The 72,089-nt window shown below is 36.0% G+C and overlaps 2 protein-coding genes and 2 pseudogenes across 10 annotated transcripts in view; 2 read left to right on the top strand and 2 right to left on the bottom strand.

Moving 5' to 3' along the window:
* Terb2 (telomere repeat binding bouquet formation protein 2) overlaps window positions 1–15,710 on the bottom strand; it is a 17,077-nt gene extending 1,367 nt beyond the window's left edge. Inside the window, exons 1-7 of one of the 9 annotated variants that reach the window (XM_046461195.2) lie at window positions 15,623–15,672; window positions 15,430–15,511; window positions 14,678–14,810; window positions 14,442–14,581; window positions 12,060–12,121; window positions 9,177–9,250; window positions 1,764–1,852 (exon numbers count right to left, since the gene is read on the bottom strand). In XM_046461195.2, coding sequence (XP_046317151.1) covers window positions 1,764–1,852; window positions 9,177–9,250; window positions 12,060–12,121; window positions 14,442–14,581; window positions 14,678–14,712 — 400 coding nt within the window. In that variant the 5' untranslated portion in view covers window positions 14,713–14,810; window positions 15,430–15,511; window positions 15,623–15,672. Of the gene's footprint in view, window positions 1–1,763; window positions 1,853–9,176; window positions 9,251–12,059; window positions 12,236–14,441; window positions 14,582–14,677 lie in introns of all 9 variants that reach the window. The other 8 variants (XM_046461193.2, XM_046461189.2, XM_046461190.2 and 5 more) reach the window with 8 other exon arrangements.
* Window positions 15,711–29,250: 13,540 nt separating this feature from the next.
* Trim69 (tripartite motif containing 69) lies at window positions 29,251–62,515 on the bottom strand. The gene is made up of 7 exons (XM_046461188.2): window positions 62,195–62,515; window positions 45,017–45,493; window positions 44,156–44,251; window positions 42,156–42,389; window positions 41,292–41,314; window positions 41,083–41,207; window positions 29,251–29,921 (listed from the first exon to the last, which is right to left on the bottom strand). Exons 1-7 carry the CDS (start codon window positions 62,198–62,200, stop codon window positions 29,377–29,379), a joined length of 1,506 nt encoding a protein of 501 aa, XP_046317144.1. The 5' UTR covers window positions 62,201–62,515; the 3' UTR covers window positions 29,251–29,376.
* LOC124104325 (myelin-associated neurite-outgrowth inhibitor-like) lies at window positions 51,636–52,188 on the top strand (annotated as a pseudogene).
* Window positions 58,187–58,813, top strand: LOC124104324 (large ribosomal subunit protein eL18-like; annotated as a pseudogene).
* Window positions 62,516–72,089: the final 9,574 nt, after the last annotated feature.

Raw genomic sequence — 72,089 nt, 5'->3', positions numbered from 1 at the left:
AAAAGTGACCTGATGAAAGAACTAAAAGAAATAATACCAGTGAGAAGATTCTCCACAAAACCTGGTCATTACCAGGAACATAGCTCCCCCACCCCAACCTCCTACCATCCTTTAAAACATAGATACTTGATAAGTCATTTTGACTAGTAACAGTGTCATGTCCAGATTGGGACTGGAACATATAAGCATTTAAACCAAAATAACTGGGAATAACTGATTTAAAGGATAGTCACTTAGAACTATCTATTTAACTAGCTACCAACAGCACAAACAGCATATCTTCCCTATTAGAACAGACAACTTTTCCTGCACTGCTAACACTAATACAACAGTCTTTGTGAAAATGTAATGGGGTGGGCTGGGGATGTGGCTCAAGCGGTAGCGCGCTTGCTTGGCATGAATGCGGCCCGGGTTGGATCCTCAGCACCACATACAAAGATGTTGTGTCCGCCGTTCTCTCGTTCTCTCTTTCTCTCTCTCTCTCTCTCTCTCTCTCTCTCTCTCTCTCTCTTCTCTCTCTCTTTAAAAAAAAGTAGTGGAAGAAAGGTTTATTTAAAAAAAAATTTAATGGGAAAATTGACATTATTGCTCAGTCAAGAAAAGTTATGGGTGTGAGCAATTTGATGTCATAATAATCTGAAAAAGAGATTACTATCAAAATAAAAAAACAAAAAAAGAAATCCAGCCCAAATGGAAAGAGCTTAAGGACTCGAAAGCAAAAACTTGATAGCAATCGCTTACTATTTGAGTGATTGTATTTTATGTGTGATGTAAATTTTGTGATTTATACTAAAATTGAAATCTAACTTAAAAGTAAACACTTAAAAAGTGAAAACATTTTGGTATAAGTATAATTGAATTTAAAAAAACACTACCATCTAGCTCAACAGGATATCTAAATCCATACCTATTTTAATTGTTTTAAATAAGAAATTTGTAGTTAATAAGTTAACTATGAATCCAACCATATAAAATTGCTGTTTTAAAAATAACCATCAGTAACCTCACCGAATACTGCCCAGATAAAAGTATACAAATATCTACCTCTAATGCACCAAATAAAAATGTGAAAGAAAATATCTGCCTCACTCAAAACCATTCAAACACCAGTGGCCATTTTTCAACTGGTTCCATTAGTTCTATCCTCTCATCACCTTCTCAAGTTCAACTTGTTAGCTGACTTTTCTTTTTGTGGAACACTCAGGTAGGAGACTGAGTGATCTCTGAATAGACTTCTGGGCATCTCTGAATCTCCTTAAATTTTGTGTAAAGTCTGTAGTGTGTATGTGTGCAAGCACACACACACATGCCTACACACAAGCATGATAAAGAAAGGGGCCTAGGTTTCATCAGACCCTGAAAGAAAATTATTATTGGGGTTTTCCACATAATTCCAAACTGGGACACTTGAAAATACAAACTGATGCCAAACACGCGAAGGCTCTGGGTTTGATCCCCAGACTGCAAACAAAACAAAACAAAACAAACAAACAAACAAAACTGATGCCTGAAAACAAGCATAAGTTGGGAATGTATTTATTTACTCTACCTAGAGACCACTATTCTAGCACAGAAAATATGAGACCTATCCTTGGATTAATTTTGCAGGTTAATTTATTTAATATGTAGACAATGTCTCTTCCATTATCACATATAATTTAGAGCTCTTACTTATTAGGCATTTGAAGTACAACAGCAGCTTTATTCTAAACACTATTTCCTTGTTTCTTTTCTAGCTGGGTTTACTCTAAGTTTTAAGTCACCTGTTACCATGTTGTTCACTGGATAATTCTGAAGAGGGAAGTACATTTGCTTTTCTACAACTGGAGTCCTTATAAAATTCTTTTCTATGCTGTAAAGTGAAACATACAGTAAGCCATATATATATGACATTTTTATATATATCCCTGACAATCATTCAATAATCCTTTAAATTAAAAATATATGTATCAGCAAAAGAAAACACAGTACTCTATTTTAAATGATTACAGCACCTTTGTTATTCAGCATTCAAATAATATAGACACTATTTACTAGTATTTTCACACTTTACAATACCAAATTAAAAAAAAATATCTGGGAAGACCATAAGCTACAATAAGATTCTTGAAGTGAGTTTTCAGTTTACAAAAATTAAATCTGGCTCAGGAGGCTGAGGGCCTAAGCAACTCAGTGAGACCTTGTCTCTAAAGAAAATATTTAAAAAGATGGGGAGGGCTATGGACATGGCTCAGTGATTAAGCACCCCTGGGTTCAATTCCCGGTACCAAAAAAAAAAAAAAAAATCATGTTTATGTGGTCATGTTGTATAATTAGGTTTTTAAATTTTTAGAATTTTTTTTTTAGTTGTGATGGACATAATACCTTTATTTTATTTATTTATTTTTATGTGGCGCTAAGGATCAAACTCAGTGCCTCACACATTCTAGGCAAACACTCTACCACTGAGCCACAATCCCAACCCCTTATTTTAATTTTATAAAAGCTGAAATGTTTTCAACTGAAATATCTTTTTTTTTTTTTTTTTTTGAGATGAGGTATGACTATATCACCCAGTCGAATCTTAAACTTTTAGAATCAAGTGATCCTCCTGCCTCAGTCTTCCAAACTTCTGGAACTACTGGTATATACCAGCAAATATCCTATTTGCTAACTAAACAAATAACAGCACTTATCATACTTAGACTACATATATCCAATAGATAATAAATAGTAGGAAAATTAAAACCTTAGTTATTAAGAATAATTAATAAATGGAGTTGTCCCTAACTTCATTAATTAAATTTATTTCCTAAAAGTATAAAACTATATTAATAGTAAAAGTATTATTTTCAATTTTTAAAAAATTTAGATTTCATTAAGTTCTTCCAATGGAAACTATATATCACTTAGATGAGATCCTTCAAATAAAACAAAATCATGTTCTCAGAAAAGTCTGAGACTAAACCTTCTTTGTATACAAAAGTAGAAATGTAAATTGGTTTAACTTCTATTCAAGGCAATTTGATAAGAACTATCAAAGATACAAATGTACATGCCTTTTGACCTAGTAATTTTTCTTCTAAGAAACTATCCTACAGATATATGCAAACATGCAAAATGACTACAAACAGTGCCAAAACACTGTTTTTAATAGCAGATTAGAAATTACCTAGAAGTCTATTAAAATAGAAGACTAGTTAACTATGGTGAAATCATATAATGAATTATTACACTGTACAAAGTGAAAAAGCTTTTTATGTTGTAATATGAAATCACCTCCAAGATACATTGTGAGTGAAAAAGAATACAAGGTGCAAAACAGTGTTTGTAGAGAAAGAAAGAAATTTAGATGAATTTGCTAATTTATTTATATATATATATATATATATATATATATATATATATATACACACACACACACACACAAACATATATATAAATATATATATGATAATATTGATTGCTTCTCTAGTAGTCAGTATATTTTTCTAGTACCCCTTTTTACATATCTTGGATTTCAAACCATGTAAATATACCATCCAAAAAAAAAGAAAAAGTAATAATAAGTAAATGCACATAGCTAAGAAAATTATTTTTTTAAGGAGTAATGAGTCTTGGTTTTAATACTTTGTCAAGTATTAAAATACATAAATAAAGTTATCTAATTTAGCACCTATTATATTAATGGAATAAAACACATAGTTTAAATATAGATCTTCATGGTGAAGGGTGTAACTCAATGGTAAAGCACTCGCCTAGCATATGTAAGGCCCTGGGTTCAATTCCCAACACCACAATAATATAAAATAAATAAATAAAATAGATCTTCATACATATAAAAAAAACATGACAAAGAGAAATCACACATAAGTAGGAAACAGATTTATTTTTTAAAAAACTGGAGGAGGCCAGACCTGGTAGCTCATGCCTATAATACCAGCTATTCAAGAGACAGCTGAGACAGGAAGATCACAACTGGAAGAAATGTTACTTGCAAAACAAAAATAAAATTAGATCTTCACCTCATACTATACACCAAAATAAATATCTGCAGAATTTAAAACCTATTTGATCTCTGAATTGGAAAGGCTTTTCTGAATACAGAAGCAACAGAAGAAGATAGGAATAGTGATTAATGATGTAGAAACTAAAAATGAGCATCTCCAAAAAAGTACAAGTCAACAAACCGAAGATACAATTTATCAAATTGACAAAAGAATAATATAGCTATTGTAAAAGACAAGTTGATAAGAAAAACAATAAGGTCCTCAATAGAAAAATGGAGAAAGTTTAAACATAAGCCACAGAAAAGGAAATTCAAAATGCTAAAAAACAAATGTGAAGAGGTTCAAACCAATTAGCAATCAAAGAAAGATGTGAATTAAAACAAGATGACATTTTCATCTATTAAATTAGCACAAGGCGTCTTATTGATACTCAATACTGGTAAAGATGTGGTGAGACCACAATGGTACTAGTTTAAATTTGTACTTTTGTGGGAAGCAACTGGCAATATTCATCATGGTCTTTAAAAATAATTATATCTCAGCCAGGCGTGCTGGTGCATGCCTGCAATCCAAGCAACTTGGGAGGCTGAGGCAGGAGATCGAAAGTTCAAGGCCAGCCTCAGCAACTTAGTTGAGACCCTGTGTCAAATAAAATAAAAAGGGATGGGGACATGGCTCAATAGTAAAGCACTCCTAAGTTAAATCCCCAGTATCTATCTATCTATCTATCTATCTATCTATTTTCATATCTCTATATCATAAATTTCATATCTGAGAATTTACAATAAGAAAATTATAAAAAATAAAGCAAAATTTATTTTAGCTTTATTTTAATTTACAAATAATTATATATATATTTTTAGTATACAAATAGATATAGCAAGATTTATTTTCAAAAGATGTTTGTGAAGTTGTCATAAAAGAGACAAATTGTGAATAATTAAAATAAAATTAACAAAAAGATGGTTAAACAATATGAAATATCATATGCAGCCATTATAAATCATAATATCAATAAGTATTTTCAATATGGGAGCTGCCTGTAGAATACTATATGTAAAATCAAGAGTCAAACTACCCATGCAGAATGACCTCAACTCTATTAAAACTGCGTATATTTGTATAAAATTGGCAAGAAAGGTACTAATGAATGGTGGCATTGATTATAATTCAAATTTTCTTTATTCTTTTCCATATTTCCTATTTTGGGAAATTATATGCATTACATTTATAATAACAAAACAAACAATAAATAAAAGCTTATGCAAGTTTCAGATTTGGGAAACATTTGGGGAAGGGAAAATGGCATAGTGGTTAAGAGTATAGACTCTGGATCAGCTAGACTTGGCCTTACATTCAATTCCACTCCTTGAATGAAACAGGAGAAATTAGCTTTGAAACCATTTTCTCAGTTTTAAACGAGGCTAATAGTATTTATCTCTCTCATAAAGTTGTGAGAATCAAATAAAATTCTGTGACCTGCTTAGCTCACCAGTATCTTGTATTAATCAAGTGTTAAATAAGAGTTTACCCATTTAGTAAGTGTTCAATATCACTAATAGTATTCCAATAAAATAAAGGCTTCATAGGTAGGCTCAGGGTATATTTTATTTATGTTCATACTGCACCCTCTGGTGGTTTCACAAAGAAAAGGCTCTAGGCAGACAACAACCTAATTCATAATAATTCATAATTCATAATAATTCATAATTGATATCCTTTTTAAATTTTTGTTATTGGATTGGTCATATTTTCCCCAGACTTATAAGACTTCTTTGCATATTAAGAAAATGAACATTAATGGGAAGAAAACTTAAAATTGAAAAAATATATAAATTAAGCCATTAAGTTTCATGTAAAGAAACTACTATTTGATCATTTTTATTTCAGCAGTAAAATACCAGATTTTTAAATAATATTCCCCATGAGTATTTGAAAACCACAGAATTGGAAAATATTGAATTAGGACTAGATCATGAATAAGTCTGCATTGATGGAGCCTCTCAGATTTGTACTAGATTTGGTAAGTCTATGTTTGATTGTCTTTTTAAATTTGATTTCTTAGACTTAAAAATAAGAACCATATGATCATCTCGATAGATGTGGAAAAAGCATTTGACAAAGTACAGCATCCCTTTATGTTCAAAACTCTAGAAACTAAACCAGGGATAACAGGAACATACCTCAATATTGTAAAAGCAATCTATGCTAAGCCTCAGGCTAGCATCATTCTGAATGGAGAAAAATTGAAGGCATTCCCTCTAAAATCTGGAACAAGACAGGGATGCCCTCTCTCACCACTTCTGTTCAACATAGTTCTCAAAACACTGGCCAGAGCAATTAGACAGACGAAAGAAATTAAAGGCATAAAAATAGGAAAAGAAGAACTTAAATTATCACTATTTGCAGATGACATGATTCTATACCTAGCAGACCCAAAAGGGTCTACAAAGAAACTATTAGAGCTAATAAATGAATTCAGCAAAGTGGCAGGATATAAAATCAACACGCATAAATCAAAGGCATTCCTGTATATCAGTGACAAATCCTCTGAAATGGAAATGAGGACAACCACTCCATTCACAATATCCTCAAAAAAAAAAATAAAATACTTGGGAATCAACCTAACAAAAGAGGTGAAAGACTTATACAATGAAAACTACAGAACCCTAAAGAGAGAAATAGAAGAAGATCTTAGAAGATGGAAAAATATACCCTGTTCATGGACAGGCAGAACTAACATCATCAAAATGGCGATATTACCCAAAGTTCTCTATAGGTTCAATGCAATGCCAATCAAAATCCCAACGGCATTTCTTGTAGAAATAGAGAAAGCAATCATGAAATTCATATGGAAAAATAAAAGACCCAGAATAGCAAAAACAATGCTAAGCAGGAAGTGTGAATCAGGCGGTATAGCGATACCAGACTTCAAACTATACTACAGAGCAATAGTAACAAAAACAGCATGGTACTGGTACCAAAACAGGCGGGTGGACCAATGGTACAGAATAGAGGACACAGAAACCAATCCACAAAACTAGAACTATCTTATATTTGATAAAGGGGCTAAAAGCATGCAATGGAGAAGGATAGCATCTTCAACAAATGGTGCTGCGAAAACTGGAAATCCATATGCAACAAAATGAAACTGAATCCCTTTCTCTCGCCATGCACAAAAGTTAACTCAAAATGGATCAAGGAGCTTGATATCAAATCAGAGACATGGCGTCTGATAGAAGAAAAAGTTGGCTACGATCTACATACTGTGGGGTCGGGCTCCAAATTCCTCAATAGGACACCCATAGCACAAGAGTTAATAACTAGAATCAACAAATGGGACTTACTCAAACTAAAAAGTTTTTTCTCAACAAAAGAAACAATAAGAGAGGTAAATAGGGAGCCTACACCCTGGGAACAAATCTTTACTCCTCACACTTCAGATAGAGCCCTAATATCCAGAGTATACAAAGAACTCAAAAAATTAGACAATAAGATAACAAATAACCCAATCAACAAATGGGCCAAGGACCTGAACAGACACTTCTCAGAGGAGGACATACAATCAATCAACAAGTACATGAAAAAATGCTCACCATCTCTAGCAGTCAGAGAAATGCAAATCAAAACCACCCTAAGATACCATCTCACTCCAGTAAGATTGGCAGCCATTATGAAGTCAAACAACAACAAGTGCTGGCGAGGATGTGGGGAAAAGGGTACACTTGTACATTGCTGGTGGGACTGCAAATTGGTGCAGCCAATTTGGAAAGCAGTATGGAGATTTCTTGGAAAGCTGGGAATGGAACCACCATTTGACCCAGCTATTCCCCTTCTCGGTCTATTCCCTAAAGACCTAAAAAGAGCATGCTACAGGGACACTGCTACATCGATGTTCATAGCAGCACAATTCACAATAGCAAGACTGTGGAACCAACCTAGATGCCCTTCAATAGACGAATGGATAAAAAAAATGTGGCATTTATACACAATGGAGTATTACTCTGCATTAAAAAATGACAAAATCATAGAATTTGCAGGGAAATGGATGGCATTAGAGCAGATTATGCTAAGTGAAGCTAGCCAAACCCTAAAAAAAAAAAATGCCAAATGTCTTCTTTGATATAAGGAGAGTAACTAAGAACAGAGTAGGGACGAAGAGCATGAGAAGAAGATTAACATTAAACAGGGATGAGAGGTGGGAGAGAGAAGGGAAATTGCATGGAAATGGAAGGAGACCCTCAGGGTTATACAAAATTACATACAAGAGGAAGTGAGGGGAAAGGGAAAAATAATACAAGGGGGAGAAATGAATGACAGTAGAGGGGGTAGAGAGAGAAGAGGGGAGGGGAGGGGAGGGGAGGGGGGATAGTAGAGGATAGGAAAGGCAGCAGAATACAACAGACACTAGTATGGCAATATGTAAATCAATGGATGTGTAACTGATGTGATTCTGCAATCTGTATATGGGGTAAAAATAGGAGTTCATAACCCACTTGAATCAAAGTGTGAAATATGATATATCAAGAACTATGTAATGTTTTGAACAACCAACAATAAAAATTAAAAAAAATTGATTTCTTAAGTTGAAGTCACCATATTATAAACAATTTGGAAAGAAGGGAGGGAAATCACTCACAGCTTTCAAAGTACTGCTAATATTTAGTGTATTTTCATTTAAATAGTAATGTAACTGCTGGATGTGGTGGTGCATGCTTGTAATCTCAGCTAAAATAGGAAGGCTAAAATAGCTGAGGTGGGAGAATCCAAGTTCAAGGTCAATCTGAGCAATTTAGGAAGACCCTATCTCAATATAAAATATAAAAATTGCTGGGGAAATAGCTTAGATCACCTACCTAACATATATGAGGCCTGGGGTTCAATCCCTACTAACTTAAAAGTAATATTAATGTAACTGTTATTTTAACTTTCATAAAATCTTTGTTTCCTTTCTGCAAGAATAGTATAGCAGAGTAGCTAAACATAGGTGCTCTGGAATTAAGCTGACCCAGTGCAAATCTTACTTCTACCCCACTTAAAACTTTGGGAAAATTATCTAATTTTCTGTAAATAGGAATGGTAATGATGACAATACCAATCTCATAGGAAGACTGTGAAAATTAAATAGAAACACAATTACTGCTCAAAGATTGAATTGAGTATCAGTGAAGTATATAAATTCAATACCTTTTGGATAATTCTTTTTTGTTCTCTGTTGCTAGTTCACTGATTTTTATTTTATTTGATGCTATTTCCTCAGGCTGCAGATAGCAAAAGAAATCACATTTTTAAAATTCAGCACACCAATGATTCAATCAGTACTTTTTTTAAAAAAAGAAAAAAATTTATTTATATATATATATATATATATATATATATATATATATATCACTCTTGAATACACACACACATATATGTACATATACATATATATATACATACATATATTTCAAGAAGTATATTTTACTTATATGTTCTCTGTTTTAATCATTTTAATTGGCAAAATTGATCAATACTTTCAAAGAATTGACAAAATCCTTTATAATGATATAATTTCTAGTCAACAGCCAATGAAGCATGTTATACTGTTTTTAGCTGTAAAAACATTGGATTGGGTTGAAGCCAAGAAATTTGGTTCCACTTTGCTAACATATGGTTATGTGAACTAAAACAGGTCTTCTCTTTCTGTTTTCTTATTTGCAATAGTTTTTTTTTAATTTGTAATAAGTTTTTTATTTGTAAAACTAAAAATTAATGATCTTTAAGGTTATTTTAAGCTCTATGAATCTGTTACTCAATACTTTGTCCAATAATAACCATTCCATCTTCACTCATCTTCTTGGAAACAAGTCAAAGATTGGGTATTTTCATCTTTAGTACAACATACTATTACTTCCTAGCCAAAGAAACTGAAAGAACTATTATTTTCAGATGATGACAGTTTGAGAAAAAAAATTAATAAAAGGAATATGAAATATTGTTGAGAGCCACAATTGAGTCGGGATGGCGCATGGCACTTTGCCAGAAGGAGTGGTTGAAAGGTGACTCCAGCGAGCCATTAAGATGATGATAATTAAGTTAAGCTGTGTATAATTGCTGTGACTGGATGATGCTGGATTGAAACAGGCTGTGTATTCAGTTGTATATAGACCCTTGCTGTCAGGCAATAGGGCGGCTCCTGTTGCCTCGGGTGCCCGCTACTTTTGAGTTCTCGCAGAGTTCCCCTTGAGTTCCTGTGCGGAGGAGCCCCGGAGAGGGCGGAGAGAGTTCCCGGGGAGTGCGTGTGGAGTGCCGGTGGAGTTCAGGCAATAAAGGAGTTCCTGTTTGAACCTACAAGTGCCTCGTGGAGGCTGGGTTATTTTGTGCCCAGCCAGACTGCGGCAAAATATATAAGTCAATCACTTGGCTTTGGGCAAATTATAAAGATTTTATTCCTAACTTTTTATTGTGAAAAAATTTTAACTTACCAAAAACTTTAAAAATAGTACAATAAGTACTACATACCTTTCATCTAGACTTAGATTTTTGCCACACTGAGTACCCTCTCTTTTTCATATTTTAGCTGGACCATTGGATAAAAATTGGTAGAAATTGTGACATTTACATTCCTCAGTTCCTAATATTAATTTTCTTTAAAAATGTATTATTTTATCTTTGCAATATTATTATCATACTTAAGAAAATTAATAGTAATTTGATATTATTTTTTTTTTAGTCCATCAAAAAATTTTTGCAATTGCTCTCAAGATGTCTTTTATAACCTTCCTGTTGTTGTTTTCAAAAATACAAAATCCAGCCTAAGTACATGTATGAAGACACGAAGGATGTGACTCTACTTTGTGTAGAACCAGAGATATGAAAAGTTGTGCTTTATATGTGTAATATGAATTGTAATGCATTCTGTTGTCATATTAAAATTTAAAAAAATTTAAATACAAAAGCCAATTGAGGTTTAAATATCACATTTGGTTGTTGGATCAATCTAGAACAGTCTTCTTGCCTTTTTTGTTTTTTTATGACTGTGTAAAGAGTCCAGGTCAGTTAGTTGACTCATAGTATATAATGCATATTCTGGATTTGTTTGATTAACCCTGAATTAGATTCAGATTAAATGCTTTGAACAAGAATGCTACACAACTAATACTGTATACTTAAATCACACCAGATTGAACATAATGAGAGGTTATTCCAATATTGGTGATGCTGAACTTGATAAGGTATTATCTTCCAGATATGTCCATTTAAAAGATTCATTGCTTGCCTTTAAAATTAATAAGTAATCTGTGGATGACAATTTGAGATCACGGTTTTAGCATCATTTAATGACCCTTGCCTAGATTGATTATTAGCTTGAGGCTATAAAATCAGGATTTTTCTCTGCTGTCATCCCTCCTGTATTTTTTAGCTATTATTATTCTGTAATGAAAATGTTCCTTATCCCAGCATTTCTTTCATTCCTTCTTTCTACCCATTCTTCCTTTCTTCCTCCCTTGTCTTCCTTTTGTCCTTTTTCTTTTTCTGTTTTTGGAGTATCATTATGGACTAAAGGATTCTTTTTTATTTAATGTATCATAATTTATTATTGTCATTATTCTTTCCTATGCTCAAATTATCCAAAGTTAGCAACTGCATAAAGATTTTGAAGTCAAAAGGTAAATTTGAGGCAGGATGGCAAAAACTAAAAAGCAGTATTATGCACAGTTATTGAAGAGTGGTACTCAAAACATTCAACAAATGATACAACACAGCAATTAATAAATCAGAATTGATACCAGCAGTGAGGAACTGGTAAAAATACCATGCACCTATTGTTATCTTGATACTACTGATTGAAGAAAATTTTCAAACTTCTTATGTTAATAGTTTTATTTTTACAAACTACCTCAATTTTAACAATGTGCTATTATAAAAAAGTCAAACCACATAATATTCAATGAAATTAAACCCTTTAAATTCCTTAATCTGGCTCATAAGTGCTAACATATCACAAGTAAACATTTTTAAAATTACACTGCTTTAAGAAAATTTAGATACTGCAGATTCTAATCAACTACTTTAATGTAATCTTACCTTTTCTATCAGAAAATCCTGGTCTTGTTCCCAAATAAAACTACCAATTTTTCTTCTTATTTCTGTGGTGAGAAAAACAAGTCCAATACTATTTTTTTAAAGTTACTTCTGGGGGCTGGGGTTGTGGTTTAGCAGTAGAGCACTCGTCTTGAACATGCAAGGCTCTGGGTTCGATCCTCAGCACCACATAAACATAAATAAATAAAATAAAGATGTTGTGCTCAACTACAGCTAAAATAAAAAATATATATTTTTTAAAAAGTAACTTCTGAATTTTGCATGAAGTCTGAAATTTTTAGGTCAGCCTTATTTCCTGGTATCAAACTCACCTAAAATACTCACATTGTGATTCATATTGATTTCAGATCATTAAGGGGCAGCTCAGAAATTTTGTAACAAACTCCCCAAATGATTTCAATGCATTTTGAGAATCATTGTTGTAGTTTTTTTGTTTGTTTTTCTACTGGAATATATTTGTTCATTAGTTGTTAGCATCTCTATTAGGTCAAATGTTATTAAAGAGAATGACTGTCTAGTCAAAATTAAAAGTATAAAATTGTGGAGTTTGTAGAGCAGAGATTCTCAAGAATTAATTTATTAAAGGAAAAGATTAAAAAATATATCTAATAGGCAGAAATTTACAATACTCAGTATGTCAAAGGACTTCGTTATCATCCTCAATAATCTCAATAATTTCAATAAGTCTCAAAAGTTTCCAAAGTAGCCCACTAGAGAACAAAAAGGTAGACATTTGCTGTCCAGTATGATAGCAACTTGCTAAATATAGGAACTAAGGATTTAACATGTATGACTACTACAAATTGAGATGTGCTGTAAGTATAAAGTAACATTGGATTTTGAAGATCAAATTTTTGAAGGATCAAAAAAAGAATACATTATGTCAATAATTTTATATTGATTATATATTGAGACCTCAACATTTTGGATATGTTAGGCTAAATAAAATATACTCTTAAAAATGTAAATACATATAAATACATTCTTAAAATTAATTTCACCTATTTATTTTTCTTTTTAATGTGGCTACTAAAATACTTAAAATTCACATCTGGTTCACATTCACATCTCACACTTCCAGTAGACCATACTCAAGTAGATAAATATGTATACTTTTTTTTTTAGTAGAATTTTTTTAAAAACACATCTTTAAAAATTTAAGAACATGTTAATATGCTAATTTCAAAGACAGAATAGAAGTGATCATTTTATATCAGATTAGACAGTCATTCCACAATATAAATTCTTTATTGGGTATTCACTAATTGATACAAATAGTTTTTGAATAAATCTATTTAGTCATTATTTGTATAAGCATTTGTAATGATTTGGGAATATAAGTTATAATTAGGTCTAAGTAGGACAGCAAGTATAGAAGAAGCCAATCTTTGGAATTTCTAAATGCTCTTCTATGAAAATGTCTGAACTTTAAAAATTTGTTTTGCTTTTGTTTTTTAATATTTTTAGTTGTACATAGACATAATAACTTTATTTTTTAAGTGGTTCTGAAGATCAAACCCAGTACCTCACAGGTATTAGGCAAGGCTCTTCCATTGAGCTACAACCCCATCCTGCTTTTATTTTAATACTGTCCACAGTGGGAATTTGCAAACAGCTTTCAATTTGTCTTTCCAGAGATAGACACATATCTACTGGGTAATATGTAGGTCAAGAGTTGGCAATAATGCAAGACCTATTAAAAAATGGGATATTAAAGTTAACTCAAAAAAGAAAGGGTATTCCAAGCAGGGCAACCTGAAAGAAAACATTTCAGAAATACTTTATTTATTTGCCATTCCTACATCAAAGGGTTGTTGAAATAAATGTGTTGAAATAAAAATGGGTTGAAACAAAAGCATAAAGAAAGCATAGAAAAATTCAAATATGAGTTTATTTTCATAACGAATCTTTTAAAAATTCAGAAACATAATGAAAAGATTCAAAACTAGCAAAGAAGACAATATTAAATGCTCACCACATCATATACCTTAATAAATTATCTCATTTTATCTTCAAAACAACTTGGGAAAAATTTAATAACTTGTCAAGGATCCCAAAACTAATAAGCGTTGGATTCTAGTCAATGAGCATTTGAGAACAAGATCTGTATCTGCCTTATTCACCACAGAATCCCTGTTTCTGCATTGGAACCTGGCATATAGGAGATGCTCAGTGAATGTATGAATGATAAATGAAGCCAGGATAGATACTCATGGCAATCTCATCTGAAGTCCATGGTTTTTCCATTTATATTATGTGATACGAAACAAAAATATCTGAGAACAAAGGTAAGTTGAATTTGGCTGTCTAGCAGGAATTAGCTGGATTTGGCTAACAGAGATTGGTTGAAGGATCTTTGCTAACCTTTTTGTAGACATGAAGGAGGAAGAATGAAATGACCTAAAGCCACCGAGTTTTTAATTTCAGCATTGGCTACTGCAGAGAGATAGTAGGCATGAAAAACTGTAGCATTATCTTCTATGTAATCAAGGCTTTCATATATTCTAAGAGAAAGAAAGGAAATCACTTAGATTATAAAATAAAGGAGAATGTATTCAACCTTTCAAAAGAAATAATAAAACAATAGAAGACAGACTTACATTTTTTTTTTCCTCCTGACAAAGAAGAAAAACATGGCATATTGCTTATTTGGGGGCCTACATCTAGACAAATCTCAGCTTTAGAGAAGTCATCAATTATTATATAAATTTAGAAACTTGACCTCAGATGATGCTGTTTAACGGGACAAAAAACAGTGGATTGAGAGCCAGCAGCCTGCAAATTTTACCCATAGTCTTTGCTGTAAAGAACTTAGTTAATTCTGAGGTAGGGTATGGGCAGGCAGTCAGGGAAGCCTTCACATATAGAAAGCAACATCCTTCCTAGATCTGTAAAAAGGTGGAAAGAAGAGGAAGGGCATTAGAGAAAAAAGAATGACAAACACGAAGGCACAGTGACACCTTAGACTGGTCTTATGGAAGGAATGAGGGAGAAACTGGGAAATAAACAAGGTGGGCTCTAGCTAAAAATCTAAATCTGTAGGTAATCAGCAAGGGAGAAGGGGAATAAAAGTGGGGAGGCCCGTGAGCAGATCTCTGCTTTACAAACATAATGTGGGAGCAACGGGAAAGGAGATTTTGGAGGACAGATTCCAAGCAACGGAAGCTCTTAGAAAGCTATTGTGACGGTCCGGTCCAGTCAAATGGACAAGGGCCTTGAGGATGAAAAACAGTTACATCTAAAACTGTTTCCAGTCTCCCTCTATCATATATATTTATTAGCGGGCTGCAACCTCCATCCCTGACTCTGGGCTCGTCGTGACAAGAGGCACTTCCAGGCGGCTCTCAGGTACCTCAGGGTGTCTGGGTGCGAGGCGTCACAGCTGAACAAGAAGTCTGCCGCCCGCGAGTCGCTGACTGTCCCCCCTTCGGCCACTGTGGAGACAAAAGCACAGGATAAGCCCAGCAGGCACGCTAGGACCGAGGCATCAGGAGGAGAGGTGCTCCTCTCCCCGCCTCAAGCACCTCCTGCACCCATCTTCCTACCCCAGAACTGCCTCAGCTCTCGGCTGACGCTACCGCTAAACCAACCGCGCTGCCCTTGAAACATGGCGCTGCCTCTTCCTCGAGGACCTGGGGAAGGGGCCGGAGCTGAGATCGCTGATTGGTCCCAGGTCCCCAGCTGAGCTCGATGATTGGTTCCCAAGAGCAAAGGGCGGGACGGGCCTGAAGTGAGCGCCACCGGGAGTTCAGTACCCGACAGCTGAGGTAAGGGAGCGGGCGGAAGGTTGCAGTCGCTGGTAAGTTTTAAACACTAAGTGTTGATCAAGTATTGCGCTTCTTGCAGGCAACGGCTCAAGTTCTGCGGCATCCAGTATTATTCTGAAGCAAAACTCATTTATCATCTCATTTATAAGTGTTTCACTTTGTATCTCAAAAGATGAAGAAGACTTAAAAAAAAAAAAGCCGCAATACTATTACCACAACTTTAAATTTTTTTCTTTAATACAGTCAAATAGCACCAGCGCTCAAATTTCCAGTTTTCTGAAAATATGTGTTTTTCCTCTTACAGTTAGTTCTCCCTCACATTATGTCAGTTTTGGTTTTCTGATGTTGGATCCCTTTAACAAAAATTTCAAAATCATTGATAGAAAGTTATCCTAAAATCTCTTCTTATCTTTTTTAATGTCTGCAAGCTCTGTAGGCATGATTTTTTTGTTCGTTTTTTATATTATTTTTATCTTCTTTTTTTATTTCCTAATCTCATCAGAGGTTTGTCAATTTTATTAGCTTTTTCTAAGAACTTCTGGTTTTGTTGACATTCTCCTTACATATTTCATTTCTGTATCAATTTCAGTTCTATATAATTATTATATACTTTTCTTGATTTTACATTGCTACTCTTTTTCTAATTTCTTGAAACAGATGGTTTTGTTTTAATTCTTTTAGTTGTAGATAGACACAATACATTAATTTTTATGTGGTGCTGAGGATTGCCTCACATGTGCCAGGCAAGTGAGCTACAACCCCAACCTAGCTGGTTGGTTTTTATCCTTTAGTTTTCTAATATATGCGTGTAAGGTTATAAGTTTCCTCTTAAACTATGAGCCACACATTTATGAGATGTCATTTCTTATTTATGCTCAGTTCAAAATATTTTCAGATTTCCATTATGAATTTTTTTGACTCACAAATTATTTGAAATATTTTAAAATTTCCAAATACATTTTCTAATTATCTTGTTTTGATTTATGATTTAAATGTATTAAATAAAAAGAAAAAATATAAATAGGCTGTTCGTGGTGGGTTATTGCTTTGTTGTTGTTTTTTGGTACTAGGGATCAAACCCAGGGCCTCATATATGATAAGCAAGGCTCTGCCACTGAGCTACATCTTCAGCGCTTTTTATTTTTTGTTTTGAGGCAGGATCTCATTAAGTTATCCAGGTTGCCCTCAAATTTGCAATCCTGCCTCATCCTCCCAAGTAGCTAGAATAATTTGTGTGTGCTACAGCGTCTGGTTTGGTTTATGTGAATTAATCCTTTGAAATTTGTTTACATTTTCATTATAATTATATGATCAGTGTCTTGTGTATGTTTAAAAAGAATGTTCTAAGTTGTTGGATGTTCTAGGATATTGGTTACAGTGTTTTATGTATGCTAATTGGGTCAAGTTTGTTAATTTTATTGTCTGACTTTCTGTTAATTACTGAGAAATCCATGTAAAGATCCTCCCCTTTACTGTGGATTTATCAATTTCTTGTACTGTCTGTAAACCTTTGCCTTATATATTTTGAAGTTATGTTGTTAGGGACATGCAAATATATACTTGTTATTACTTTTTAATTTGTTAAACAAATATTAAAGGCAAACTTTAAAACATATAGAATAGAACAGGGGAGATCTTTCTGGCCCCAAGAAAGAGGAGGATTTTTAAAACAAGACACAACAAGTATTAACCATGACAGAAAAAATGATGCATAATAGAAGTCACCATAATTATATAAAGATACATAATGAAGTCACCATAATTAATGAATATAAAAGGCAATAAATGGGGGAAGATACCTGTGTGCAAAGAATTAGTATCCAGAATATGTAAATAAAACTATGAATCAAAAAGAAAGCTTAACAACCCAATAGAAAAATGGGCAAACACAATGGTAGTTAGGGAAATGTGGACTACAACCAAGAAGAGATAATGTACCCACCTTATTAGTAAAAACTGAATTGGCAAAGACATAGATTCATAGAAATTTCCACTGCCAATGAAAATGTAAATCTACACCATCACCTTAACAATTCAGCATTACTTAAAGATATATGCACCCTATGAGTCAGCCTTCATCAGATATACACCTAGAGAAACTCTTGCACTAATGCACATATATACCAGTACACATATACCAGAATGTTTATGGAAATGTAACAAAAGGGAAAAAATGGAAACAACTATTCATCCATCCACAGAAGATTAGATATTTAAATTGCTGTATTTTCATACAGTGAAATACAGTAGTCCCCCTTATCAACAAGGAGATACTTTCCAACATCACAATTGGTACCAGAAATCATAGATAGTACTGAACACTGTATATATTGTTTTTTTCTATACATACATGACTGTGATATAGTTTAATTTATAAATTAGGCAAGTTGATTAATAACACCAATAATAAAATGGAATAATTATAAAAATATACTGTAATTAAAGTTATATGAATAGTTTTTCTCTCAACTAGTATAAAGTGGGTAGTATATATAGTGTGGATATGCTACTCTGGATAGAGGAGGACACAAGATTTCATCACTAAACTGTAATTTTATACTTAAGAATTGCATATGTAGTCACATCAATGTTTATAGCAGCTCAATTCATAATAGCCAACCTATAGAACCAATCGAGGTGCCCTTCAACAGATGAATGGATAAAGAAAATGTGACATATACACACAATGGAATATTAATCAGCCATAAAGAAGAATGAAATTAGGCCAATGTTCTCTCTGATATGTGGATGCTAACTCACAACAAGGGAGGTAGGGAGGGGAAGAATAGGTGTTCATTGGATTAGACAAAGGGGAATGAAAGGAAGAAAGGGGGCATGGGAATACAAAAGACAGTAGAATCAATCAGACATAACTTTCCTTTGCTCATAAATGAATACACAACTGTGTAACTCCACATTATATACAAACACAAGAATGAGATCCTAATTGGAATGGGTTGTACTCCATGTATGTATAATATGTCATAATATACTATACTGTCATGTATGTCTAAACACAACAAATAAAAATAAAAAAAGAATTACTTTGTCCGTAATTTTCCCTTAATATTTTCAGACCGGGAGGGATATAGCTCAGTGGTAGTGCACTTGCCTAGCATATGCAAAGTCCTGAGTTTGATCCCCAGTACCACCAAAAAAAGTAAAAGTTTAAGACTTCAAACAAGGTTATCAATTAAAAGCTTCTTAATTTGTAGCCGGGTACAGTGACACACACACCTGAGAGAGGAGGATTTTGAGTTCAAAATCAGCCTCAGCAAAAGTGAAGTGCTAAGCAACCCACTGAGACCCTGTTAGGCCTGGGGATGTGGTTCAGTGGTTGAATGCCCCTGAGTTCAATCCCCAGTACTAAAAAAAAAAAAAAAAAAAATCTATCTATCTATCTATCTATCTATCTACACACACACACACACACACACACACATATATATGTGTGTGTGTGTGTGTGTGTGTGTGTATATATATATATTTTTCAGACCACAGTTGACCATGGGTAACTAAAACCATGGCAGGTGAAACCATGAATGAGAGGTAGGGAGCTACTATGCAACATAATTTCAAATTTTATAAAAGACAAGGAAAACATACAGCATGATTCCATTCATTTTTGAGTTCAAAAAAGAGGAAAAATGAAACCATATTTTATACCTGTAGTATCCTGAGTATAGAAAAAATTCAATAGTGAACAAATTATTTTTATTTATTTAATTTTTTGTGGTTCTGGGGATTGGAAGGGCCTTGGGCATGCTAAGTAGGTGTTCTGCCACTGAGCTACTTTGCTTCTTTTTTTTGTCTTTTTTATTGATTTTTTAATCAATAAAAAAAATTCTGACAGCAGAATGCATTACAATTGTTATTATACATATACAGCACAATTTTTCATTTCTCTGTTTGTATATAAAGTATGTTGACACCAATTTGTGTCTTCATACATGTACTTTGGATAATGATGTCTATCACATTCCACCATCCTTGCTAATCCCCTGCCCCTTCCATTTCCCTCCCACCCCTCTGCCCTATCTAGAGTTCCTCTATTCCTCCCATGCTCCCCCTCCCTACCCCACTATGAATCAGCCTCCTTATATCAGAAAAAACATTTGACATTTGTTTTTTGGGATTGGCTAACTTCACTTAGCATTATCTTCTCCAATGCCATCCATTTACCTACAAATGCCATGATTTTATTGTCTTTTATTGCTGAGTAAAATTCTATTGTGTATATATGCCACTTTTTTATTCATCCACTGAAGGGCATCTAGGTTGGGTCCACAGTTTAGCTATTGTGAATTGTGCTGCTATAAAAATTGATGTGGCTGTGTCCCTGTAGTATGCCGTTTTTAGGTCTTTTGAGTATAGTCGGAGAAGAGGAATAGCTGGGTCAAATGGTGGTTCCATTCCCAGTTTTCCAAGGAATCTCCATATTGCTTTCCATATTGGCTGCACCAATTTGCAGTCCCACTAGCAATGTATGACACTGAGCTACTTACTATAAATTGTTTTTAAAAAGAAAAAAAAAGCTGACACAAAATGTAGTAGAGGAGCTGGAATTGTAGCTCAGTGGTAAAGCACTTGCCTGCCAAGTGTGAGGCACTGGGTCAATCGTAGCACCACATAAAAAAGAATAAAGCAGGGCTGGGTTTGTGGCCCAGTGGTAGAGTGCTCGCCTAGCATGCATGGGGCACTGGGTTCGATCCTCAGCACCACATAAAAATAAAATAAAGATATTGTGTCCACCTAAAACTAAAAAATAAATTAAAAAAAAAAAGAATAAAGGCATTGAGTCCATACACAACTAAAAAAAAAAAAAAAAAAAAAACATAGTGGATACCTCAGGGTTAAAAAGGCATAGAGAGGCCTTCAAAGATTTTGTTACTATTCTTTTTCCATCATCAGGAATTGAATATTTTTGTTTTATTCTCTAAAAACTGTACATTACATATGCATTACCTGTACTCTTCAGTGTGTATTTTAAATTGTAAATTTTTCTGGGGGTATTGGGGATTGAACTCAGGGGCACTCAGCCACTGAGCCACATCCCCAGCCCAGTATTCTATTTAGAAACGGGGTCTCACTGAGTTGCTAAGCACCTCAACATTGATGAGGCTGGCTTTGAACTCACCATCCTCCTGCCTCAGCCTCCTGAGCTGCTGGGATTATAGGCGTGTACCATTGCACCCAGCTAAATTGTAAATTTTTGAGATAAGAAAATACAGCAATTTTGGAAGATTTTATCTAAAGTAGATAAATATTTTGACCTTAAATAAGCCATCGTTACCCATCTGGAAAATTAATTTATCCAGATCCTCTCTTTCCCTGGAACTATCTGGTACTGCACTTTCGTTGGCTTTTTCTTCTTCTGTATCTCAACTATGTTATACAACTGTACAATTACATTATTATTGTTTTTCTAAAAGCCCAGTTATTTCAAGAAAAGTGTGAGGCATTCTGTCTCTCTCTCTCTCTCTCTCTCTCTCTCTCTTTAACCTTTATTTTATTTGTTTATTTTTTCTTTTTATGTGGTGTGAGGATCAAACCCAGTGCCTCACACATGGTAGGAAAGTGCACTACCACTGAGCCACAACTATAGGCCCAAGCAATTCTCTTTTGACGTTCTCACTTAAGCGAATCCTAACACATTGACTGGGACCTCTTTTACCTTCTGCATCATGAAAGATGTTATCATTGTTCTCAGCTTCATCTCTTGTAGCCTGAGATACAATGTATAACATAGTCCTTGTGAACAGTATTCTTGTGAATGCTATGAAAAGTAAAACACAGTCTGTTTCCAGCAAGGAGTCACATATTGGTGTTTTACAGTTTATACTAATTAGTAAGAATTATGCCTTTAGTTGCATTCTGGGTTCTATGTAAAGGGATTGATCAAATTATTCAGTACAGAATAACCAATCATCTGAAAAACTGTGGGAAAATAAATGTGGGTCATCAATATTAAGACAAATGCTAGAGAGCTGGGGTTGTGTCAGAGAAAGTATTAAGGTAAATACCTACAAATAGTGGAACATATGTGTTTACCTACAGTCTGTTGTTAGTCCCCTGGTCATTTGAAAAAAAAAAAAAAAAAGAACATCCATTTTCTTCTTTTTTTAATTGATTTTTTTATATATGACAGCAGAATGCATTACAATTCATATTACACATATAGAGCACATTTTTCATAACTCTGGTTGTATATAAAGTATATTCACACCAAGTTGTGTCTTTATATATGTACTTTGGATAATGATGTTCATCACATCCCACCATCATTTCTAATCCCCTGCCCCCTCCCTTCCCCTCCACCCCTCTGCCTTATCTAGAGTTTCTCTATTCCTCCCATGCTCCCCCTCCCTACCCCACTATAAATCAGACTCCTTATATCAGAGAAAACATTTGACATTTGTTTTTTGGGAATTGGCTAACTTCACTTAGCATTATCTTCTCCAACACCATCCATTTACCTGTAATGCCATGATTTTATTGTCTTTTATTGCTGAGTAAAACTGTTATATATGCCACATTTTTTTTATCCATTCGTCTACTAAAGGGCATCTAGGTTGGTTCCACAGTTTAGCTATTGTGAATTGTGCTGCTATAAACATTGATGAGGCTGTGTCTCTGTAGTATGCTGTTTTTAAGTCCTTTGAGTATAGACCAAGGAGAAGGATAGCTGGGTCAAATGGTGGTTCCATTCCCAGATTTCCAAGGAATCTCCATATTGCTTTCCATATTGGCTGCACCAATTTGCAGTTCCACCAGCAGTGTATGAGTGTGCCTTTTTCCGCACATCCTCGCCAACACTTATTGTTGTTTGTCTTCATAATAGCTGCCATTCTGACAGGAGTGAGATTAAATCTTTGATTTGCATTTCTCTAATTGCTAGAGATGGACATTTTTGCATATGTTTGTTGATTGTATATCCTCTTCTGAGAAGTGTCTATTCAGGTCCTTGGCCCATTTACTGATTGGGTTATTTGTTTTGTTGTTGTTGTTTGTTTGGTTGGTTTTTGTTGTTATTGTTTTATTGTTGTTTTTGATGTTCAGTACAGAACTTAAAAATATCCCCTAGAGATTAGTGCTCTATCTGATGTGTGAGGGGTAAAAATTTGCTCCTAGATGTAGGCTCTCTATTAACCTCACAGATTGTTTCTTTTGCTGAGAAGAAACTTTTTACATCCCATTTACTGATTCTTGATTTTTAATTCTTGCGCTATAGGAGTCTTATTAAGGAAGTTGAGGCCTAATCCAACACGATGAAGATTAGGGCCTGCTTTTTCTTCTATTAGACGCAGGGTCTCTGGTTTAATTCCTAAATCCTGATCCCACTTTCAATTGAGTTTTGTGCATGGTGAGAGACAGGGGTTTAATTTCATTTTGTTGCGTAAGGATTTCCAGTTTTCCCAGCACCATTTGTTGAAGAGGCTATCTTTTCTCCAATGTATGTTTTGGCACCTTTATCTAATATAATTGTAATTTTGTGGGTTAGTCTCTGTGTCCTCTATTCTGTACCATTGATCTACCAGTCTGTTTTGGTGCCAATACCATGCTGTTTTTGTTACTATTGCTCTGTAGTATAGCTTAAGGTCTGGTATAGTGATGCCATCTGCTTCACTCTTCCTGCTAAGGATTTCTTTAGCTATTCTGGGTCTCTTATTTTTCCAGATGAATTTCATGATTGCTTTTTCTATTTCTATGAGCAATGCCATTGGGATTTTGACTGGAATTGCATTAAATATGTATAGTGCTTTTGGTAGTATGGTCATTTTGATAATATTAATTCTGCCTATCTAAGAACAAGGTAGATTTTTCCATCTTCTTTGATTTCGTTCTTTAGCATTCTGTAGTTTTCATTGTATAGATCTTTTACCTCTTTTGTTAAGTTCATTCTGAAGTGTTTTTTGTTGTTGTTGTTGTTTGTTTTTTGGGTTTTTTTGTTTTTGTTTTTGTTTTTTTGAGGCTACTGTAAATGGAGTAGTTTCCCTCATTTCCCTTTCAGAGGATTTGTCACTGATATGCAGAAATGCCTTTGATTTGTGGGTGTTGATTTTATATCTTGATATGTTGCTGAATTCATTTACTAATTCAAGAAGTTTTCTAGTGGAACTTTTTTTGGGTCTTCTAGGTATAGAATCATATCATCCGCAAATAGTGCTAATTTAAGTTCTTCTTTTCCTGTGCATATCCCTGTAATTTCTTTCATCTGTCTAATTGCTCCAGTGTTTCAAGAACTATGTTAAGTAGAAGTGGTGAAAGAGGGCATCCCTATCTTGTTCCAGTTTCTATAGAGAATGCCTTCAATTTTTCTCCATTTAGAATGTTGTTGACCTGGGGCTTAGCAGAGATAGCTTTTACGATGTTGAAATATGTTCCTGTTATTCCTGATTTTTCTAGTGTTTTGAACATGAAGGGGTGCTGTATTTTCTCAATTGCTTTTTCTGCGTCTATTGAGATGATCATATGATTCTTTTTTAAGTGAAAAACTGTTAATTTATTGATTCAAAGTTTTTTGTTGTTGTTGTTTTTTAAACAATCCCCAATACATGCAGTTCAGGGTTAAGAATCACATTTGTAGCACATTGCTGAGTATTGACACAAAAATATGCATCACTGTATACCCCATCACATCTCTTCCCAGCCTCTACAATCCCTGGTTGGGGGTGTTTTCATTAACACATTCATAAAGCTCGGAAGCATGTTATTACTGGTTTCCTTGCAACCTCCCCTCCCCAATATCCCCATTCTGGACTTAAGGTTTTAAAAGGCAGGATAGTCTTCAGTTTTAATTTATTAAGCCCACTGACAAACCTGAGCTTGTGTCTCATGAGGACCCAGAGTTTGCTTTCAGAGGGTTTCCTACTTAAGTGAATGTGACTCTCACCAGTTATTATCCACTCATTTATTGCAGGAGGGAGGTCTGCTCTTCCCTGTGGGTGCTCACACAGTAACACCAGGCTTCTAACGAATCAGTCTGAACTGGCACTGAGGAGACCATTAACTGGGACTCTCTTAGATTTCAATGCATATCTCAAAATTCTTCTGATTTGTGTTCCAAAGTAGCTTTGCTTCCATCTGCATCAATGCAGCACCTGGGAGAACTTGCCATTTCCCTGAGTGGGCAGAGACAAGACCCTTGGCACCAGCTCTCTGGGACTCAGCACCTAAATCAAGATACCACCTCTCAAAGGCCCAGTGGACCCAAGCCAGAGGGCAGCGTCCTCCTCCAGGGCACACGTCAGAACTTGGTGTCCCCTGATTTCAGCCTTTCAAGGATATTCCCTCAAGACCTACAGTTAGGTCAGTGTTTTGAATTATCAAAGGCCTCTGACCCGCCCTTATGGGCAGCCTGAACCATTGGTTATCAGGGAGAGTGCCACTGTGTCTTTCCTGCTCCCTGCCCCATTTCCTCCTCCATCACCCATGCCTCTCCCCTTACCTTGCTTTTCTCTTGTCTTTCCCTTTCTCCTTTTCTTTTGTATTCCAGCTGCCTTGATCAGGCAAGAGTACCCTGCTGGAGGGGTTTTGTAGAGCCATAAACCTGCTCCTTTCCCTTGGGTCCTCCAGAGGCAATGAAAGCATCTGGAGAAGGGTCATGTGATAGGCTTCTGCCCCTTCTTCCTTTGGCCATGTTTCAGGTGGCACAGCACAATTGACCTGCCTGTCCTGGGTCGGTACTGCAGCTTTGGCACAGCAGTTATCCTTTTGAGCGTGTGATTTGTTTCCACAGCACCTATTCTTACCTCTCTTCATGCCTTAGACTTGGAGCATTCCTAGCTTTGAAATGCTCATTCCCTTCTGGATCTGGACTTGACACCTAAGCTGTTCTTTCCAAAACTGAAATGAGTCTCGTCTAGTCCTAGTCCTCTCTTTCACTGGTCTCCAAGTCCATTTTGTGTCCAGATGGCCCAAGCTCCCCTGAGATATTAGAGTGTGTGCCTGGGTTAGGAGATGGTCTTGGAGAGTCCTCAAGGAGGGTGGGTGTGTATGTCTGTGTGAGTGAGAGTGTGTGTAGCAGTGGGAGTCTAGTCTTACATTTAGACTAAACTAGATAAATTCACCCATCCAGTATCTTTTAAGTCAGCATATTCTTTTTTAAACTCAGTAATTTTCATTTGTTTGCTTCATTACCTTATAACAAGTTAAAAGTGCCTATGACAAGGACTTAATTCTTTCCTAAAGAAAAGCAAAAAACATGGGGAACAGGGTAGTGTTGCACCGTCATCTCAGGTCTGCCTGTGTTCAGGAACATAGACCTGTAGGGTGAGGATAGAAGGTGCCTGTGCTGAATCCAGGTCAGGGTCTCACGGTTGGTGGCCACGATTGAGCTTAACTGCAAGGGTGCTTCAGCCAAGGAATTTCAGGGTGCGGGTGGAACTGATGCAGGGCTAACCAACATTCTCCATGGTGACTGTGTGGCAGTTTACTCTCTCCAGGTTCTTGTCAGCTGACTGGTTCCCATCCTGTCCTGTGGCAGGTGGCTGGATAGGAGATGCTGTTGCGTGCATAGTGCGGCAGTATTCTGCTGAGTATTGCTGGGGCTTCTTACCAATCAGAGCAGTGCCTGTGCCAATTCAGTGATGCCCTCGGGCACCAAGCATACTGCCAGGTCTTGTCACGGGTGTTCCAATGCATCAGTGCTCACCAGGCTTAGAGCACATGTATTCCTATAGAGAGGAAGGTGCTCTCAGGCCGATTGACTCAAGGAGACAGAAGAGCTCAGAATCCTGGGAATGTGAAGAGATCATATGATTCTTATCTTTGAGTCTATCGATGTGATGAATTACATTTATTGATTTCCGTATGATGAAACAACCTTGCATCCCTGGGATGAATCCCACTTGATCGTGGTGTACTATCTTTTTGATATGTTTCTGAATTTGATTTGCCAGAATTTTATTGAGAATTTTGCATCTATGTTTATGAGAGGTATTGGTCTGAAGTTTTTTTTCTAGAAAACAAAATACTAGAGAGCTGAGATTATTATGTCATAGAAAGTATTAAGGTAAATACCTACAAATAGTGGAACACATGTGTATGCCTACAGTCTGTTGTTATTCCCCTGGTCATTTAAAAAAATTCTTTTTTTTTTCTTTAAAAAAATAGCATTTTTGCAGTATAATTCCTATCCTATAAAATTTTCTCACTGTAAGTATACAGTTAATTTCTGATTAATATCATTATGCAACCATTATCATATAAATATTCATTTTAAAGAAGTTATTTTCCAAATTTAGACTAAAATATTTTCATACCTATTCATCCTTCACTATTTCCAACTTACTCAACTTTTCCATAGAATTTTGTCCTATTCTGTTGATTACTTTTAATTAATTATTTAATTAATTATTATAGTTAAATAATTAAAGGTATAATTAAATACTTTTAATTATTTAACTATAATTGTCATAGTTATATATGACAATAGAATATATTACAATTATAAAAACATGGAATATAAATTGTTCTAATTCAGTCCCCAGTATTTCCCCTTCCCTGCCCTCCTCCCCCTCGTTCCCTTCCCTTTACCGATCTTTCCTGCTTTTTACTTGTAGGTTTTTTTTTTTAAATTAGTGTCTTGTGGATGAGATAATGGTGAGATTCACTGTGGTATATTTTCTCTAAACTCTAGCACTTGTCTGTCCTCAAGACAGACTTTAGATACCAATTATTTAGAATTCTAACAGAAAGCACTAGACCCTCTTTTTTTGTCATGATACTTGAAATTCTTTACCAAGTGCCTAAAATTCTGCCATTAAAAATACTTACTTAATATGGACTATATGCTAGCTACTAGTATTGTCAATGATCAATTTTCTGAATTTCATAATTTAGTACTGTGCTTAGGTAAGAGAATACCTGGTTCTTAGGAGATACTTGCTAGTATAAGGAATAAGAATTACAGTGTTGCAATTTAATATAAAGTGGTTCAGCAAAAATAAATGAATAATAGTTACCTATATACATGCAAAAAATCATATGGGATGGGTGTGGAGGAGAGAGACCAAGAAAATGTGGCAAAATCTTAATAATTGCTGAGTCTAGATGGAAAATATATGGGAATTTATCATTCACATGTACAACTTTTTTGTAAGTTTGAATGTGTGTGTGTGTGTGTGTGTAGTGTGCTAGAAATTAAAACCAGGGCTTCACACATGCTAGGTAAGTACTCTACCACTAAGGTATATCCCAGCCCTAAATTTGAATTATTTTTAAAATAAAAAGATTTTAAAAATAAAGTGTGTTATCTTAGCTCAGTGGTTTTCTGCCCTAGCCACACATTAGAATCACCTGAGAGCTTTTAGAAGCTACAACTGCCTCACTGGGTATGGTGACACATGCCTGTAATCCCAGTAGCTTCAGAGGCTGAGACAGGAGGATTGCAAGTTGAAAGCCAGCTTTAGCAACTTAGCAAGGCCTAGTCTAAAAAAAAAAAAAAATATGCTGGGAATGTGGCTCAGTGGTAAATCTCCTCTGGGTTCAATCCACAGTACTAAAAAATTTTAAATATATGCATGTCATATATGCCAATGCTTTATTAATATTATCAATAATATTATTTCTCCCATTAGACAAATGGGACCACCAGCTTTTGCCTTACCAAAAAAAAAAATCTTTTTGTAATTTTAGAAGGATAACAATGCAGGTCCTAAAAAGTCCTCTCAAAACTTCTAGCTGTAGAAAACAAAACAAATTTAGATGGGGATTTCTAAGGAAAGAAAAATAAGGACATTTCATTGAGAGTACTGCTGAGATCAATGATACTAAGAACTTTAGACTTGGAAGGAACAAACTGAAGGATGAGTATATTGGAGATCAAGATAAAAAGTGCTGCTATTAAAATTGTAAGCAAGACTGATGAAAAAGGATATAGTCAAAAGTAGATGGAAATACTAAAATATATTTCAACACAAAAAAACAAATGTCCTTCAACATAGATAAACAGAAAAAGGGATTGAGAAAGGAAGAAAACATGTCTGAGATTCATTAGACTAAAAAGTATGCGGAGAAAATTTAATACAAAATTATAAACTAATTCAGATCATTTCATTCTTTTTTCTTTAAGTCTCTGGAGGAAGTTTTTAAGATTACAGTAAAAATTTCTAAAAGAGAAAGGAAATGAAAATTATCAAAAGATAACAGAAAGAAAAAGAGGCACGTTGTGAAAATTAATCAACCTAGAGTCACTATGCTGGAAAATAATGATATCATGATAGTATACCTGGGCATATTTTAAAGGGTTACCAAGCACCACAAACTCAAGTTGCAGTTTGCTCCAGTACCAAGAACATGATGGTCACTAGAGGAGAGTGGCTTCTGTGTTGTAGAAGACTCCAGAGAAGTAGAAGGTCATCTTGAAAGGCTCCGGTGAAATCCATTTAGGACACTGAGAATGGAATTCAGTTTGAGAACCCTACTTTTCATTATTACAGAGTTCCCCATAATTGGGAAGAGAATCCAGTGAGACTGGTAAACTATTTCAATACTTCTTTAATATTCTCTGAATTTATACAATAGTATGACTAATTCTGTGGATGTAAGATATGTAATGGTTCTTTATTCTCTCCACCATCATTAAGGCAGGGACAAAAGTAGGGATAAAGTTTCTCTGTGAAAATGCAACTGAAGGTATAAATGTGGGTCAAGGTCTTAGCATTGTAGAAGGACACCTGCCCTCCTTCATAATCTAGGTAAATGCCCACCTTGTTGAGATTGTCAGTAAGTTTCAGACTGCAAGAAGGCAAATCCAAAGCCTTTAGATCCGTTTGATTCCTTAGTCTTAAAAGCCAGAATCCTTGCTCAGGAGTTAGAGGACAGCTGCCCTTCCGAATGATGGATTCTCTTGCAACTCCAACTGTCCATTTTGTCTTCTTTGCCACTTCTACTTCCCAGTACCACTTTCCAGATGTAAAGCCTTTTGAGCCAAGTACAGCCACACTTGAGTCAAATCTCTCTGGATCATCAGGCATTACCTGCTTAATGTCACCATGCCACACACTCGTCCGGTTTTTGGATAGCACCAGATTTGGGTGAGCTGTTTTAGGGTCCAGAGTTAATGGAGATAGGCCTAGTAAGAAAATAAGACAAAGCAGGGTGTGGGGGGAAAAGGGAGTGAATGCAAATTCCCATAGTAAAAGACATATTTACATAGACACCAGAACTTTATTCCCCATGTCCATGAACTCCTAGCAGGCAATATTTTACATACTCCTTAATGTTTGGGTATCCATGTTGCTATTTCTATACATTTTTATATTTAGAGTAAAAATTAGGCTTTACTCTCAAGCAATTTATGTTTTACTATAGGAAATAATACAAATAATGTAAATTTATATTGATAAATACAAAAAATTCAAATGCCAAATGGGTAAAAATTTGATATAGTTGTCCTAGGAAAGCTTTGTAAGGAGAATAAGTATTTTACTTGTGATATAATGTGTACGAAATGTAGGATATTTTGAGTAAGCAAAGGCAGATAAAAAGGAGTTAAATATAGTTGCTCATGCAACAGAGAAGTAAGAGCTTACCTGTAAGTGAGAGACAGATAAAACTGAGCTGTAAATGAGGTTAGAGGTCAGTGGTAGAAACTTTATATTTGACTTAACATATATGAAACATCTGATATCTGGAATGGTTTATGCCACGGCTACTCTGAATGTGGTCCACAAATTGTGTGGTTACCAGTCTGGGACAAGGTAATACCTATATTGAGAGTGAATTTTAAGAAACTTTCATTAGCCAATCTGACAGTAATTTTATGTCACTTGAACCTAATTATTATAAAATTGATCTTGTACTTTGTTACCATTTTTTAATTTCACAATTTCAGGTAATTAATTTATATTGTATCCTACAGAAATATCACTCCATGATAAGAGTGGAGATTTTAAAAATACATGAAAGGTAAAAAAAATTCATCTCATAGGAGTAGAGTTGAATAATGGTCACTAGAGACTAGGAATGGTAGTGGAGAGAATGGGTAGAGTGAGGCTGGATAACAGGTCCCAAAGAACCATTAGATAGGAGGAATTCATCCTACTGTTCAATAGCACAGCAAGGTAACTATAAGCTACAACAATTTTTTATATATTTCAAAATAACTAGAAGAGTTTAAAGGTTCCTGACACAGAAAGTATAAATGTCTGAGGAGACAGATATATGAATTACCTTGATTTGATCATAAACATTGTGTACATGTATAGAATTATCATACTGTACCTACTATATATGTACAATTAAAAATTAAATGTCAAGGGGGCTGGAGTTGTAGCTCAGTGGTAAAAGCGCTTGCCTCACATGTGTGAGGCATTGGGTTTGATCCTCAGCACCACATAAAAATAAATAAAGATACTGTGTGTTCATCTACAACTAAATAAATATTTTTAAAAAATAAAATAAAAAATTAAATATCAATTAAATTTTTGAAAATAATTTTTAAAAGCTGGCTATTCAACACTAATGGCTTAACAAGTATTGGTTTAGACAAATCACAGGACAGCAGTTTTTATTTTAAAAAAATTCTAAATGAAGAGGGGTTGGAAGCAGATCAGTAAGAAGATGACACAAATTCCAGATGTAAGACAACTGGACCTTGGCATGAAATTTGATAAAGGAAACATAATAGATATATATATTTGTTGTTGGATTTATTTGTCCTTAAAAGTGAGATCAGTTGTTGGGTGCAGTGGTGCACGCCTACAATCTCAGCAGCTTGGGAGGCTGAGGCAGGAGGATTGCGATTTCAAAGCCAGCCTCAGCAAAAGCAAGGCGCTAATTTGGAGACCCTGTCTCCAAATAAAATACAAAATAGGGCTAGGGATTTGGCTCAGTGATCAAATGCCCCTGAGTTCAATCCCCAGTACCAAAAAGAAAAAGAAAAAAAAAGTGAGATCAGTTAAGTGCAACTCCTTGTTACCAAAAAAGCCTGAGTCTTTTCCATTATCCCAAGGACTTCTCCTTCCAATAAGAGACTTTGAAGTGTTAAAAATCCTGAATTTTTCCATATAGGCTGATTCCCCTTTCCCTCATACATCCCCATGCACTTTGGGTTATTAATCTTTCTAATGTGAAGACTAGAATTTCTTTGGAAGTTACCAGAAAGACCTCTTACCAACCTTTTAAAATCCCAACCTGTTCATCACTAAGCCTCTGACACTTCCAGCTAGTTCACAGCCTGCATTGACTCTGAAGACTCCTGGGAGTCAGCTCTATGTCCTCTTTCCTTCTCATGCCATATTCACTCTAATAGCAAGTTCTGTCATCTCCACCTTCAAAATATATTTTGAGCCTAAACACTGCTGACTACTTCCATAAACACATTAGCCTAGAACTACTACAATAGCTTTTTACTCTTCTAATTCTATTCTTGCCCATATGCAACCTATTTTGCTCACAACATGAATGCAGTTATATTCAACATACTCCTAGGCTTCCTGTCACACCTGAGGTGAAATCCATAGTCCTTACAAAGATGATAAAAGACACATGATTTACCCACATCTCTGACTTCATCTCCACCATGTTTCCTCTTGTTTTTTCTATGATCAAACCACCCTTGCCTTTTGGCAGTTCCTTGAATATTTCAAACTCATTTCTACTTTAGGATCTTTACACCTTCTTTCTTCTATTGTCCCAGAATACTCTTTCTCCCCACATGGTTCACTTCACATTATTCAGGCCTCTATTCATAAAAAGGCAATAAAACATTGATAATAATCTATCATAGGTGTTATAGGTAAAGATAGAGGTGTTCCTCTAGATAGGGCAGAGGGGTAGGAGGGGAAAGGAGGGGGCAGGGGTTAGCAATGATGGTGGAATGTGATGGACATCATTATCCAAAGTACATGTATGAAGACATGAATTGGTGTGAACATACTTTATATACAGAGATATGAAAAATTGTATTCTATATGTTAAATAAGAATTGTGATGCATTCTTCTGTCATGTATTTAAAAAATAAAAGCAATTAAAAATATAGGGTGTTCCTTGCAAATTTTATAAATTTTCTATACATTTGGAAATTTTCCCAATACAATGTAGGAAGAAGGGAACTACCTTCTCAAAGATGTTTTCTCTGTTCATTCTGAAACAGGATGTTCACCTATCCATTATTGTTTATGCACTTATCCTGCTTTTTATTTTCTCATGAAAAAATTATTTATTGAGTGTACCCTGGTTTATTTTCTTCACAGTGGTTATCATTGTGTGAAATTATTTACTAGCTCATTGTCCATCTCTGTCACTAGAATGTAACCTTTGGGAAGGCAGAGACTTCATCTGTTTTACTTCCTCATTTATGTTTAAACTTTGACACTGTTCTTAGGTGTTCAAGTAACTGTTTATTAAATGAATAAATGAACTTTGATCAAAATTCTATTTGAAGCACAAGCCTGTAATCCCAGTGGCTGGGGAGGCTGAGGCAGGAGGATCATGAGTTCAAAGCCAGCCTCAGCAAATGTGAGGTGCTAAGCAATTCAGTGAGACCCTATCTCTAAATAAAAAAAAAAAAATACAAAATAGGACTGAGGATATGGCTCAATGGTCGAGTGCCCCAGAATTTAATCCCCAGTACCCGCCCCCCCAAAAAAATTCCATTTGGAAACTTAACACCAACTAATTCTACCATGTCTTTGTAATCATGTTATCCTTAGCTAACATGAAGAATGTAAACACCCCTCTGATGATTGGTCTTCTCCTGACTCTTATCCTATTATGCTGTGCTTTGCTTCCCCTCCTTTCACATATCTTCTCAGTGCTCTCACCGAACTCTTTCTACTCTGCCCTTTGGAACTCTTTCCTTAACTAACTTTCTTATAACCTCAATTTATAGAATTCTCTCATCATCTCTTTGCTTTAATAGAAACTTGATGGTTCTTCCCCCCCAAAAAATACAGCTTTCACAGCACTATTCATTCTTTAAATCAGGTGCCATAGATCCAGTAGCCACCATGGCCATTTCTAGACTACTACTTTATTGTTCATCCTCATGTAAAAATCACTCTTCATTGTAGATTATTGTCATTCTATTTTTACAACCCTCTGTTTGATGCTATTATAAACAAACTTCCTGGAACTCCCTGAACTTTGGGTCAATTTTACTTCTCTACCCCAAATCCAGCCTATATCTCTTGGATATAGCCACCACTCTTCCATCTTTGAAAGTTCTTGACTTAACTCCTAGGGACTCACTTCATTCTACTTCAGCTATCCATATCAGTGATCAAATTTCACATCATGTAGTCATTGGGATCAATTCCTTCTCTAAATTTTAAATTCAGATATTCCAATCTTTTATTTCTTGAGCTTTCTCACCCTCATCTCTCCTTATAACCCATCACTTAATTTCATGAACCTCTCTAGTTCCTTTTTTCTCATGGCATCCTAAACTATGCTTTCTGGCATAAAATCCTCTCTGAACAGCTCAGCTTTGGTTGCTTTATTGCCTATAACCTTAATACTTTTTATCTTCTTCTGCTCCTGTAGCATCCACTATGCAACTCTTCAACCCTGGATCTATCCTGCCATTCAAATTCACATCCCAGCTTCTGACTACTACAGGAGAAAAATCACAAGAGTATGCATACAGAAACTACTACAAACTCATTATTTTCACTCAGAGCATGACCATCAATACTGCCTAGAAACCCTTTATTTACCAAATCAAATCCTCTCTGATTTTTTAAAATATATTTTTTATGTAGTCGGACACAATACCTTTGTTTTATTTATTTATTTTTATGTGGTGCTGAGGATCGAACCCAGGGCTCCGCGTGTGCTAGGCGAGCAGAGCACTCTACTGCTGAGCCACAATCCCAGCCCCTCCTCTCTGATTCTTTACAAAAGCAATTTCAAATCTTTAACTCCATCCTCAAACCTTCTATTCTTCCACTTATCCCCTCCCAGGCAAAGTCTTCATCTTCTACTTCACAGAGAAGTACATCTTTTAAGAATCCCTCTGTCTTTCCCATTCAAACAGAAAAGCCCCTGACAAAATTGTCTGCTTCTACCATTTTTATCTCTTCTCCTATCCCAGAAGAAACTGAGGAAGGTCAATACCTCTCTCTGCCTTAACTCTCACTCAATATTCCCTATTTCCACCTATTATGTCCTTTCTTGTACCCTTGATTTTTGTCTTTCTACAAGGATACTCCTCCTTAGCATGTTTTAAAAATACTCTTTGGAGCTGGGGATGTAGCTCAGTGATAGAGTACTTCCAAGGCATGTGTGGATACCCTAGGATCAATCCCAAGCACCCCACTACACACCATACATATGCAAAAAAAAAAAAAGAAAAAAAAACTTTTACACTGCTATACTCACCTTCCCTTAGTCAAACTTCTCATGAGTGATCACTACTGGCTCGTTTCCAACTCACTCCTTAATAACACAATTTCTACCCATTTCCACTCTTGAAATTGTCCATATCCAAGTCTCTGATAGTTGATTCAAACATTTATTTTTCCAATTACTTTCTTAATTATTGTCTCTGAATTTGGCTTAATGACCACTCACTTCTCCTTAACATTCTTTCCATAGATTCCATGTTAACCTTGTTTTGTGATTTTCCTTTTATTTCTCCTGCTAGAACTCCTCAGCCTCTTTGACGGATTTCACTGCCCTTCATCTGTTGGTGTTTTCTATTAAGAACTCCATTCTTAAATGTATATGTTCTTTCTTTCCTTGTTTAAAGTATATTTTACCAAGGCCTGACCACAGTTACCATAGGAAAAAAAGTCTCCCACTCTGTATAAGGGAAGAATATATAAATGAATAAAGCATTATAATAAGATTGTAATAAGCCAGGCATGATGGGCTGTAATAATCCCAGCCACTCAGGAGGCTGAGGCAGGATGATCCCAAGTTTGAGGCCAGTCTCAGCAATTTGGTAAGTTCCCATCTCAAAATAAAATTTAAAAGAGCTGAGGATGTAACTCAGTAATAGAGCACTTGCCTAGAATGTGCAAGGCTCTGGGTTCCATCCCAAATAAATAAGTAAATAAATGGTCATGTTTTAAATATATCCCATTTTATTTTCTTAGATGAAAAAGTAAAAATCAGTTTTCACTTTAAACGATTGCTAAAAATGAGGTCTGACTTTGCAGGGCAAAGCGTACAAGAAGAAATCACTGTTATATCAAGGCAGCTAGAATTTGCTGGACAGAGTAACATAGAAGAGGGAACTACACAGAGACCTTTGAATATCCCTCAAAGATACAGCTGAGTACTGGTCTGCACTTGTATAGGGTGTAAAAAGAATCTCTCAAAATCAATAGGCTGAACAATTTCTGAAGCTCACACAAGATTGAGAATGGTTTTCAGTCTTGCAAGCCAGAATGGGAAAATAAGAGTACTCAGAGGGGAGTTACCATAGAAAATGAGCTAAATTAGCCCTAGATGAAAGACTGTTCTTGAACCATTCTATCAAAGTTTAAATAAAGCCTTAAAAGGAACAAAAAGATTTCATGTAACTTGACTATACGCCAGAATTAAATCCAATATAACCTAAAGAACTACTTAAAAAAAACGGCAAAACTTCAATATAAAATTCATAATATTTGGCATCCAAAGCATCCAGAAGAGATAAGACTCCCATTCAGCATAATTCCAAATAACTTATGTAGATTCTTCACCCTCAAGGAGGGGAAAGCATAATTATTCACTCCTTAAGTGTGGGCTACACATAGTGACTGCCTTCCATTGTGTACAGTATGGAAGGAAGAAAAGAAAGTAACTTTATAGTGAAGAAACCTGCCAAACACTTACTCAGCCATGTGCAGTCATAAATCCTATTGACAGTGTGTGTGCTAGATATGAAGTGAGGAAAATGACACTTTTACTGCTGTTGTCTTTTTCACAATAACTCAGAACCTGTCTGATTTATCATAAGAAAAAAACCATTAAGTAAAAGCAATAGTGTGGCATCCTACAAAACATACACCCAGTACTCCTCAAAAAAAAAAAAAAAAAAGTCTGAGAAACTGTCACTTCCAAAAAGAAGCCTAAAGAAACATAACACCTACATATAGTGTAGCATCTTAGATGGAAACCTGAAACAAAAAATAACATTAGGTAAAAACTAAGGAAGTTGCGGGCTGGGGTTGTAGCTCAGCAGTAGAGCGCTTACCTAGCACGTGCGAGGCCCTGGGTTCGATCCTCAGCACCACATAAAAATAAAAACAAAATAAAGGTATTGTGTACAACTAAAAAATAAATGTTTAAAAAAAACTAAGGAAGTCTAAAGAAACTGGATTTTAGTTAGTAAAAACATATTGATTTTGGTTCATTAGTTATAAAAATACATATCATTAAATGTAAGGGGGTAATAATATAGGAAAGAGGGAAGGAGTATGTGAGAACTCTACTACCATCTTAATTTTTCTATAAAATTTACACATCTAAATGTGTTCTAAAACTAAACCCCATTAAAAATAAAAATAATTAGTGGCCATGGAAAGCAGCAGGAAAATATAACCCACAGTTAGGAGAAAAATCAAGCAATAAAAACAGGCCCAGAACTGATGACAATATAGAATTAGTAGACAAGGACATTGAAGTGTGTAAATATCTTCTATTTGCCTGAGAATGTAGAGGAAAGCAGGAACATGGTGAGGAGAGAAAACAGAGGTATTAAAAGACCTAAATGAAATTTGTAGAAATTAAATGAAATATATATAAGAAAGAAATATCCTGTTCAGCATAAACTAATTAGGCATGCAGAAGAAAGGACAAAAGAATTTGAATAGGAATAAAGAAAACATTGAAAATGAAGCATAAGAAGAAAAAGGCCTAAAAAATAATGAGCATTGATGACATGAGGCAATTTGACAACATTAAATTTCTAATATAGGTAAAATTACAATTTTCTTTAGGAAAAAAGGGGTGTGGTAAAAAATATTTGAAGAAGCTGGGCATAGTGGTGTACACCTATAGTCCCAGCTATTTGGGAGGCTGAACTAGGAGAATCATTTGATCCCAGGAGTTTGAGGCTAGTTTAGGCAACATAGTGAATCCCCATTTCAAAAAAGGAGGAGGAAGAGAAAAAAAAATAGTGGGTATTATTTCATTATTTGATGAAAACTATGAACTCATAGATCATAGAAAACTATGAACTCAAGAGTCTCAATGAACAACAAGAAGAATAAATAAAAGAAAAATCACACCTTGAGCTGGGTGTGATGGCACACTCCTATAATCCCAGCAACTCAGGAGACTGAGGCAGGAAAATGGAAAGTTCAAAGCCAGCCTCAGCAACTTAGTGAGGCACTTAGCAACTCAGTCTCTAAATAAAATACAAAAAAGGGCTGAGGATATGGCTCAGTGGTTAAGTTCCCCTGGGTTCAATCCCGGGTACCAAAAAAAAAGAAAAGAAAAGAAAGAAAGAAAATGAAAATCACACCTTGAGAATCAAATTGGCAAAAGAAGGTGACAAAAAGAAAATCACAAAGGTAGCAAAAAAATAAATAAATAAAGCCCATACCAAAAAATGAAGATAAGAATGACAATTAGACATCTAATCAGAAACTATGCAAGTCAGAAAACAGAGTGACATCCTTAAAGTATTGAAAAAGAAATTCATCAACCCTGTTCCAGGGAAAATATTTTTGCAAACTTATAGTAAAATAAGGACTTTTTTCAGACAGAAGCTGAGATAATTCAGCTTTACAATGCAGCATACTTGCATTATAAAAATTATTAAAGGAAGTAGAAGGAAAGATGTAGCAGATGGAAATTTGTCTCTACCCAAAGAAATGAAGCAGAAATTATAAATACGTAAATATAAAAAACATTTCTTCAGGGCTAGGGCTATAGCTCAGTGACAGAGCACTTGTCTGGCATGTGTTAAGCACTGGGTTCAATCCTTAGCACCACGTAAAAATAAATAAAATAAAGGCATTCTGTCCATCTACTACAAGTACAAAAAAAAATTTTGAAGACATTTCTTCATTTTTTTATCTTTTTAAAATGTAATTGGAGATGAAGCCCAGTTAAAGCACTCGCCCAGAATGCCCAAAGTTCTGAGTTTGATCCCCAGTGCTACAAAAAAAAAAAAAAAAAGTTAACTATTTATAGAAAAAAAAGTCAATGTAGGTGGAATCTGGAACATATAGAAATAAAAAATATGTGAAAAATGATAGCAGAAAGAATAAAGAATGGAAAAGTAGAATGCAAAAAGTGTAATGGAATAAGTTAAAGATGTATACTGTAGGGCTGGGGATGTGGCTCAAGCGGTAGCGCGCTCGCCTGGCGTGCGTGCGGCCCGGGTTCGATCCTCAGCACCACATACAAACAAAGGTGTTGTGTCCGCCGAAAACTAAGAAATAAATAAATACTAAAATTCTCTAAAAAAAAAAAAATAGATGTATACTGTAAAATTCTAAAGAAATTTATATATTAAAAAACAAAGAAGTACAAATAATAAACCAATAAGATGATGAAAAGGAAAAATAAAAGGCACTCCATCCCAAAGAAGGCATGTCTAAAGAACAAAAGATAGGTGGTAGATTTAAACAAAAATCATATGAATTACATTAAATGTAAATACTCAAAACACTTAAAGTAAAAGGGAGAGATTGTCAAATTGAATTTTAAAAAGCAAACTTAACTGCATGTAGCTACCTAAAACATACTTAAGAATGTAAAAAACAGAAATAAGTTAAAAGGAGAATGTAAAAAACAGAAATAAGTTAAAAGGATGGAAAAAGAAATAAAATAAATAAATCTAAATAAATTTTTTTAAAAGGCTGGGGATGTTGCTCACTGGTTAAGCGCCCCTTATTAAATGCATATATATATGCATTTACATGAATGACAAAGAAGCACATGAAAAAAATGCTCAATAGAATTGCTCATTAGAGATATACACATTAAAAACACAATGAGATACTATACTTCCAATAAAATAGTTAAAATGAAAAAGATTGACAATATCAAGTTTTGGCAAAGATGTAAAGATACTGGAACTCTCATCTATTGCAGGTGGGAATGTGAAATGGTGCTGCCATTTCAGAAAAAAAAAATATTTGGTAGTTTCTTATAAAATTAATCATACACTTAACACATACCCAGAAATCCCACAACAAGGTACTTACCCCAAAGAAAATAAAATACAAATGTTTGTAAACATATTCACACAACTTTATTCATAGTATCCCCAAACTGGAAACTACCCAAATGTCCATCGGTTGATGAATAATTAAGCAAATTGTAATATATCAAAAAAAAAACACAATTATTGACACATGCAAGAACATAAATGTCAGAAAGCATTATGCTAAGTGCAAAAAATAAGATGCATAAGTGATTTCACTTATATGAAAAATTAGAAAAAGATACATTTAAGGTGAATAAAGCAGATAAGTGAATATTGGGTTGATGGTTATAAGGAAGAAATTGATTGCAAAATGGCATGTGGAAACTTTTTTGAGGTGAGAGAGATTTTCTATATTTTGATTATGGTGATATTTATAAAAGTGCATATGTTTGTCAAAACTCATCAAATTGTACTCTGAGTGTAATGTATGTAAAATTGGTGAATTTTCTCTGTGTTAATTTTACTGCAATAAAGTTGATTTTTTTCAATGTCAATTACCTGGAAAAATTAACAGGGATAGATTTGTGATTTTAATGAAATTAATAACTAAAAACAAAATAATAATGTCTCTATATAAATCCTATTAAAACTTCATTTCTATAAAGTTTTTTTTTTATTTGGAACACTATTTAATGTACTTGAAATGCCATTTGTGTATTTCTATCCTGCTCAATCCTTTGATATCTTCAGGAATAAAAGAAACCTAGTCTCCTTCAGACACATTTATTAAAATTATCTGTTTTCTTCTGAAGCACTGAATATCTCTATACAATCTTCTAAAATGTTATACTCTATATTATGAACATCAAACACAAGAGGACTTGTAAAGACCCTATGTAAATACAACAAATATGCAAAGAAAACCTCCTCCTTTAGGGCAAAGAAACCTGATTTAGCAAAACAAGGTAAAATTTTGTCGCCACATATGATAGACCACTTACCTATTTACCAGTTCAAAATCATACATCCTTATATCATAGCAACAGAAGAAATTCAGTCAATACCAGCTAGCTTTCTATTGGCTAATTCCACCCTTCCTCCTGCCTCAGACTAAAGAACTAATTAGAGCCAAAGAGGTTCCACAATTGAACCATACATTAGGAGCCCTAGGAACCAATAGTTCCTAACCACTGATACCTGGAGTGAGAGTGGACTGCATTTCTCTCCACATCATGTACTGGAGAGGACCTTTGAAATGGCCTGGGTTCAGCTTTCTGGAGATAAGTTCTCTTGGTGCCAGCGCCCTTGTTCCTTGCTCCAAACTGTGAGAGACAAAAATCATTTATTCTTAGACATTCTATAAGGACTAAAGAAAAGTAGAAAGAGTACCATAGGGAAACACTTACCTATCCAAGAGATTTGAGATGTCCTAAAAGAAGAAAGGAGAAAGAGAAGTCAAATGCTCATTTATCACCTCCAAAAATTTCTGCAATATTCCGACTATCACCAAAATTTGATCATCAATATTGGGGTCCTGGCCGTGATTGTGGCTCAGTGGTAGAGCGCTTGCCTTGCATGCATGAGGCACTGGGTTCGTTTCCCGGGCACCACATAAAAAATAAATGAATAAACAAATACATAAAAGTATTAAAAAAATATTGGGGTTCTGTGCAGATGGTCCCCAACTCAGCTCCAAGGATTCCTTTCATCCTCCAATGCTTTTTTCTGTTCTGCATTCCCAATCTAACCCAGGATAAACTGCCCTTTCCTTGCTCTAATTTTCTAGAATTCTTTTTTTTTAAAGAGAGAGAGAGAGAGAGAATTTTTTTTTTTAATATTTATTTTTTTAGTTTTCGGCGGACACAACATCTTTGTTTGTATGTGGTGCTGAGGATCGAACCTGGGCCGCACGCATGCCAGGCGAACGTGCTACCGCTTGAGCCACATCCCCAGCCCTATTTTTAATCATATATATGCAGTGCTGAGAATTGAATCCAGTGCCTCATGCAGGCTAGGCAAGCGCTCCACCACTGAATCACAACCCTAGCCCTATTAATTGGATTTTATTCCCTTGTTTTGGAGCATGAAACTAAAGCTTCCTGCTGAGCATAAAGCAAAAGTAGACTCCTGCTTTTCTCTCAGAGAATCTTAAAAGCACTACAGTAGTCTGTTTTGTTTTCCCTTGATCATGAAAAGCCACAACTGCAACCTTCACAACCCTCTTCCACCCTCTTAAATGTACCCATAATGGGGTTGTTATGGAGTCTCACTTTGAGGAAATCGAAGGAGTTCCGCTGTTCCAGCCGTGTCTGAATGCTCACCAACATATCTTTGGCAAGTAGACACTGCTCCTGAAGCTGGTTCAGATTCATCTCCATCTCTTCATTCAAGGCTTTTCCCTCTTCCCGGAGGTCACTTAGAAGGTCCTTTTCTTTGCTGTGCAGGAACTGATGCAGCTTTAGAAACTCCAAGGACACATGTTGCTGCAGATGTATCTTGTTTTCCTGGAAACCTCCATTATCATCACCATGGTTATTACTGAGACTAGCACTTGGGGATGGGGACCCACACCAACACTAGCACAACTTGGGGAAATACCACTGCAGAAAAATGCATATAAATGGCTGCTGAGTGTCAACATTTCAGCCCTACTCAAAGGAGCCTTTTAGGAGACTTACTCCTTTTTTTCCTGGTCAGTTTAATAGGTCAGGATGAAATAGCCAAAAGTGGTCTCTCGGTTCTCATTGCAATGATGGGATGGTGAGTATTTGGGAATTAGTCAAACATTATAGAATGAATAAGAATACCTTCTTTATTGGTAAAACAATATCTACCAAGTAGTGTTATTAGACCGAGACCATTAGAGGCCCGTAAGAACTCTCCTTATCTAGAAACCAGAACTGAGGAGATGCCACTCCTGCTGCCAAGACAATGTAGAAGAAACAGGATATGAGCAATGTGTGAAGCACTGAAATTAACAACCACCACTCTCGTACTTCTTTTCTTGGGTGATTTCAACCTCTTCACAGGTGAACCAACCATCTGACATACTGATTTCTCAGTTCCTCACCCTCCTCATTTCTAATGATTTATAGCTTTATCTACTTATTCCCATAGTCACACCTAGAATCTTTTCATTCCCAGCAATTGCACCATCTCCAAAATAACTTTTTATACTCCAAACTCACTTACTCAGGTACCCCTATTGCAACAGCTATTGAATCTCATTAAAACTTTGTATTCAAAAAAAAAAACTTTGTATTCAGCAACACCTCCATTACTGTTCATAAATTTCTATTTTCATGTGCCCTCTTATCCAACTTAGACTCTATGTCTATCATTATTGCACTTTTTTGTGATACTAGGAATTGAACCCAGGTGGACTCTACCACCAAGCTATTTCCCCAGCCCTTTTTATTTTGAGACAAATCTTGCTAAGTTTCTGAGACTGGCCTCAAACTTGGAGTCCTGCCTCAACCTCCTGAGTAGATGGGATTACAGGAGCATGCCACTGCATCTGGCCATCATTATTGCACTCTTAAAATAGTCTTAACTCCCTCTCTCTCTTCTAGCTCACACTTTTCCAGTTTCCTTTTTACCTTTCTCATCACCATTTTTCAGTCTTATTGATTCCACTTCCTCTAACCAAGTCTTAGAATTACTTGATATTCTGTCCAAGGTTCATTCACCTTCCCATTCTACACTTTCTTTCTAGGCAACATCCTTTCCCACCTGTGGAAAATGCTGACATCTAATGATGACATCTCCAAAATAAACCAGCTTCTGAGCTCCAGATTCCTATATCCATCTGCCTATTTGATATCTCCATTCACCCCTCACATCTAATCAATCACCACAGATACTTTTGTCTCCAAATAAACATGCTCAAGCTGTTCATTTCTCTGCATCTTCGCTGCCTTTATAGTCCAAGTCACTTCCATCATTCTCTGGGACCACTGCCTTCTTCTAACTATTGTCGTTGTCATTGCCCCTTTCCAATCCATTCTCCTTGCAGCTATCAAAGATATTTCAAAATAAGTTGAAATCATGTCCTGTTTAAAATCCTTTAACGTCTTCTCATTATTCAGAAGATGAAGTTTAAAATACTTAACATTATCTACACAGTGTCAGTTTTCCAGTTCTATACCCCAAGTGCCATTTAGTGTATAGATTTTATATACATATAAAATATATACATTTGCACTTATGCAGCTGAAGTTACCAGGGTGTATTCTAGTTCTATCTCATAACACTCTACCCTGCTTCTCACCTTGTAAGCAGCAATAGCATCCTTCTGCATGGCTTTCAGAGACTGAAGATCCTTCAGGGTTGTTTCCAGTTGACTCTGATGGACGGCAAGCTCATCCTAGGAACACCAAACAGAATTAACCTATACCAGCTTGAGAGATGAAAGGCCATAAGGATATTCCCAAAACCTTAGTGGGCTGGGGAAAAGCAAGCTCTTGCTGCAAATCTCTTTCCCTTCACCTGTAGCATAGTTCCTGTCTCTTTCAATAATTGTGAATAAAATTACAAGCAGCAGAAAAACTTAGTTTTGCTTTCTTATTAGCTAGTCATGGAGATTTGAAGTAGATAATAGAACTCCCCATTTTTTCACTCTATTTGCACTGTTCTCACCATCTATATTTTTACTTACATTGTTAGAACATTTGTTTATTCCTTCTGCCCATCCAAAGCCAAATTATTTCCCAGTTAAAGTCATGTCCTTTTCTTTTACAATACATCTCCTATATCAGCTTTCTCTAATCCCTTCGGAAATTCTAAACATTTAAGAATTACAAATGTGACAAAATTTAACTATCTATAGTAGACTTTCTTATATTTCTTCTGTTGTTATATTAATCTTAAAATTGACCAAATTTCAAACCTTCTATAACAAGAGTAATATCTTATACACTCACATTCTATACAGCATGTGACTGAGGGAGTCAGCCAGAATTCCTCAACTGTTTCTTTCCTATAAGCAGTAACTTTACAGAAAGAACTTTACAAAACACGAGCTTTCTCATTATTATTTAAATAAAGAGATGAAGTTGGAAGACAGAAGCAGTCCTACAAAAGATTTTTCCTAGCTTTCCTAAGAGATTGCTCAAGGCCAAGGCCCACACACCGTAAAGAAACGAACAGCATCAGAGATTTGCAGGAATTCCTTAGACTGCTCCGGAGATAACCATGCATCCTTACATTGAAAGCAGATCAACTTCCCATCTGGCTTACTGAACAGTTTCAGGTTCTCTCCATGCTCTGGGCACTGTGGATGGCCTTTGAGTAGTGGAAGCTTCTTAATCTTTTCCACCAGCTTCTCCAGCACAAGGTTAAATGTACAGTTGCTATATTGACATAGCATCTTACACTCAGGACAGAAGGTTTCCTTTGCTTGCAGCTTCCAAAAGTTTTGGATACAGATTTGGCAGAAGTTGTGACCACAGCTTAGCATCAGTGGATCACAGAACCAGTCGTTACAAAGTGGACAGTGTAGCTCCATAGTAATGTCTTGTATCACCACTTTAGAGGGTAGATGGGTGAGTGAATCATTCACTTCAACATAGTTGCCTGGATCGATGTTAGAAGAGGGTCTGGAGGATACCTTCAGGAAAAAACAACTTAAATGAGTTACTCTTTCTTGTTGCTCACTTCAGCACTCCAGGGTAGTGGGTTCCATTCCAAAAGGAACTAAGAATTCATACAACTAGAGTAAAGGCACCATAATCTGTCCTTTGAAAAATTATCTAATAAACTCAGTGTTTTCTAACATAGTTCATAGCACTGTTTAATCCATTTTGTGCCATCATCCTCATATATGGAACACTATGAAAATTTAAGCAGAGTATATAATGTACAATATAATTATAGAACATGATTTAAATATAGTAAATAATATACAATATAATCATTACAATAATAATTATAATGATTATAATAAAATAATACTAATATTATAACATGTATTAGTTCTAGAATTTGATTTGCAACTTATTTTAATGTGCCTGTATCAATTTTGTTGATATATTTACTTGGGATGTAATGGGTTAAGCTTTAATAGAGAACCAAGGCAGAGGAAGAAAGAGTACTCAATTAAAGGAATGTATTTTGTTGTATATCCTTCTGTCCACTCACTTTCCCCATTTATCAGTTGAAAGCTTTACTTTCAACTTCTATTCTATTAGTTATTACCCTTACTTTTGTTTTCTAGAAATCAAATAGAAAGAATTGGAAGACCAATTAGATTCCTCAATCAGTGGCGTGATATCAACAGTTCAGACCCTCCCATACTCCTTTTTAAAAACACATTACACAAATATAAATACAGAAAGATGCAAAATCATAAATGCATAGATTATTGACTTTTCACAAAATGAATACATCTGTGTAACCATTACCCAGATTAAAAAAATAGAACATTATTAGTATCCCAGGAGCTCCTATATACCTTCCTATTCACCCTCCTTACCAAAGTTAACACCTTTCCAGACTTCCAACACTATTCATTAATTTTGTCTGTCTTTGTACTTTACATAAATGCAACCACAGAATATGTACTTTTTTGTTTCTGGATTCTTTTGTTCAGCATTACATTTGTGAGATTTATCCCCATTATATATAATTTTAACTCATTCTCATTGCTATATAGTATTCCACTACAATTAATATGCCATAATTTACTTCTCCATTTTGTTGTTGACAAGACTTTGGGGTAGTTACCAGTTCAGGCTAATAATAAAAAGTGTTGTTAATAGCAATCTTGTTCATGCACTTTACTGATTATCTGTATATATTTCTCTTGAGTATATTACTGGGAGTGATTTATAGGATTGGAATATGTTCAGCTTAGTAGATATTGACAAATTGTTATAGATAATATTCATCTTAGCTATGAATGTGGCTTTAATCTCTTTGCTGATAACTGTATATTGAATCTATTTTCCTATGATTATTGTCCATTTGATTCTGCTCTTTTTATGAAGTGCCTGTTAAAGGAATCTATTTTATTGTTGAGCTATCTTTTTGTTTATTCACAGAAATTCTTCACAGTTCTAGATATGAATTTTTTCTCAAATGCATATATAGCAAATATCTATTTCCACTCAGTTGCTTTTTGGCTTTATTAATTATATCTTTTATTGAACAAAAATTCTTAATTCTCCTTAAACTTTATTTTTAAATATGACACAAATACAACATAAAAGATACATGAATTAATAATAGGTAAATACAAAAGGAGAAAGAACCTTGCTGGCTAGGAGCCAAGCATGATGATGTATGCTTATACCCCAGCAACTTGGGAGCCTCAGCAATTTAGTGGGGCCCTACACAACTTCACAAGACCCTGTCTCAAAATAAAAATTAAAAGGGCTGGGATATAGCTCAGTAAAGTGCCCCTGGGCTCACTTCCCAGTACCAAAAAAAAAGAAGTTGGTTCTTTGTAGAATTGGCAGGGGATCCACAAAATTGAAGAACTAGATTGATGAATAAAAAAAATATATTTGAATCACTAAAATCTGAAATGATTTTGTAAGAAATAAAAAATGGTTTATCAGAGATTATTATGAACAGTGGTATACCAGCAAATTTAGTAGCCTAGATGAAATGGAAAAGTTTCTAGAAACACAACAACTAACTCCAGAACTGACTCAATAAGAGAGAAAATCTCAGCAGATCAGATGGCTTCACTGATAAATCCCACCAAACATTTAACAATTTAATACCAATCCATCTCAAACTCTTCCAAAAAATAGGAGGGAGCATTTATTTTAAATGACAAAGAAAGTTCAGAATCAAAGCAGCTAGAAAACATCTATTCAGTGAGATGGATGGATGAGCAAATTCACTGAAGTTTATTATTAGACAGAGACTTGGAGAGACCCAGAAATTCTAGTCTTTGAGCAGTGCTGAATCTAGTGGTGGTAGCAGCACCAAAGCAAAACAGAGGAAGAGGTAACACAAAGGGAAAGAGAAAGAGACATTGTGCACAAATTAGGCATGGAAATAGTTGTAGAACAGAAAGGCAATCTGAACTTAACTGATCCAGGAGCAGCATGGCAGGATGTTGCTTGAGAAGTGTTCTGCATTTCTCAATTTATAAGCAGAGAGAGCTGTGCTCAGGGAGCCATTTTGCTAAAGTCATGTCTGAATTTGTTGCCTTAGGAATCCTAGATATTGCCTCAAATATTGTCATACTTAGATAGCTTTTACAATGATGACATATGTTCCTACTATCCCTAGTATTTCTAGTGTTTTGAACATGAAAGGTTTCTGTATTTTGTCAGATGTTTTCTCTGCATCAATTGATATAATCATATGATTCTTCATATTTATTAATTTCCGTATGTTGAGCCAACCTTGCATCCCTGGAATGAACCCCACTTGATCTTGGTGCACTATTTTTTAAATATGTTTTTGTATGAGATTTGCCAGAATTTTTATGAGAATTTTTGCATCAATGTTCATCAGGAATATTGGTCTGAAATTTTATTTCCTTGAGGTGTCTCTACCTGATTTTGGTATCGGGATGATACTAGCTTCATAGAATGAATTTGGAAGGGTTCCTTCCTTTTCTATTTCATGGAATAATTTGAGTAGTATTGGTATTAATTTTTCTTTGTAGGTTTTGTAGAACTCAGCTGTAGAACTCAGGACTTTTCTTGGTTGGTAGGCTTTTCATGGTGTCTTCTATTTCCTTGCTTGAAATTGATCTGTTTAAATTGTGGATATCCTCTTGACTCAGTTTGGGTTGATCATATGCCTCTAGAAATTTTTCAGTGTCTGAGGTTTTCTATTTTACTGCAGTATAAATTTTCAAAATAGTTTCTAATTGTCTTTTTTATTTCAATATCGTCTGTCATGATATTTCCTTTTTCATCACATCATTCTAAATGGAGAAAAATTGGAAGCATTCCCTCTAAAAACTGGAACAATACAGGGAAGCCCTCTTTCATCACTTCTATTCAACATAGTCCTTGAAACCCAGAGCAATTAGACAGATTTAAAAAAATTAAAGCGATACAAATAGGAAAAGAAGAACTCAAACTATCATTATTTGCTGATGACATGATTCCATACTTAGAGGATCCAAAAAACTCCACCAGAAAACTTCTAGAATTAATTAATGAATTCAGCAAAGTAGCAGGATATAAAAGCAATATCCATAAATCAAATGCATTTCTATATATCACAGATGAATTCTCTGAAAGAGAAATTAGGAAAACTCTCGCCATTCACAATAGCCTCAAAAAAATAAAATACTTGGGAATCAACTTAACAAAAGAGATGAAGACCTGTACGAAGAAAACTACAGAACACTAAAGAAAGAAACTGAAAAAAAGACCTCAGAAGATGGCAAGATCTCCTATGCTCTTGGATAGGCAAAATTAATATTGTCAAAATGGCCATACTATCAAAAGCGTTATACAGATTCAATACGATTCCAATTAAAATCCCAACATCATTCCTTATAGAAATAGAAAAAGCAATCATGAAATTCATTTGGAAAAATAAAAGACCCAGAAAAGCAATCCTTATCAAGAAGAGTGAAACAGGAGTCATCACAATACTAGACGTTAAACTATACTACAAAGCTATAGTAACAAAAAACGGCATAGTATTGGCACCAAAATAGACTTGTAGACCAATGGTACAGAATAGAAGACACAGAGACAAACCCACATAAATACAGTTACCTCATACTAGACAAAGGCACCAAAAACATACAGTGGAGAAAAGATAGCCTCTTCAACAAATGGTGCTGGAAGAATTGGAAATCCATATGCAGCAAAGTGAAAATAAACCCATATCTCTCATCATGCACAAAACTCAACTCAAAGTGGATCAAGGACCTAGGAATTAGTCCAGAGACCCTGAGCCTAATAGAGGAAAAAGTAGGCCCCATTATGTTGTATTGGGTCCCAACTTCCTTAACAAGACTCCTAAAGCTCAAAAAATAAAATCAAGAATTAATAAATGGGACGAACTCAAACTAAAAAGCTTCTTCTAAGCAAAAGAAACAATTAATGAGGTGAACAGAGAGCCTACATTTTTGGAGCAAATTTTTGCCACACACATGTCAGATAGAGCACTAATCTCCAGGATATATAAAGAACTCAAAAAACTTAACACCAAAAAAACCAAACAAACAACCCAACCAACAAATGGACTAAGGAACTGAACAGACACTTCTCAAAAAATAAATATACTTGATCAACAAATATATGAAAAAATGTTCAACATCTCTAGTAATTAGAGAAATACAAATCAAAACTACTCTAAGGTTTCATCTCATACCAGTGAGAATGGCAGCTATCAAGAATACAGACAACAATAAGAAATTTTTAAAAAAAGAATACAGACAATAATAAATGTTGGCAAGGATGTGGGGGAAAAGGCACACTCATATATTGCTGGTGGGACTGCAAATTGGTGCAACCAATCTGGAAAGCAGTATGGAAATTCCTTAGAGAACTTGGAATGGAACCACCATTTGACCCAGCTATCTCACTCCTCAGTCTATACCCAGAGGACTTAAAATCAGCATACTGTAGTAATGCAGCCACATCAATATTCATAGCAGCTCAATTCACAATAGCTAAACTGTGGAAGCAACCTAGATGCCCTTCAATAGACGAATGTATAAGGAAACTGTAGTAAATATACACAATGGAATATTATGTGGCATTAAAAGAGAATAAAATTATGGCATTTGTAGGTAAATGGATGGAGCTGGAGAATAAGCCAATCCCAAAAAACCAAAGGCCGAACGTTCTCTTGGATAAGTGGATGCTGATCCATAACAGAGAGCAGGAAGGCATGGGAAAAATGGAGGAACTTTGATTGGGCAAAGGTGAGGGAGGGTAAGGAGGGTGCATGGGGGCAGGAAAGACGGTGAAATGAGATGGACATTATTACCCTAGGTACATGTATGACTGCACATATGGTATGATGCTACATCATGTACAACCATAGAAATGTAAAGTTGTGCTGCAATTGTGTACAATGAATCAAAATAAATTCTTCTGTCATATATACCTTGTTAAAATAAATTAATTAACTTTAAAAAATATTGCCATGCTGTCTCTGCTGATGTCTACCTTGTAACCTAGTGTGGCCCTAGTAGAATGCTGTTGAAGTTGGCACAGAGAAGATTATATGCAGTGAGATTGGATTAGAGATACAGAAGGGAGTGCAGCTCAGAGGCTGAGACTGGAGAGTCACAAGTTTGAGACTAGCCTGGGCAACACAGCAAGACCCCCCCTCTCAAATTTTTTTGGGGGGTACAGGGATTGAATCCAGGGGCACTCAACCACTAAGCCACATCCCCAGCCTATTTTGTATTTTATTCAGAGACAGAGTCTCACATCTCTGTTGCTGAGACTGGCTTTGAACTCGTGATCCTACTGTCTCCCAAGCTGCTGGAATTACAGGCGTGCACCACAGCACCCTGTGTCCATCTCAAATTTTAAAAATACACAAATGATCAGGCATGGTGGCACACACCTATAATCCCAGGGACTCAGAAGGGTGAAACAGGAGGATTGCAAGTTTAAGGCCAGAGTCAGAAACTTAGTGGGGATCCAAGCAATTCAGTGATAACTTGTCTCAAAAACTAAAAAGGACTGGGGATGGAAGAAGGTGGCAGGGCAGTGGCCACAGATGGTCCTGCCCTGCTGAGTGTCTCCCCAAGGGATGAATCCAAAAAAGAGACACCTATCGGACAGACTTTGAGAGTTCTTGAAATCATGAATCCTGTTTATAGCCCTGGATTATCTGGGGTTATCAATGCAAATGCCAAAGAAATTGTTTATCCAACTGGTTTCCCCATGAGCTATGCAGCTGCAGCCCCTGCCTATTCTCTACCTTGGAGGGAATCCTACCTTCCAAACAGGTTACACTCCTGGCACATCTTTCAAAGTGTCCTGTCCCCCAACAGCTGGGCCGTGCCACCATACTCTTCTTCTTCTGACCCTGTGGGAAGTGCCCACCCCCAGCAAAACCCTTGCACAGCAAGGCATGTACTACACACAGCCACTTATGCAACACCTCCTCACGTCATCCTTCACACCCTGGTGGTGCAGCCCAACGTAATGCAGCTATAGTGTACCCTGATCCCATCCCTCCTCCTAGAGGCAATGGGGTCACATGGGCATGGTTCCTGGGATCATGATGACCATGTCAGCAGGTACCCTGCTGACTGTTCACCCCCCAACTCCTTTTGCTCCTTGCCCAGTCACTGTGCCCACATACCAGGTCCCAGGAATACCCACCTACAGCTATGTGCCCCCTCAATGGTGATCACTCTGCAAATAAATATTTGTGATGGAGCTGTGCAGTCACATCACTGCTGGTGCTGCAGACCTTTTGCCTCCAACCAGGACTTTCTTCTTAATGCTAGGGACAAGCTAAGCTGTCCTGGCCCAGCAGCTCCCAGCGTTGTTAGTCTCTAGCTAACTCCAAAGGTTGGTCTTAAAGCAAATCCTGTTTTGTGGACTGCCTGGCAATTTTTTAGCTAACTGTAGTGATAAAAAGGCAGTATTAATCTATTCTGAATTGTTTCTAGTTGAATACATGTTTAAAAAGAAAAAACAAATGCAAAAACAAAGCTTGCTCACTCTATCTGCAAAACCATCTTATGCAAAACCCAAAGGAAAGGAAATATTGTACAACTGTATTACTAATGCACTGTTGTGTGCAAAGTAAAAAAAAAAAAAAAGACTAGGGATGTAGTTCAGTGGTAAATTGCCCCTGGGTTAAATCCCTTTTGCCCTCAAAATAAATAAAAAATACAAATGGACTAGAATAAAACTATTTCAAATAAATGCATTTGAATAATCTGTGGAAAGTGCTGTAAGCAAGGAGACTCCTCATTATTAAGATATGAATTTTCTTTTTTAAAAGAGTCATGAAATAAATGGGATAAAAATTTTGAAAAATAGACAAAGTACTTGAATAGATATTTTATCTAAAGAAGATAAAACAATTGGTCAACATATAATTGAAAAGATGCTCAAGGGCTGGGATAGTGGCTCAGTGGCAGAATGCTTGCTCAAATGTGTGAGGCACTGGGTTTGATCCTCAGCACCACATAAAAATAAATAGATAAATAATAAAGGTATTGTGTCCATCTACAACTAAAAAAATATTTTTAAGAAAAGATGCTCAATATCATTAGTCATTAGGAAAATCCAAATCAAAGCCACAGTGAGATACAATTTCTCTGTTATAATTTTTTAAAATTGGAAAATAACCAGTGTTGTTGAGGATAAAAAGAAATTGGAACTCTCATACGTTGCTGATGAGAATGTAAAATGATGCCGCTGCTGTGGAAAAGTTTGGTAGTTCTTCAAAAAGTTAAACATAGAATTACCACATGACCTAACAGTTCCACTCCTAGGTATACACCCAAAAGAGTTGAAAACAGACATTCAAACAAAAACCTCTATGCAAATGTTAATATCACTATTTACAATAGCCACAAGTGCATTGATGACTGTTTATTTTGTCTTCATTTCATATCTAGAGTCTCACCTTTACCTTTCCAAATGCAATATAGCTATTTTTTTTTTCTTTGTGGTGCTGGGGATTGAACCCAGGACCTTTCTGCATGGGAGGCAAGCACTCTACCAACTGAGCTATATCCCCAGCCCCATAATGTAGCCTTTTTTCTCTTTCAATATTACCTCTCCAGTTTCTTTTTCTGAAACTCCTATCAAACAGACATCAGAGTTTCTCACTCCAGTCTCAATTTTTCTTAATTTCTCTTTTATATTTCCTAATGTCATAGTATCTTGCTTTACTCTGGACATTTTCTTCAATTCTTATAGATGCAATTTATTTTTTGTTTCTATTTTTGCAAGAGACTTGGGTGAAGGTGGAAGCAGAGCCATATTTGAGGATATTTTCTTTAGGAAACAATATGTGCACAAGTTCTTTTTTTCCCCATGACAGCACTCAGGAGTGCTTACTGTGCGGTCTTGCTCCTCCACACTACCTCATGAACAGATTGTTTCCTGTAAATATAGCTTATTTGTCCTTATTCAACTTCACTTTACCTGTATCTCAAAGATAAGAGCTCTGAAGTTTTTCCTTTAGCCTACTGTATCCATCTGTTCTCATTGTTCTCTACAAGGTACATGTAGGTCTTGGTCCACATGATAAGGCACTTTTCTATGTAATTTTTTTTGGGGGGGATATTGGGCAATTTGCCACTGTGCTGCATCTCCAGCCCTTTTTTATTTTGAGACAGGGTTTCACTAAATTGCTTAGGGCCTGCTAAATTGCTGAGGCTGCTTCAAATGTGGATCTTCCTGCCTCAGCCTCCAGGGTTACTGGGATTACAAGTGTGCACCACCATATCCAGCTGTAATTCTTTCTTTATGTTAGATCTGCACTCCTTCTTCATAGGTTGTATTCCAAGTTACTTGATGTATCTAGTTTCATTGTAAAGAGTTTATCTATTTTTCATTGTCCTTGTAGTTTTGACTTAAAGAAGGATTAGTTTCTAAGAGAAGAGGGGGAAATCAGTATTTTTATTCTACCACTTTAAAACTAAAGCTTAAATTGTCACTGAAACTTTATCCAGTATTTCTAGCTCTCTAGACAAGGGTGTGTATGTGTGCATGAAGGGGATAGCCATATTTCAAGATGTTTTCAATACACCACCAACCAGATTGAGTAATAGACTTTTAGCAGTAATCAGTGTGGATGCCATTCCTCAAATAATACAAGTTGAATTTCTCTCCAGCCCATGGAAATAGAGACTCAAAGTCAATATTTAAGAGTGTTATAGAAAATACTGTGAGGTTTTTGCATGTTTAATTTTTTTTAGACTAAGAGTAATTCCCAGTGCCTACCAGAAATATCTGCCATCCCCATAGCCCACACTAAACATCAGCACTCCACATACCATGTGGCTTCCACTCCCTTTCCCAAACCACAGATGGGCTTCTGACCTATTCCATAGACTGTCCAGCAACCCTAGATCTGATCTAATGCAAAAAGAAGAATCTGGAAACAGAATCAGGAAACTGAAAGTAAGAGCAGTAGTTTGAAGGATCATCATGAGGTAGAGTTCAGGAAAGGAAAGATTATGGGATGGAGAGTCATAAAGAAACAATCTTGGAGATGAAGTTTAAACAGAAGGAAGAAAAACATGCAGAAATGTAGGGTGAAGTCAGCTATTGGGTAGAGACAAAAATTATAGAAACAATGTGGAAGGACTGGGGTTGAGGCTTAGAGTGCTTGCCTAGCATGCATGAGGCACTGGGTTCGATCCTCAGCACCACATAAATGTAAAATAAAGATATCGTATCCACCTAAAGCTAAAAAATAAATATTTTTTAAAAAGAAGCAATGTGGACAGTGGCTGTGTTATATTAACCACTACACTGTCCTTTGATTCTTCCTAGCAAGATGCTTTGTCATTGTAGGGGCCCAAAACATGTGTTGGAGTAATAAACATTTATTCTAATAATAAGTGAGGGTTTCTCTTTGCTTAAGGTAGCTTGTCTGAATCTCTGCCCTTTTAATAGACCATCTACCTCAACTAGATACTCATTTGGTAGAGTTTGCTAAACACTCATTTAATGACACTCTCAACCTTCATCTTTCTTGACTTATTTACTTTATCCTTTGGCCCCTGTGATGTGATACTGTCCTAGTTCTCCTTCCTTTGGCCCCTCCTCTGCCTTGGTTAGTTTCTCTTACTCTTCTCATTCTAAGTGTGGACAATGGCATGGTCTGTCTTCAGCTCTCTTCTAGCTCCACTCTATATTCTTCTTACCAAATTAGTCATTCATTATATGATTTCATATACAACCTCTGTATGAGTAACTATCAAATCTGAATCTCTGAGCCTATGACTGGGTCCTTCAAAACCAATATTACTAGAACAGAAATCATTTTTTCCCAAATCAGTTCCTTCTGTTGTTCTCCTTCTTTTTATTATTTCTTTGCTTTTTTTTTTTTTTTAAACATCGTCTATGTTGCCCAGGCTGGTCTTGAATGTGTGGGCTCAAGGGATCTTCCACTCCCAGACTCCCAAGTAGTTGGGACTATAGGCGTGTGCCACCACACCCAGCTCTCTTTCCTTCTTTTGACTTCCCTATATCTATTAATTGCATCACAAGTCTTCCAGTTTTTAAATCTGAATTATCTTTAGATATTTTATTATCTTCTTCATGCCCTATCATCTAATCAGTTGCAAGCTCTAGTTAATAATGATTATTAACCCTCCAAAATCTTCTGTTGTTCTTTGTAGCCTACCAAGATAAGTTTTTGTGAGTTTTTTGAAGGCCAGAATTCAGAATTCTCTTCAATATGTTGAAAATTCATATTTCTAGTCTTATTTTCCATGGTTCTGCTATACATTGAAAAACTTTAATTTACTGTCCTTTTACATGTTAATAATTCATTTAAATTTCATTAACCAAAAGATAACAAAATATTCAAAAACAGAGTACTTCATTTTTTGTCCCAGACTGAGTGAGAAATTATGTGAAAGTGAGAGAACAAAATCTGTTTATTCTCCATCCTTTCAATGTGCTAAAAGACCAAACCCAGAAAAAATATTCAAGTACAAAAAATTTGCATTTTTACTTGGGACGCTAAGGTAGGAGGATCACAAATTCAAGGCCAGCCTGGGCAACTTAGTTAGACCCCGACTCAAAATTAAAAAAAAGGGATGGGGTTGTGGCTCAGCAATAGAGCACTTGTCTAGCATGCAAGAAGCCCTGGGTAGAATTCCCAGTACAGGAAAAAAAAATGTGTTTCAAGCCAGCCAGGACTGTCTTGAAAACTTTAAAAACAGATGCTTTCTGAATAAAACAAAACTTGTAGGAGAACCCAGCCAACAGGGGATGATCTAGGAGAAAGGGTACCTTACCTACCAGAGCTGGTTTGTGCTGATAAATCCAGCCACTGCTGCTACTGCTGTTGCTGCTTTAATTCTTTTATTATTTTTTTATTTATATGAGGTGCTGAGAATTGAACCCAGTGCCTCACACATTAGGAAAGTGGTCTACCACTGAACCACAACCCCAGCCCCTTCTTCTTCTTTTAAAAAAAAAAAATATATATTTTTTTAGGGCTGGGATTGTGGCTTAGCGGTAGAGGGCTTGCCTAGCGTGGGAGGGACCCAGGTTCCATCCTCAGCACCACATAAAAAGTAAAGGCATTGTGTTGTGTCTATCTATGCCTAAAAAATAAATATTTAAAAAAATATTTTTTAGTTGCGGATGAATACAATACCTTTATTTTATTTATTTATTTTTATGTGATGATGAAGATCAAGCCCAGTGCCTCACACGTGCTAGGCAAGTGCTCTACCACTGAGTGACAACTCCAGCTTCTTTTGAAAGTGGATGTTATTTAGGAATTTTATTCAATGTGTTTTTAAAATATATTTGAAGTAGATAGTAGTTGCCAAGACTGGGTCAAAGAGGTTTGGAGGTGACTGATAATGGCCTTGGGATTTCTTTGGGGGATAATGAAAATGTTCTGGAATTAAGATAGTGGTGATGGTTGTACAATTTTGAGAATATGCCAAGAACCACTGAATTGTACATTTTAAAAGACTGAAATTATGATATGAAAAATATATTTAATGATATTGGTTGTTCATACAATATGATTGATTTGGGATTTTATGGTTAATTCATCTTGCCAGTTGAGGTTCTTCCAGTTAGCCTGTCTCTCAAGAATAAATCCTTTAGCCAGGCATGGTGGCACACACCTGTAATCCCAGCAACTAAGGAGTCTGAGACAGAAGGATCACAAGTTCAAAGCCAGCCTTAGAAACTTAGCAAAACTTGTCTCAAAATTAAAAAGAAAAAAATTAAAAAGGGCTGGAGATGTGGGCTCAATGGTTAAGCACGTATGGGTTCAATCCTCAATACCTGCCCCCGCCAAAAAAAAAAAAAAAAAGAAAGAAAAAACACATCTTCTGCTATAATAACAAGACATGGATCATGTAATATTTAGTAAGCATTCACTATGCAAAATGCTTTATGCATATTATCTCATTTAATTTTTATAAAAACCCTATGAGATAGGTATTATTACCCCACTTTTAAGGCAACTGAAGCTTAGAGAGGTTAAGTAACTTGCCAAAAATCAGTTATTAGGTATTGGAGCCCATATTTGAATTCCTTATCTGCCTCCAAAGCCTTTTATCTTAATCATTAAATAGCAAAAGGCCAATCAATATGCTTTATGAAACTGGATTTATTAAGAAGATCTAATGAATGAGGCAAAATACCTGAAACAACTTTTTACTGCACTGGAGAGAGGTAAAAAATTGAAACCAGGCTCTCTCTTTCCAGACTAGGCCGAGCTCTAGGCGCCATCATGGGAGTCGACATAGGCCACAACAAGGACCGAAAGGTTCAACGCAAGCAGCCCAAGAGCCAGGAAGTCTACCTAAGGCTGTTGGTCAAGTTGTACAGGTTTCTGGCTAGAGGAACCAATTCTACTTTCAACCAAGTGGTACTGAAGAGGTTGTTCATGAGTCGCACCAATAGGCCACCTCTCTCCCTCTCCCGGAAGGATGATCCCGAAGATGAAGCTTCCTGGCCGAGAAAACAAAACCTCTGTGGTCGTGGGGACCATAACAGATGACGTTGGTTTCAGGAGGTGCCTAAACTGAAGGTGTGCTCACCGAGCGTGAGCAGCCGAGCCGCAGCCGCATCCTCAAGGTTGGGGGCAAGATCCTCACCTTTGACCAACTGCCCCTGGACTCCCCCAAGAACCGTGGCACTGTCCTCTTCTCTGGTCCTCGCAAGGGCCGAGAGTGTACCGTGTTCTGGCATTTTGGCAAGGCTCCTGGGATCCCACAGAGCCACACCAAACCCTGTGTCCGCTCCAAGGGCAGGAAATTCGAGCGCGCCAGAGGCCGAGGGCCAGCCGTGGGTACAAAAACTAACCCCGGATTTACTGTTAATAAAGAGGCTTTGAATTTGGAAAAAAAAAAAATTGAAACCAAAGGAGATTCTAAATTTCAGTACCTGGAAATCTTTTTTTATTTTTTTTTTTTAAGATTATTCACTTTTTTTTTAAGAGAGAGAGAGAATTTTAATATTTATTTATTTGTTTTTTAGGTGGCCACAACATCTTTATTTGTATGTGGTGCTGAGGATCGAATCCAGGCTGCATGCATGCCAGGCGAGCACGCTGCCACCTGAGCCATATCCCCAGCCCAGTACTTGGAAATCTTTTAGGATATCTTGTCTTTATAAAGCTGTGGCTGGTAGGAATCACTTTCTAAGAAAGTGCGTCCTCCTTCTTCCACTTACTGCACACATTCTCAGAACAGAGAAAAGGCAAGGAGAGCTATGATGTCATTAGAAATTTGTTTAAGTAACTTGCCATACATACCCATTTGTCCCACTCTTCAGCATATACCCAAAGGACTTAAAATTAGCATACTCCAGTGACATAGCTACATCAATGTTCATAGAAGAACTTCAGATAGAGCATTAATCTCCAGGATATATAAAGAACTCAAAAAATAATGCCAAAATAACAAATAACTCAATCAATAAACGGGCAAAGGAACTGAACAGACACTTCACAGAAGAAATATGAATGGTCAACAAATATATGAAAAAAATGTTTAACATCACTAACAATTAGAGAAATGCAAATTAAAATTACACTGAGATTTCATCTCACTCCAGTCTGAATGGCAATTATCAAGAATATAAGTTACAATGAATGTTGGCAAGGATATGGGGGGAAAGGTCCATTCATACATTGCTGGTGGGACTGCAATTGGTGCAACCACTCTGGAAAGCAATATGGAGATTCCTCAGAAAACCTGGAATGGAATCACCATTTGACCCAGTTATCCCACTCTTTAGCATATACCCAAAGGACTTAAAATGAGCATACTGTAGTGACATGACTACATCAATGTTCATAGCAGCTCAATTCACAATAGTTAAGCTATGGAAAAAACCTACCTAGGTGCTCTTCAATAAATGAATAGATTTTTTTAAAAGTGGAATATAGACACAATATAATATTACTCAGCCATAAAGAAAAATGAAATTATGGCATTTGCAGTAAATGGATGAAACTGGATGCTATCATACTAAGTGAAATAAGCCAATCCCAAAAACCAAAGGCTAGGGGGAAGAGAGGGAGGATGGGAATGGGAAAAACAGTAGAATGAATCAGTCATAACTTTCCTATGTTCATATATGAATACACAGCCAATGTAACTCCACATCATGTACAAAGCACAAGAATGGGAAGTTATACTCCATGCTTGTATGTCAAAATATATTCTACTGTCACGAATAACTGAAAAGAACAAATAAAAAAGAATTATTTTAAAAAGAAGAAGAAATCTGTAGGAAAATTTGTTATCCCAAAGATTTTATTTTCCTGAGAAGCTTTAGATTGCAAATTTTTGAAATCAAGGTTAATAAAATATATAAAGGGCATTCATTTGTTGCTTTCCAGCCTTTAGTCCTCCAAAGTAAGTTTTTAAAACTTTGATGGGCAGATTTTGAAGAATTAACCTAAGAGCAGAGAAATACAATCCATCTAGAGAGAAGCCATATGGCACAGCCAACTCATACTCAAGAGCAAAACGCACCCTTGCTTCATAAGTTCTGCCTAAATGTTAGATCATTTAGTTCACAACTTTCTAGCCTCTGACTGAATATTTGAAATGAAATGCTTACTATCACAGGACCAATTTTTCTTACTATTATAGAAAAGTATCTATTTTTCCTGACTTGGCCTTAAAAGGGATAAGAATATAATAGGTAGAGACAATAGTGTTTATTCTTTTCCTCTAAAAATTATAAACACAATGTTTATAGCCCCTGTTTCCTTCAACAGCTAAGGACAAAGAAGAGTAAAAACAAACCTAAAGGTCCTGTGATAGAGGAAATTAGAACCTGATCTTATTTATTTATTTATCAGTGCTGGAGATCAAACTCAGGGGTACTTTACCACTGAGCTATATCCCCAGTACTTCTTATTTTTTATTTTGAGACAGAGTCTCACTAAGTTGCTGAGGGTATCACTAAATTGCAAGGCTGGCCTTGAAATTTTGATCCTTCTGCCTCAGTCTCCCAAATTGCTGGGATTACAGGAATATGCCACTGCACCAGAAAGAACCTAGTCTTAATAATTAATGCACATATAATGAACTTAAACATCATAAGAAGAGGAAACTGGTAGAAATGATAACTCAGAACATGAGGGCTCATATGTTGAGATTTTGTCAATTAATTTTAGTGAGTTTTTTTCAGCTTTCTTGTGGCAAATATACTTTCTCTTTTGTCTGTCTCACAATGAAAAGAACACTAAGTTCAGAAGAATATAATTTCTTTTATTTTAGCTCTGAAAGGATTTTCCCACATTTTTATTGGTGCATTATAATTATACATAATGATGGGATTTTTTGTTACATAATTGTACATTCACAAAATATAACAATTTAATTTGACCAATATCACTCCCAGGACTTCCCTTCCCTTCCCACCTCCCACCCCTTGTCCCTTTCCTTTTACTCATCTCCCTTTGGTTTTCATGAGATCCACCTCCACTGTTTTGTTTTGTTTTTCTTTTTTACCTCCAGCTTCCACACTGGAGGTAAAAAAGAGAAAATATATGACCCTTGACCTTCTGAATTTGACATATTTTGCTTAACATGATGGTCTCTACTTTATGCATTTTCCTGCAAAAGACATAATTTCATTTTTCTTTATGTCTGAATAAAACTACATCATATAATACACACACACACACACACACACATTTTCTTTACTCTTCATCCTTTGATGAACACCAGGTTGGTTCCATAGTTTGGTTATTAAATTGTGCCACTATAAATATGAGTATGCATGTATCACTGTAGTATGATGACTTTAATTCTTTGGAAGGGATCTTAAGATAAGGAATTCAATTTAAAAAATATTTAGCTCCTGGGAGAGTAGGCTCTGCATCAAATAAAAAATATCAAGAATTATAGTATAACAAGAAAACCAAGTTATACTTAATAATTTTAATCAAAAACTAATAAGGTGATTACATTAATAAAGAGGGTAGTTTTATATAGCATTTAATTTTTCTCAAAAAGCTGTGGTGGATTTCATTACTTTCTTACCAGCCTCTCTAAATTCTCAGTTATTTTGAGGTCTTCAGAGAATATAGAAGCTATAACCTGTACAGCAAAGTTAAATATTTTCCTGTATTTTCTTTCATGGTCTAAAATTCATATCCCATTCTATGATCTTATTTTCCATATCATATCCAGAAAACCAGCTGCATTGGAAGAATAACTCACCTCCATGAAGCTTGATCATCAGGCCACCAGGAGCAGAAGCCGGACACTTGGATCAGCTCAGTAGGACCAGGATGGCTGCAGACCAGGAGCCTTGGACCTGTATGCTAGGAATAGGCTCAGAGCCCATGAGGGGAAGAGGAAAAGTTCAGGAGTTGGAGAGAAGGCACAAGGCCAGTGTAAGGTCTGGCAGATTCCGTGACAGTTTGTCAGTTGCTTAAAAGAAAGAGAAACCCTGATTGGAATGACTTATCAACTCACCCTTTTTTCTTTCTTTTTTCTTTTCTCTTTTTGGTGGTTGTGATTTGAAGTGATAGTCTAATATTAAGGTTCATAGATCCCCATTTCTGAATGAGGCTATTTTATAAGAGAAAATAAACAGCAGCAGCAGCTTATAAGTCTAACACCCTGCTCTTGATCATCACAAACAGCATCAAGGCACCAACCAAGAGGCTTTAACTGACAGTTGTTTCACCTCTGACATTCTATTGAAATAGCCCTGAGAAAGTAGCAAAGGCCAAGGAAGCAGGGCAAAAAGCATTTCAAACAGTTTTTTCAGCAGTTTTAGCTTACAGAGATTCACACCTTGACTGCTGTGATCTGTGTGACCTATAAGGAGCCAATACAGAGTTAACAAGGTTTTTTAGTAGTAATTATTCTAAGTCAATATTTTCTTAAATGTTTATCTCCTATCTAACTGTCCAGCCTTAATACTCACAACTTTTGCCCTGGAGTTTGTGCTATACTTCTGTGGTTTTGCACATTCTGTCCCTTCTTCCAGGGGGCTCCTCCTTCACCAAGAAAGTTATTGAGAAGTCAGAATTATTTCCTCTTTTATGTTTCAGCAGCACCCTGCAGATATTTCTATTATAACTTTTATTACACTGCATTATTTCTTTCATTAGAACTATTTTCTTATCTCCTCTCCAAGAAAGTGCATTTCTTAGAGGAAAGGACCATTTTATTCATCATAGCTAAAACAGCCTAGTACACTATCAGAATTTAATATATGCAGGGCTGGAGTTGTAGCTCAGCAGTAGAGCGCTTGCCTCGTACATGTGAGGCACTGGGTTGGATTCCCAGCCCCACATATAAATAAGCAAATAAAATAAAGGTCCATCAACAACTAAAAAATATTTTTTTAAAAAATTTAATAAATGCTAACTGAATGAGTGAGTAAATTAATGATGAAGGACAGCACCCAGCAACACACTGCATTTTTTTTTCCTTCAGTGCTAGGGACTGTACCCAGGGCCTTGCATATACTAGGCAAGTGCTCTACCACTGAGCTACATCCCCAACTCTCTTTTCAGGTTGGATAATAGAGTTACTGCTGTTTCTGTGGCTTGTGCTTATCCATAAGAAAGGAAGACAAGCCATTTTGTTTGGATAATTGGCTGTTTTTTCCCTGTCACACCACACCACAGTGACCCCCTATTCCCTCATTTTAGAGGGTCAGTGATGTTGGAAGAGCCTTATCTAAGGCTCCACACCTTCTTCATACCATTCCACAGGAGAAGAAAACATAAGTTGTAGGATTTTTTTTTTTTTGGTCTTCTGAAAGCTAAAGGGGAATGGAAGAGCTCATCTTAAATGCTACCCTGATTAATGTCCCCATAAAATGAGAATTATCATGTCAAAGCTATCTGTACATAGCCCATGAACAAAACAAAAAAGATTTTCTCAAAGTTGAAAATCCCCCTGCATGATATCATGAAACTGAAAATGGAAGATAAAGAATGTGTAAGTTTTACTTCTACTTATAGTGTTGCCACTTCAGACCAAAAGCTTCCCCAAAGTTGCCACAGCTCAAAAGGTTTTCAGATGGGCTGAAACAAAACTGTTGGAACATCCATACAAGTGTCGAGAGAGCACCAGGGCAGTACCAAATTCCTCAGACCAAGGTTAATCCTGTTTAATACACGTCATAAAATCTACTTTTATCCAGAAGTGGCCCATGCCTATAATCCCACTGCCAATAAATAAATAAATAAATGTATATACTATATTTATCTTGTGTATATGCACCAAGTCAAGCAACTGATGTCTAGGGTAAGAGCAATATTCCAAAGAATTCAGTGGATAGACAGACATGATACAGGGATGGGCACTGCTTCAGGTACAACTGTGCCTCCACAGGGTAGATAATGCCCCTGCAATCACTGGAAGGAAGGAACAAGTTTTACTGTACATATCATTCTGAGGCAGAGGGTGAAAGTACTACAGAAGTTTCATCCCTTCTCATTCTAAAGTGCAGGCTGATTTTTGAGTGCTATGTGATTTTCTGCAAAAGAAAAATGAGCAGGGTGCTTTCCAAGGCCTGTGACTCTTGAATATTGTTTTGTTTACAGAGAAGCATGCCAATTTGATTAGCTGAAAAATGTGTTGGAAGGTAAGCATGCCTGCATAGCCAAGGTGAAAGAGGTAGCCCCTCTGTCCTGGCAGGTCAGAGAGCATGAACCACAATTCTAGATTCTAGCAGTCTGGCCTTGCAGGCCACTCTGCACCCTATCTGCATATTCCCTTCAATGTGCTGAGAGGTGATTAGAAAGAACTGACTTCCTGGGCTGTGGTTGTGGCTCAGCGGTGGAGCACTCGTCTAGTATGTACAAGACCCTGGGTTCAATCCTTAGCACCACATAATAATAAATAAATAAAATAAAAGTATTGTATCCAACTACAACTAAAAAATAAAAATATTTAAAAAGAAAGAAAGAAGAGTCCATTGCTCTGCATAAGAGCCATTGTGATGCTTAATTTTATGTGTCAACCTAATAAACCCAGTATAATAGTGCTTAAGCAACAGTGAAATTTCTCTCTTAAGCAAAAGGCAAACATTGTATTGTGTCTCTGGTTTGCAATGTTGTTGGTCTCCCAAATGCTATCTTGTCTACTTGTTCCACCATCTCTAGGATGTTGCATTCATGTGGCACCATAGGCCCCATGTGGCCAACTAAAAATTGATGATTATGATAAAACAAGGTGCATTAGTCCATTTTCCATTACTAATATCCTAGAGTGACTACATTATAAAGAAAAGAGGTTTAGAGCTGGGTGTGTAGCTCTGTGGTACTGTTTGTTCTTAGCATGCTCAAGACCTGGTTCAATCCCCAATACACACACACACAAAAAGAGTTTATTTTGGCTCAGATGACAGTTCTGGGGATGCCCGGTGAAGGGGACCACACTTAATAATGATCATCTTACTGGCAGAGCCCCAGTGTAGTGTAGGGTTTCACATGGCAAGAGACAGGTAGCATGCATGCATGTATGTGTATACGTGTTTGGCTAGTATCTCTCCCTCTGATAAAGCCATCAGGATTCAGTCATCATCTTGCTAATCCCAATGACTTTATCTAATCCTAATCACTTTGCAAAAGTCCTACCTTCAAACACCATAGTTGTTGGATTAAATTTCCAACCTCTTAATACCTCGAAGTAGGGATTAAATTTCGACATATGAAGCCTTGGATGACATGCAAACCATAGAAAAATAGAATACTGCTTTGAGCATTTTGAGCAAAATACTACAAGAAAAGGAATTGAAAAATAGTGCCCCAAACTAACAGTGGGAAGTATCTCAGTAAAGGGGGAGAAAAATAATCAAAGAGGAAAAACTAGCCAAACTAAAATAAATAAATAAATAAACATGACTGGAAGTACAAACCATATTTCAATTGTAACTTTAAATGTTAATGGCCTAAATTCACCAATCAAGAGACATAGGCTAGTAACCTGGATTAAAAAAACAAATCCAACAATATGCTGCCTTCAGGAGACGCATATGATAGAAAAAGACACACACAGGCTGAAGGTGAAAGGTTGGGAAAAATCATACCACTCACATGGCCCTCGGAAGCAAGCAGGAGTGGCCATACTCATATCGAATAAAATCAACTTCAAACCTAAGTTAATCAAAAGGGATAAAGAAGGACACTATATACTGTTAAAAGGAACCATCCACCAACAAGACATAACAATTATCAATGTCTATGCACCAAACAATGGTGCTGCAACGTTCATAAAACAAACTCTCCTCAAGTTCAAGAGTCAAATAAACCACAACACAATAATTACGGGTGACTTCAACACACCGCTCTCTCCATTGGACAGATCCTCCAGACAAAAGCTGAATAAAGAAACTATAGAACTCAATAACACAATCAATAACCTAGACTTAACCGACATATATAGAATATATCAACCATCATCAAGTGGATACACGTTCTTCTCAGCAGCACATGGATCCTACTCAAAGATAGACCATATATTATGCCATAGGGCAACTCTTAGTAAATATAAAGGTGTGGAGATAATGCCATGCACCATATCTGATCATAATGGAATGAAACTGGAAATCAATGATAAAAGAAGGAAGGAAAAATCCTGCATCACCTGGAAAATGAACAATATGTTACTGAATGATCAATGGGTTACAGAAGACATAAAGGAGGAAATAAAAAAATTCTTAGAGATAAATTACAATACAGACACAACATACCAGAATCTATGGGACACAATGAAAGCAGTTTTAAGAGGGAAATTCATTTCCTGGAGTTCTTTCCTCAAAAAAAGAAAAAACCAACAAATAAATGAACTCACACTACACCTCAAAACCCTAGAAAAGGAAGAGCAAAACAACAGCAAATGTAGTAGAAGACAAGAAATAATTAAAATCAGAGCAGAAATCAATGAAATTGAAACAAAAAAAATTGAAAAATTGATAAAACTAAAAGTTGGTTCTTTGAAAAAATAAATAAGATCGACAGGCCTTTAGCCATGCTAACGAAGAGAAGAAGAGAGAGAACTCAAATTACTAACATACGGGATGAAAAAGGCAATATCACAACAGACACTACAGAAATACAGAAGATAATTAGAAAGTATTTTGAAACCCTATATTCCAATAAAATAGAAGATAGTGAAGATATCAATAAATTTCTTAAGTCATACGATCTGCCCAGATGGAGTCAGGAAGACACACACAATTTAAACAGACCAATAACAAAGGAAGAAATAGAAGAAGCCATCAAAAGACTACCAACCAAGAAAAGCCCTGGACCGGAGGGGTATACAGCGGAGTTTTACAAAACCTTCAAAGAAGAATTAATACCAATACTTTTCAAGCTATTTCAAGAAATAGAAAAAGAAGGAGCTCTTCCAAATTCATTCTATGAGGCCAACATCACCCTGATCCCGAAACCAGACAAAGACACTTCAAAGAAAGAAAACTACAGACCAATATCTCTAATGAACTTGGATGCAAAAATTCTCAATAAAATCCTGGCAAATCGAATACAAAAGCATATCAAAAAAATTGTGCACCATGATCAAGTAGGATTCATCCCTGGGATGCAAGGTTGGTTCAATATACGGAAATCAATAAATGCTATTCACCACATCAATAGACTTAAAGATAAGAACCATATGATCATCTCGATAGATGCAGAAAAAGCATTCGACAAAGTACAGCATCCCTTTATGTTCAAAACACTAGAAAAACTAGGGATAACAGGAACTTACCTCAACATTGTAAAAGCTATATATGCTAAACCTCAGGCTAGCATCATCCTAAATGGAGAAAAACTGAAGGCATTCCCTCTAAAATCTGGAACAAGACAGGGATGCCCTCTCTCACCACTTCTGTTCAATTTAGTTCTTGAAATACTAGCCAGAGCAATTAGACAGACAAAAGAAATTGAAGGCATAAAAATAGGAAAAGAAGAACTTAAATTATCACTATTTGCAGATGATATGATAATATATCTAACAGACCCAAAAGGGTCTACAAAGAAACTGCTAGAGTTAATAAATGAATTCAGCAAAGTGGCAGGATATAAAATCAACACGCATAAATCAAAGGCATTCCTGTATATCAGCAACAAATCTTCTGAAATGGAAATGAGGAAAACCACTCCATTCACAATATCCTCAAAGAAAATAAGATACTTGGGAATCAACCTAACAAAAGAGGTGAAAGATTTATACAATGAAAACTACAGAACCCTAAAGAGAGAGATAGAAGAAGATCTTAGAAGATGGAAAAATGTACCCTGTTCATGGATAGGCAGAACTAACATCATCAAAATGGCGATATTACCCAAAGTTCTCTACAGGTTTAATGCGATGCCAATCAAAATCCCAACGACATTTCTTGTAGAAATAGATAAAGCAATCATGAAATTCATATGGAAAAACAAAAGACCCAGAATAGCAAAAGCAATTCTAAGCAGGAAGTGTGAATCTGGAGGTATAGCGATACCAGATTTCAAACTGTACTACAGAGCAATAGTAACAAAAACAGCATGGTACTGGTACCAAAACAGGCAGGTAGACCAATGGTACAGAATAGAGGACACAGAGACCAATCCACAAAATTACAACTTTGTTATATTTGATAAAGGGGCTAAAAGCATGCAATGGAGGAAGGATAGCATCTTCAACAAATGGTGCTGGGAAAACTGGAAATCCATATGCAACAAAATGAAGCTGAACCCCTTTCTCTCGCTGTGCACAAAAGTTAACTCAAAATGGATCAAAGAGCTTGATATCAAATCAGAGACTCTGCACCTTATAGAAGAAAAAGTTGGCTCCAATATACATATTGTGGGGTCGGGCTCCAAATTCCTTAATAGGACGCCCATAGCCCAAGAGTTAATAACAAGAATAAACAAACGGGACTTACTTAAACTAAAAAGTTTTTTCTCAGCAAGAGAAACAATAAGAGAGGTAAATAGAGAGCCTACATCCTGGGAACAAATTTTTACTCCTCACACTTCAGATAGAGCCCTAATATCCAGAATATACAAAGAACTCAAAAAATTAAACAATAAGATAACAAATAACCCAATCAACAAATGGGCCAAGGACCTGAACAGACACTTCTCAGAGGACGACATACAATCAATCAACAAGTACATGAAAAAATGCTCACCATCTCTAGCAGTCAGAGAAATGCACATCAAAACCACCCTAAGATACCATCTTACTCCAGTAAGATTGGCAGCCAGTATGAAGTCAAACAACAAAAGTGCTGGCGAGGATGTGGGGAAAAGGGTACACTTGTACACTGCTGGTGGGACTGCAAATTGGTGAGGCCAATTTGGAAAGCAGTATGGAGATTCCTGGGAAAGCTGGGAATGCATCCACCATTTGACCCAGCTATCGCCCTTCTTGGACTATTCCCTGAGGATCTTAAAAGAGCGTACTATAGGGATACTGCCACATCAATGATCATAGCAGCACAATTCACAATAGCTAGACTGTGGAACCAACCTAGATGCCCTTCAATAGATGAATGGATTAAAAAAAATGTGGCATTTATACACAATGGAGTATTATGCAGCACTAAAAAATGACAAAATCATGGAATTTGCAGGGAAATGGATGGCATTAGAGCAGATTATGCTAATCGAAGCTAGCCAATCCTTAAAAAACAAATGCCAAATGTCTTCCTTGATATAAAGAGAGCAACTAAGAACAGAACAGGGAGGAAGAGCATGAGGAAAAGATTAACATTAAACAGAGACGAGTGGGGGGAGAGAAAGGGAGAGAGAAGGGAAATCGAATAGAAATGGTAGGAGACCCTCAATGTTACACAAAATTACATATAAGAGGTTGTGAGGGGAAAGGGGGGGGAAACAAGGGAGAGAATTGAACAACAGCAGATGAGGTAGAGAGGGAAGATGGGAGGGGAGGGGAGGGGGGATAGTAGGGGATAGGAAAGGTAGCAGAATACAACAGTCACTAATATGCCATTTTGTAAAAATGTGAATGTGTAACCGATGTGATTCTGCAATTTGTATTTGGGGTAAAAATGGGAGTTCATAACCCACTTGAGTCAAATGTATGAAAGATGATATGTCATGAGCTTTGTAATGTTTTGAACAACCAATAAAAAAACAAAAGAATACTGCTTTGAGGACAACCATCAGCATCTAGCACACTATGAAAACCAAAGTCCAGTCCTAAAGTATTAAACCAAAGGAAACAAAAAGTCTCAGAGCATACAAAAAAATTAGAGATCTTTTATATACTCCAGATAGTAATTTTTTAAATTGCAAAAATAGAGGCAGGCACTTTGGTATAAACACCAGTGACTCAGAAGGCTGAGACAGGAGGATCAAAAGTTCAAGGCCAGCCTCAGCAATTTAGCAAGGACCTGAGCAATTTAGTGAGACCCTGTCTCAAAAATAAATAAATAAAAAGACTGAGACTGTAGCTCAGTCATAAAGCACTCCTGAGTTCAATACCCAGTACCGATTAATTAATTAATTAACTAAAACAGCATGGATACTAACAACCTATAGTTTCTGCACAGTGACATGGAAAATCTAGCCAGAATATCTGTCTGTACTGAGCAACAAGCACATATCATATAGAAATAAAGTGGTACTGATAGGGGATAATTTTTTTAAAACAAACTGGCAGATTTTAGTATATTAAAGGGACATACACAGGAATCAATGTGGTTTTGTGGTTGCTGCTGTTGTTGTATGTGCCGGAAATCAAACCCAGGGTCTTGGCCAATGCTGGCAAATGTTTCAGCACTGAGTTACTTCCCTCAGCACTATGGTCACACTCCATAGAGTAGTTGGGTTGTCTGCTCACTTCAATCTCTGAGTACCCATTCATGCAAATTCAACACTGGATATAACCAGGTACTATGTGACTTCTTCTCCCAGGAAATTATGATGGGCACTGTTAGTTACATACACGTCTCTTTGTCCCTTGTCACTGCTCCACACATAAGCTGCCAGTTTGGACTTGAAATTTCCCTTTTATTTAATAATCACAACAAAGTCATGAACTAACACGTTCAATCACTACAGGTTCTAGAGGTTCACAGGTGAGATCAACTACTTCATTTTCCCCAAGTTCTATTCACATCCATGTCAGGAGTTAACCTCCTTTTTTTGTAATGTAGATTGAACCCAGGGGAGCTTTTAACTATGTCCCCAGCAATTTTATTTTTCAGGATCTCAATAAGTTGCTGAGGATCTTATTAAGTTGCTGAGGCTGGCCTTGAACTTCTGGTCCTCCTGCCTCAGTCTCCAGTGTAGTCCCCTTCAGCTGTAGGGAATTTTCAGGGTTGTCTGCATAAATATTACTATTATTATTTGTACTAGGAATTTAACCCAGAGGTGCTCAACTACTGAGCTACATTCCCAACCCTTTTTTATTTTTATTTTGAGAAAGTGTTTCATTAAATTGCCAATGCTGGCCTCTAACTTGCAATCCTGCCTTAGTCTCCCAAGTAGGATTACAGACTGGGATTGAGGTTGGAATTACAGACGTGTGCCATGGCACCCAGCTCTTTTAATTTTATTCAAGACAGAGTCTTGCTAAATTGCCCATGCTGGCCTAGAATCTGAGATTTGCCTCAACCTCCGGAATAGCTGGGTGCCCTGCTGCTAGAATTGTATGAATTGTATGTATACTTTAAATGTGTTAATTGCATGGTTTTGTTGTAGGGACAAAAGAGGCCAGGCACTGAAGATAGCAGGAAACAATTTTATTTGGCTGTAGCCATGTCCAGACAGCACAGCTTTTGCTGTAATCAATCAATTCCCTGAACCCCAAGTTCAGGTAGTTTTAGAATTTTATACCCAGCATGTAAGGGGAAGGGCTCAGAAGTTCACAGTCTGCAGAAGTTCACATAAAGGCAGCTTTTTTTTTTCCCACTGTTTTGGGCAAGTTAACTCTTCAAGGACAACACCTGAGAAGAGGAGAGCTTCTTCTCCCCTTTCTTTCCTCCCCCTGCCAGCTGTTACCATGGAGCCCAGTTGGTAACTTCTCTTATATTAAAAACGTAGATATCACTGTGAAGCCCAGTTTAAGGCCAGAGGCCTTGTTTGCACATTTCTACAAACTACTATACTGGATATATTTGTGAAAA

Source organism: Marmota monax, unplaced genomic scaffold (assembly GCF_021218885.2).
Source record: "Marmota monax isolate L192 unplaced genomic scaffold, Marmota_monax_Labrador192_F-V1.1 WCK01_AAM20220418_F8-fsc00001, whole genome shotgun sequence".
NCBI classification, from domain to species: domain Eukaryota; kingdom Metazoa; phylum Chordata; class Mammalia; order Rodentia; family Sciuridae; genus Marmota; species Marmota monax.
The sequence above is the reverse complement of the archived record's forward strand: the minus strand, read 5'-3'. Positions and strand labels throughout refer to the sequence as shown.

Excerpts from the sequence above, each read along its gene's own strand:
- Trim69 (XM_046461188.2), bottom strand. Across the intron at positions 44,252-45,016 it reads ATGCTGTTCGTTTCTTTACG|GATGAGCTTGCCGTCCATCA; the intron begins GTGTGTGGGCCT and ends TGGTGTTCCTAG. Across the intron at positions 29,922-41,082 it reads GCAGTCCACTCTCACTCCAG|GCCTATCTCCATTAACTCTG; the intron begins GTATCAGTGGTT and ends TTTTCTTACTAG.